This window comes from Tamandua tetradactyla, chromosome 2 (assembly GCF_023851605.1).
Source record: "Tamandua tetradactyla isolate mTamTet1 chromosome 2, mTamTet1.pri, whole genome shotgun sequence".
Lineage (NCBI taxonomy): Eukaryota > Metazoa > Chordata > Mammalia > Pilosa > Myrmecophagidae > Tamandua > Tamandua tetradactyla.
This window is the reverse complement of record NC_135328.1, coordinates 160,518,590-160,590,678: the sequence shown is the minus strand read 5'-3', so window position 1 is coordinate 160,590,678 and position 72,089 is coordinate 160,518,590. Positions and strand designations below refer to the sequence as shown.

At 38.8% G+C, this 72,089-nt stretch overlaps 2 pseudogenes across 1 annotated transcript in view; both read right to left on the bottom strand.

Annotated features, from left to right (window-relative positions):
• Positions 1-37,716: 37,716 nt before the first annotated feature.
• LOC143657763 (cytochrome P450 2J2-like) lies at positions 37,717-64,303 on the bottom strand (annotated as a pseudogene).
• A 7,069-nt stretch (positions 64,304-71,372) lies between these two features.
• The window catches only part of LOC143674145 (putative deoxyribonuclease TATDN3), a 1,171-nt pseudogene continuing 454 nt past the window's right edge, over positions 71,373-72,089 (bottom strand). The window contains exon 2 of the transcript XR_013170884.1: positions 71,373-72,089. This exon is cut by the window's right edge and continues 214 nt beyond it. The product of XR_013170884.1 is annotated as a putative deoxyribonuclease TATDN3 (transcript).

Sequence of the window (72,089 nt, the reverse complement as noted above, 5' to 3'; positions counted from 1 at the left end):
CTGTTATTACCTCCTTTATTTCTGTGAGGTCAGTAGTTATGTCTCCTCTTCCATTTCTGATCTTATTTATTTGCATCCTCTCTCTTCTTCTTTTTGTCAATCTTGCTAAGGGCCCATCAATCTTATTGATTTTCTCATAGAACCAACTTCTGGCCTTATTGATATTCTCTATTATTTTCATGTTTTCAATTTCATTTATTTGTGCTCTAATCTTTGTTATTTCTTTCCTTTTGCTTGCTTTGGGGTTAGCTTGCTGTTCTTTCTCCAGTTCTTCCAAATGGATAGTTAATTCCTGAATTTTTGCCTTTTCTTCTTTTCTGATATAGGCATTTAGAGCAATAAATTTCCCTCTTAGCACTGCCTTTGCTGCGTCCCACAAGTTTTGATATGTTGTGTTTTCATTTTCATTCGCCTCGAGGTATTTGCTAATTTCCCTTGCAATTTCTTCTTTGACCCAGTCGTTGTTTAGGAGTGTGTTGTTGAGCCTCCACGTATTTGTGAATTTTCTGGCACTCTGCCTATTATTGATTTCCAACATCATTCCTTTATGGTCCGAGAAAGTGTTGTGTAAGATTTCAATCTTTTTAAATTTGTTAAGACTTGCTTTGTGACCCAGCATATGGTCTATCTTTGAGAATGATCCATGAGCACTTGAGAAAAAGGTGTATCCTGCTGTTGTGGGATGTAATGTCCTATAAATGTCTATTAAGTCTAGTTCATTTATAGTAATATTCAGATTCTCTATTTCTTTGTTGATCCTCTGTCTAGATGTTCTGTCCCTTGATGAGAGTGGTGAGTTGAAGTCTCCAACTATTATGGTATATGAGTCTATTTCCCTTTTCAATGTTTGCAGTATATTCCTCACGTATTTTGGGGCATTCTGATTCGGTGCGTAAATATTTATGATTGTTATGTCTTCTTGTTTAATTGTTCCTTTTATTAGTATATAGTGTCCTTCTTTGTCTCTTTTAACTGTTTTACATTTGAAGTCTAATTTGTTGGATATTAGTATAGCCACTCCTGCTCTTTTCTGGTTGTTATTTGCATGAAATATCTTTTCCCAACCTTTCACTTTCAACCTATGTTTCTCTTTGGGTCTAAGATGTGTTTCCTGTAGACAGCATATAGAAGGATCCTGTTTTTTAATCCATTCTGCCAATCTATGTCTTTTGATTGGGGAATTCAGTCCATTGACATTTAGTGTTATTACTGTTTGGATAATATTTTCCTCTAACATTTTGCCTTTTGTATTATATATATCATATCTGATTTTCCTTCTTTCTACACTCTTTTCCATATCTCTCTCTTCTGTCTTTTTGTATCTGACTCTAGTGCTCCCTTTAGTATTTCTTGCAGAGCTGGTCTTTTGGTCACAAATTCTTTCAGTGACTTTTTGTCTGAGAATGTTTTAATTTCTCCCTCATTTTTGAAGGATAATTTTGCTGGATATAGGAGTCTTGGTTGGCAGTTTTTCTCTTTTAGTATTTTAAATATATCATCCCACTGTCTTCTAGCTTCCATGGTTTCTGCTGAGAAATCTACACAAAGTCTTATTGGGTTTCCCTTGTATGTAATGGATTGTTTTTCTCTTGCTGCTTTCAAGATCTTCTCTTTCTCATTGACCTCTGACATTCTAACTAGTAAGTGTCTTGGAGAACGCCTATTTGGGTCTAATCTCTTTGGGGTGCGCTGCACTTCTTGGATCTGTAATTTTAGGTCTTTCATAAGAGTTGGGAAATTTTCAGTGAAAATTTCTTCCATTAGTTTTTCTCCTCCTTTTCCCTTCTCTTCTCCTTCTGGGACACCCACAACACGTATATTTGTGCGGTTCATATTGTCCTTGAGTTCCCTGATACCCTGTTCAAATTTTTCCATTCTTTTCCCTATAGTTTCTGTTTCTTTTTGGAATTCAGATGTTCCATCCTCCAAATCACTAATTCTATCTTCTGTCTCTTTAAATCTATCATTGTAGCTATCCATTATTTTTTCTATGTTTGCTACTTTATCCTTCACTTCCATAAGTTCTGCGATTTGTTTTTTCAGTTTTTCTATTTCTTCTTTATGTTCAGCCCATGTCCTCTTCATGTCCTCCCTCAATTTATCGATTTCATTTTTGAAGAGGTTTTCCATTTCTGTTCGTATATTCAGCATTAGTTGTCTCAGCTCTTGTGTCTCATTTGAGCTATTGGTTTGTTTCTTTGACTGAGCCATATTCTCAATCTTTTGAGCGTGGACAGTTATCTTCTGCTGCTGGCGTCTGGGCATTTATTCAGATTTCTCTTGGTGTTGGACCCAGCAAAGTTGTAATATTTTTCTGTGAAATCTCTGGGTTCTGTTTTTCTTATCCTGCCCAGTAGGTGGCGCTCGTGGCACCCGTTTGTCTGCGGGTCCCACCAGTAAAAGGTGCTGTGGGACCTTAAACTTTGGAAAACTCTCGCCGTCCTGGGGGTTCGCTAGCCGAAACGGCTTGAGCCGGCCCGGGGTCCGAACGCAGGGAGGGTTGCTGGTCGCTGCAGCCAGGGAAAGAGCCCGTCCGAATTTCCTAGTCGGCCCTGGGCAACAAGCGTGGCGGGAGGGCGCCAGCGGCAGCGGCCCGCCCGAGAGAGTGCACGTTCCCCGGGAGTCACGGGTTTGGAAGGGGCCTCCCCCACCCATCACCGTTCTCCGCGGCCTGGGGGTTTCCGATCCAATTCTCTCAGTTGGTCCGGGGGCTGCGCGTGGTGTGGGCGCCAGCCGTCTTTGTTTCAGGGGACCGCCTCTCCAATTCTCCCAGCCGGCCCGGGAAGGGGGAAGGGAGTAACTCCGGCCGCTTGCCACCCCTCCCGGTAAGGCCCGCGCGCCTCGGCGATCTCACCCGAGCTGCTTCTCTCAGCCAGCCAGCCGTTCCAGGATGGGGTACGCTGTCTTTTTTTATCTCTGTTGTGGCTTTGGGCGCTTTCTGTATCGTTTCTACTCCCCTAGTAGGTGTCCTGGAGAAGAAACTAAGATCCGCGCGTCTTACTAAGCCGCCATCTTCCAGGAAGTCCCCTATTCAAATTTTTCTGTCTTTTTCAACATGTTCTTTTGCATGTTTGAATTCATTTGTCCTGTCCACTTATTTTTTCTTCTGTGTCTTCAAATCTGCTATTGTGTGTCACTAGTGTATTTCTAATTTGATGTAAATATCTCTCATTTCCAAAAGAGCTGCTATTTTTCTATTTATTCTTTCAAATCAGTCTTTATGCTCTTCTAGTGCCTTTTCAATAACCTTTATGTCTTTAGCCAACACACCAAACTTATTTAAGATATTTACATGTACATCTTTGATTAGTTGTTTCACATCCTGTGTATCCTCCAATGTTTTAATTTGGTCTTGAGGCTGGGCCATATTTTCTTTCATCTTTATGAGCTTTGTGATTTTCTGTTGCCTTTGAGGTATTCAATTATCTAGATAAGTTACTTTCAAAGTTGATTTTCCTTCTCTCATCCAAGACTTTGTAGTTTCTTGTACTTGCTTCAAAAGTCGCCTTTTGCTCCCAGTTTGTTAATGATTCCCCACCAAATCAAGGCTAGGGCCTGATTTAGGGGTACAATTCCAATTGAAGAGATATCAGATGCTAGGCAGAAAGGCTGTTTCCCTGACTGCACTCTCTGTGTCTTCACAGCTGATGGCTTGTTCGGGCTATCTCTTTCCCTCAGGCCTGACATTCCCTGACAAAAATCACATGGCTGGGCCATGACCATCGAGATGCAAAGCCGTTCACTGCTGCAGTTCTCAGTGTGCACTGAAAGCTGCGTATGTGTGACTGGGGGTGAGCAGTGTGTACTTTGGTGGAGAGCCTGCTTGTGGGCCTGATGGGACATGTGGCTCCTAGGCTCCCACATGGAATGACCTGGGGCTGTGGGACTATTTCACCTACCCCTGCTTATAGCCAGCCCAGGAATCCCTGGTGGTGTGGCACAGCACTCCCATGCCCCTGCCTCTATACTGTGCATACTGTAATTGCTACAGGCATCTTTGTTAAGAATAGAGGCAGCAGGACCAAGGGAGTCTCTACTGCTGGCCAATTATCAGATCAGCTCAATTGTGTGCCCTCTCCTCCTAAGGGAACAGCTCTTCAGTCTCAGCAAAAACTAAGCATCCACTCAGGCTGCCTCAGGGGTTCAGGGAGCCCTGGCTCCACAAGTTCTCTATACATAGGTATACCACATCTATTGGCTTCCAAGTTCCGTGGGACCTGCTTGCTGTGGAAATGAGAAGGAAGATCTCCAAAGCTGATATGGCAGTGGGGGTACAGTGCTCCTTCAGTGCCTGCTCTGGGCTGTATGTTGCAGCCCACCCCATGTGGTTAATTTCCCCTAATCCTCTCAATCATAATTTCTCTACTTTTTCATCCAGATCCTTCCTATGTAATTTATAAGCCCCTCTCTGGTAACTTGTACCCTGAAACCACTTTCTCATTCGTTTTACTGTCACTTCTCTAGTTGTTCCATGGAGCATGGGTGAACTCAGTCTATCCTATGCCACCCTCCTTTTGGGTTTTCATTCTTCCAATTTAAAGGCTAGGTCTCTTATTGGAAGTCTTTCTTCCTTTTTTTTGGCCAATGACATATTCCAAGTTTATTCTCTAATGTTGGTTCACATCACTGGGACCACACAGTATTTGTCCTTTAGTTTTTGGCTACTCTCACTCAGCATAATGTTCTGTAGGTCCATCCATGTTATCACATGCTTCATAAGTTTATTCTGTCTTAAAGCTGCATAATATTTCATTGTATGTATATACCACAGTTTGTTTAGCCACTCATCTGTTGATGGACATTTTGGCTGTTTCCATCTCTTTGCAATTGTAAATAATGCTGCTATAAATATTGGTGTGCAAATATCCGTTTGTGTCTTTGCAAAGACACAAGTCCTTTGAGTAGATACCTAGCAATGGTATTGCTGGGTTGTATGGCAATTCTATATTCGACTTTTTGAGGAACCACCAAACTGCCTTCCACAGTGGTTGCACCATTTGACATTCCCACCAACAGTGGATAAGTGTGCTTCTTTCTCCACATCCTCTCCAGCACTTGTCATTTCTTCCTTTTTAATGCAGAGAATTAGAATTTTATACTTCCCCCTCTTCACTAACTTTGCTGCATTCCATGCATTTTTTTATTTTGTACTTTTACTTGCATTCAACACCCTGCAGTAATGACATTCCTTTGTTTTTCTTCATGCAAAACCCTTTTTTAAATTTGTATATTTATCACTGTCATTATACAATCTAGGCATTTCTAGATTAAACCATCCCAGTCTTTATCATCTATCTTTCTTTCTGATTTCATTTGTGTCCCCAGACTTACTCCGTCTATCATTCTCACATTCAGCTTCATTCAGTGTTTTAACATAATTGTATTACAGTTAGGTACTATTGTGCTATCCATTTCTGAGTTTTTACAATCAGTCTTGTTGTACAACCTATATCCCTTCAGCTCCAATTAGCCAATATCTTATTCTATTTCTATCTCCTAATTGTCTCTGTTACCAGTGAAATTCTCCAAGTTTATTCACTAATGTCAGTTCATATCAGTGAGACCATACAGTACTTGTCCTTTTGTTGCTGGCTAATCTCACTCAGTATAATGTCCTTAAGGTCCATCCATGTTGTTACATACTTCATAACTTTATTCTGTCTTACAGCTGTATAATATTCCATCATATGTGTATACCACAGTTTGTTTAGCCACTCATCTGTTGATGGACATTTTGACTGTTTGCATTTCTTGGCAATTGTAAATAATGCTGCTATAAACATTGGTGTGCAAATGTCTGTTTGTGTCCTTGCCCTCATGTCGTCTGAGTAGATACTTAACAATGGCATTGACAGGTCATATGGCAATTCTATATTTACCTTCCTGAGGAACCTCCAAACTGCCTTCCACAATGATTGTATCATTTGACATTCCCACCAACAGTGGATAAGTGTGCCTCTGTCTCCACATCCTCTCCAGCACTTGTCATTTTCTGTTTTATTGATAATGGCTATTCTGGTGGGTGTGAGATGATATCTCAATGTGGTTTTGATTTGCATTTCTCTAACAGCCAGGGAAGTTGAGCATATTTTCATGTGCCTTTTGGCCATTTGTATTTCTTCTTCTGAGAAGTGTCTGTTCAAGTCTTTTGCCCACTGGGTAATTGGGTTGTCTGTCTTTTCATTGAGCTGAACAATCTCTTTATATATTTTAGATACTAGACCTTTATCTGATATATCATTTCCAAATATTGTCTCACATACTGGAGATGTCCACTCTCTCCACTGTTCTTCAACTATGTGTTGGAATTTCTAGCCTGAGCAATTAAACAAGAAAAAGAAATACAAGGCATCAAAATTGGAAAGGAAGAAGTAAAACTCTCACTGTTTGCGGAAAATATCATAGTATATATTGAAAACCTTGAAAAATCCACAGCAAAACTACTAGAGCTAATAAATGAGTACAGCAAAGTGACAGGTTACAAGAACAACACTCAAAAATCTGTAGTGTTTTATACACTAGTAATGAACAATCTGAGTAGGAAATCAAGAAAAAAATTCCATTTACAATTACAACCAAAAGAATAAAATATTTGGGAATAAATTTAACTAAAGAGACAAAAGACCTATAAAGAAAACTACAAGAAATTGTTGAAAGAAATCACAGAATACCTAAATAAATGGAAGGGCATACTGTGTTCATGGATTGGAAGACTAAATATAATTAAGATGTCAATTCTACCTAAATTGATTTAAAGATTCAATGTAATACCAATTAAAATCCCCAAAAATTACTTTTCAGAAGTAGAAAAACCAATAACCAAATTTATCTGCAGGGGAAGGGTGCCCCGAATAGCTAAAGATATCCTGAGAAAGAAAAATGAAGTTGTAGGCCTCATTCTACCAGACTATAAGGTGTATCATGAAGCTACAGGGGTGAAAACAGCATGGTACTGGCATAAAGATAGATATACTGACCAATGGAATCAAGTAGAGTGTTCAGATATAGACCCTCTCATCTATGGACAGTTGATCTTTGATAAGGCAGTCAAGCCAACTCACCTAGGATAGAACAGTCTCTTCAATAAATGATGCCTAGAGAACTGGATATCCACATAGAAAAGAATGAAAGAGTATCTATATATCACACCCTATCCAAAAATTAACTCAAAATGCATCAAAGACCTAAGCATTAGATCTAAGACCATAAAACTGTTAGAAGAAAATGTAGGGAAATATCTCATAAATCTTATACTAGGAGGTGGTTTCCCAGACTTTACACCAAAAGCAAGAGCATTGAAGAAATAAATAAATAAATGGGAACTCCTCAAAATTAAACACTTTTGGCATCAAAGAACTTTGTCACAAAAGTAAAAAGACAGCCTACATAATAGGAGGCAATATTTGGAAATGATATATCAGATAAAGTTCTAGTATCCAGAATATATAAAGAGATTGTTCAGCTCAACAACAAAAAGACAGACAACCCAATTTCAAAATGGGTAAAATACTTGAACAGACACTTCTCAGAAGAGGAAATACAAATGGCCAATAAATTCCCCTCTTAGAACTGCCTTTGCTGCATCCCATAAATTTTGATATGTTGTGTTTTCATTTTCATTTGCCTTGAGATATTTACTGATTTCTCTTGTAATTTCTTCCTTGACCCACTGGTTGCTTAAGAATGTATTGTTGATCCTCCATATATTTGTGAATCTTTTGGCACTCTGCCTATTATTGATTTCCAGCTTCATTCCTTTATGATCTCAGAAAGTATTTTGTATGATTTCAATCTTTTTAAATTTATTGAGACTTGCTTTGTGACCAGCATATGGTCTATACTTGAGAATGATCCATGCGCACTTGAGAAAAAGGTGTATCCTGCTGTTGTGGGGTGTAATGTTCTATAGTGTCTGTTAAGTCTAGCTCATTTATTGTATTATTCAAATTCTCTGTTTGTTTATTGATCCTCTGTCTAGATGTTCTGCCCATTGATGAGAGTGGGGAATTGAAGTCTCCAACTATATGGTAGATGTGTCTATTTCTCTTTCCAGTGTTTTCCTCATGTATTTTGGAGCATTCTGGCTCTGTGAATAAATATTTCTGATTGTTATGTCTTCTTGTTGAATTGTTCCTTTTATTAATACATAATGTCCTTCTTTGTCTCTTTTAACTGTTTTACATTTGACATCTAATTTGTTGTGTATTAGTATAGCTACTCCTGCTCTTTTCTGATTGTTATTTGCACGAAATATCTTTTCCCAACCTTTCACATTCAACCTGTTTATCCTTGGGTCTAAGATGTGTTTCCTGTAGACAGCATATAGATGGGTCCTGTTTTTTTAATCCATTCTTCCAGTCTGTGTCTTTTGATTGGGGAGTTTAATCCATTAACATTTAGTGTTTTTGCAGCATGGGTAGTACTTTCTTCTACCATTTTGCCTTTTGGATTTTATATGTCATATCTAATTTTCATTCTTTTTACCTTTACTCATAGTCTTCCTTTCTACACTCTTCTCCACACCTCTCTCTTCTGTCTTTTCTTACCTGTCTCTAGTGCTCCCTTTAGTATTTCTTGCAGAGCTGGTCTCTTGGTCACAAATTCTCTCAGTGATTTTTTTTGCCTGATAATGTTTTAATTTCTCCCTCATTTTTGAAGGACAATTTTGATGGATATAGAATTCCTGGTTGGCAATTTTCCTCTCTTAGTAATTTAAATATATCATCCCACAGTCTTCTCTCCTCCAGGGTTTCTGCTGAGAAATCTACACATAGTCTTATTGTGCTTCCCTTGTATGTGATGGATTGCTTTTGTCTTGCTGCTTTCAAGATTCTCTCTTTCTCTTGGATATCTGATATTCCGATTAGTAAGTGTGTTGGAGTATGTCTATTTGGATCTATTCTGTTTCAGGTATGCTGCACTTCTTGGATCTATAATTTTAAGTCTTTCATAAGAGTCAGGAAATTTTCAGTGATAATTTCCTCCATTAGTTTTTCTCCTCCTTTTCCCTTTTCTTCTTCTGGGACACCCACAACACATATATTCATGTGCTTCATGTTGTCATTCAATTCCCTATATCCCTGCTTGTATTTTTCCATTCTTTCCCCTATATTTTCTTTTTTTTTTTTTTTTTTTTTTTTTTTAAAGAGAGAGGGAGGAAGGGAAGGAAAGACAGAGAGAAGGAAGGAAGGGAGGAAGAAAGGGAAACATCTTTAAACATTTTCTTGTTTTTATTGTATTTTGTTTGTTTTTTACATGGGCTGGGGCCGGGAATCGAACCGAGGTCCTCCGGCATGGCAGGCAAGCACTTTGCCCGCTGAGCCACCGCGGCCCGCCCTATATTTTCTTTTGCTTATTGGATTTCAGATGTTCCATCCTCCAATTCACGAATCCTATCTTCTGCCTCTTGAAATCTAACATTGTAGGTTTCCATTGTTTTTGTCATCTCTTCTACCGTGACTTTCATTCCATAAGTTCTGTGATTTGTTTTTTCAGACTTTTGATTTCTTCTTTTTGTTCATTCCTTGCCTTCTTTATATCCTCCCTCAATTCATTGATTTGATTTTTATGAGGTTTTCCATGTCTGTTTGAACATTCTGAATTAATTGTTTCAAATCCTGTATCTCATTTGAATTGTTGGTTTATTCTTTTGACTGGGCCATATCTTCAATTTTCCCTAGTGTGATTCATTATTTTTTCTGGCATCTAGGCATTTAATTATCTTAATTAGTTTATTCTGGATATTGTTTTCACTTCTTTTACCTAGGATTTTCTTCCTGGATGAATTTGTTGTCTATTTATTCTTAGACATTCAGTTCATCTTATTCTGGAGCACTAGCTTTGGTTTTGTTTAACAGAGCAGAAATTTTCAGTTCTTGTTGTCTTGTTTCTTGCCCTGCCTGCTGGTGCCTTTTCCCCCTGCCCTTAGGAGGGTCTACTTAGGTATTATAGGGTCCAGTCAGATTTTCCCAGACAAAAACTAGTCTCCTGTCAGGAGGAGAGAGTCACCTGCATCAGTTTTCACTGAGGGTGAGACCCAGCAGGTTTAAAGACTTTCCTGTAAAGTCTCTGTACTCTGTGATTTTCCTATCCTGTCCAGTATGTGGCACTGGTCTGCCTGCAGGTCCCACTAGCATAGGATGATGTGGTACCTTTAACTTCAGCCAACTCTCCCTGCTGGTGGCATGGTGGAGACAGAGGAGAGGTTGTAGGCTGGCTTTAATGGCTTCAAATTTGCAAGCCCTGGGTTCTGAATTCCTTGAGGGAGGGATTCCACCTGGGTTGGGCCTCACTCCTCCCCTGGGGCAGGTACAGGCTCCAGACAGGTTCTCAAACACACTTGTTTTGCCTATGTCTTGGACAGTTGCAGCCTGAGAAGCCCTGCTACAGTATCCAAAGTCAGTCAAGCCTTTGTAGAAACACAGCCACAAAAAAGAAAGAGAAAAATCCTTCTCATAGCAGGACCTCTGTTCCTCAGGTTTGCCAATCAAGGGCATAAGTTGGTATGTTGCTTTGTGTACCTTCAGATCCAATGTGCCCCCTCCTTTCCTTCAGGGCCCAGACCCTTTCAAGTATTATGTGCTATCCAATCCAAACAACTTCTGTTTCTTTTCTTTTTTTCTTTTTCTGTCAGCCCAACCCCCTTGGTGCTGGGGCAGAAATCAGCAACCTTTGCTTTGACCAGGTTCACCTGAGCTGGGGCCTATTTTTAGTAATCAGAATTTGTGAATTAATTCCATGCTTGGAGTTTAGTTATGCTAAGCCCCTGCTGCTGGTAAACTCTCTTTCCTTTCCCCTCTGGGAAAGAGCCTTTGGGGGAGGGGTGCCAGCTGCCATGGCTTGGAAAACTCACAGTTCTGGGTGGGCTCACAGCCAGTCCAGCTGGTCCAGACTGGGGAATGCTGTGTGTCCAGTCATTGACGTGGCCCCAGCAGTTGTTTTGTACTGTTCTTGGTTATTTAGTAGCTGTTCTGGAGGATGAACTAAATCCCACACCTTGCTAAGCCACCATCTTGGCACCAGCCATATCTAGAATTGATATCTTAACGATGTCAATTCCTATCCATGAATGCAGAATGTCTTTCCACCTACTTACATCTTCTTCTAAATCTTTTAACAATGTTTTGCATTTTTCTAAATATGAATCCTTTACATCCCTGATTAAGTTTATTCTTAGTTACTTGCTTCTTTTAGTTGATATTGTGAATGGAAATTTTTTCATAATTTTCTCCTCAATTAGGTCCTTACATGTATAGAGAAACATTACTCATATTTGTATGTTAATCTTGTTACCCTCCTGTTCTAGTTTGCTGGAATGTGTTATATCAAAACCAGAATGGCTTTTATAAAGGGGGGATTTATTAAGTTGCAAATTTACAGTTCTGAGGCTGAGAAAATGTCCCAATTAATGAAAGTCCATAAAAATCTCCCAATTAAAGCACCAACAAGAGATTTCCTTGGGGTGGCCATGTTGGCTCAGCCGGAAGAGTTCTTGCCTGCCATGCTGGAGACTCGGGTTCAATTCCTGGTACCTGCTCATGTGGAAAAAAAAGGAGTTTACCTTCACTCAAGAAGGCTGATTCATCTGGAACACCTTTGTCAGCTGGGAAGTCACGTGGCTGGCATCTGCTAGTCCCTTGCTCCTGGATTCTGTTGCTTTCATCCTGTATTCCTGTGGGGATTCCTTACTTTACTTCTCCAGGGCTGGCTTTCCTCTCTTGGCTTCCCTTGGCTCTTTTGAAGTTTCTGGCTTGCTTAACAACTCATGGTGACATCTGCTGGGCTCTAAGCTTCTCCAAACATCCATGTCTCTGTTTCTTCAAGTGACTGTTCTCTAAATATCTACATCTGCTCTTTCAGTTGCTCTGAGGCCTCCCTTGTTTCTGGGGGCCCTCTCTCCAAAATCCTGCTTATTCTTTTTTAAAGTTAAAAACTTCCTTAACATATTTTAAGCATCATTACACTGAAAATGCTTGGCAGTTCTCCTTTCTCTGAAATGTAAGTATGGGAACTTGAGAAAGCCACCAGAGAGTTGTTTATATTTACAAATTATTTGTAGTTTCTTGCCCCAGAAATGTTAATGCGGAACTTCTGAAATTCCCTAAAAAATATCTTTATCTGTTTCAAAGAGATGCTGGAATTACTATTAATTTCATGAGCCAATTTGTTTTTCAAATTCTTTGTTTGTCAAGCATTGACAGAATGTGAAGCCTGACATGGCATCTGGATCATCTCCATGTAGAAACCTCTCAAGTTTCTTACTAGCCAGGTCCAATAAAGTAACAGGTGTTGTGGCGATGTGAAATCCAAATTCTGTGGGGTAAGCAATGAGCTGGCAGCTCCAAGGAAGGTCCCCAATGAACTCTCAGGAGAGGCTGGCTGGGAAACCATGGGGAGGTAAGAGCCCAAGATCTGTAGGACAGGTCACAAGCTGACAACTCCAAAGTAGTTCCTCAACGAACTCTCAGGAGAGGCTGACTCACTGAAGCAGGAAGTATTGTCCCTTCTGAATCCTCCTTAAAAGCCTTCCAGTGATTAGTTAAGCATCACTCATTGCAGAAGACACTACCTTTAGCTGACTGCAAATGCAGTCAACTGTGGATGCAGCCAACCTGATCATGATTTAAGTCTATGAAATGTCCTCATAGCAGTAGACAGGCCAGCACTTGCCTGACCAGACAACTGGGCACCAGCACCTGGCCAAGTTGACACACGAACCTGACCATGACTCCACCACTTTGCTGAATTGGTTTATTAGCTCAAATAGCTTGGTCATAAGTTTCTCAGTATTTTCCAAGTATAGGGTCTTGTCATCTGCAAATAATGAAAGTGTTACTTCTTCCTTTCCAATCGGGATGCCTTTTATTTATTGTTATTACTTGGTTGCTGTAGCTCTATTTCTACCACAATGTTGAATAATAGTGGCCACAGTGGGCATTCTTGTCTTGTTCTCAGTCTAATGGGAAAGGCTTTCAGCCTCTCAACATTAAGTATGTTGCTAGCTGTGGGCTTTTCATATGCATCCTTTAAGATGCGAGCAAGTTTCCTTTAATTCCTATCTTTTGAAGTGTTTTCATTAGAATAGGTTGTTGAATTTTGTCACATGCTTTTTCAGTGTCAATTGAGATAATTAGGTCATTTTCCTATTTTGACTTGTTAATATGCTGCATTACATTGATTAATTTTGCTATGTTTAACCACATTTGCATGCCTGGAATAAACCCCACTTTTATGTATTACTGGATTCAACTTGCTAGTATTTTGTTGAGAATTATTGCATCTACATTCATTAGGAATATTGGCCTGTAATTTTGTTTTCTTTTAGTACCTTTACCTGGTATTAGTATTAGAGCGATATTAGCTTCATAAAATGAGTTAGCTAAGGTTACTATTTTCTCAATTTTTTGGAAGAGTTTGAGCAGGAATGATGCTAGTTCTTTTTGAAATGTTTGGTAAAGTTTCCTTGTGAAGCCATTTGGCCCCGGGATTTTCTTTGTAGGAAGATTTTTGATGATTGATTGAATCTCTTTACTTGGTATTGGTTTGTTGATGTCATTTCATGATGACAGCGTAGGTTTGTTCATGTGCTTTTAGGAATTTGTCCACTTCATCTAAGTTGTCCAGTTTATTGGCATGTAGTTGTTTATAGTATTCTTTATGATTTTTAAAAAAAAAATTTCTTCAGTGTCCATGATAAGGATCCACTCTTTTCATTTCTGATTTTATTTATTTGTATCCTTTCCATTTATTTTTATTGTTAGCCTAAGGGCCATCAATTTTGTTGATTTTCACAAAGAACCAACTTTTGGTTTTATTATGTCTTTCTATTGTCTTTTTTTTGTTGTTGTTGTTGCTGTTCTCAAACTAATTTCTTTCTGCTTTAATCTTTGTTATTTCTCTTCTTCTGTTTGCTTGGAGTAAGTTTACTGTTCTTTCTCTAGTTTTTCCAGGCCAGCCATTAAGTCCTCAATTTTTGCTCTTTCTTCTTTTTTTAATATAGGCATTTAGGACAATAAATATTTCCCTCTCAGCACTGCCTTTATCACATTCCATAAGTTCTGTTATGTTGTATTCTCATTTTCATTCATCTCCAGATATTTAGTGATTTCCCTTGCAATTTCTTCTTTGAATAATAATTCAAAAAGTAATTTCCATATATTTGTGAAAGATATGGTTCTCTGGTGGTTATTGATATGCAGCTTCATTCCATTATGGTCAGAGAAATTTCTTTGAATGATTTTTATCTTTAAATTTGCTAAGACATCTTTTGTGTCCCAGCTTATGATCAATCCTAGAGAACATTACATGAGCACTAGAGAAGAATGTATATCCTGATGTTTTGGGGTGTAATGATCTCTATATATCTGTTAGGTCTCATTCACATATATCATTGAGATTCTCTATTTTCTTATTGATCCTCTGTTTAGTTGTTGTATGTGTAGAAGAGAGTGGTGTATTGAAGTCTTTCACTATTATTGTTGAAACATCTATTGCTCCTTTCAGTTTTGCCAATGTTTTCCTCTTGTGCTTTGGAGCTCCTTGCTTGGGAGAATAAACATTCATGATTATTATCTCTTCTTGATGAATTGCCCTTTTGTTAATATATAGTGTCCTTCTTTGTCTCTTATGACATCTTTGCATTTAAAGTCTATTTTGACTGATGTTAGTAGAGCTACTTCTGCTTACTTTTGGTTACAGCTTGTGTAGAGTATCTTTTTCCATTCTTTCCCTTTCAATTTGTTTGTATCCATGGGTCTAAGATGAATCTTTTATAAACAGCATATAAATGAGTCATAACTTTTAATCCATTCTTCCAATCCTCCCCTTTTAATTTGTGAGTTTATTCAGTTAACATTTAAACTTATTTTAAAGACATTCCTTGAATCTATGATCTTATTCTTTGGTTTTTATCTGTCAGATCTATATTTCTTTATCCTTTTTAATACTTTTTAAAATACTTTAATTACCCTTACTAACTTTCTCCAGACCTCTCTCTCTTAACTTATTCTTCTGCCTAGCAAATAACCTTCCCTTTACTCTTCTCTTCTCTTTCTGATACACCAATGCTTCTTATATTTGTGAACTTTGTGTGGTCCATCATTATCATGAGATCCAATAAAAATTTTTCCATGTGTTTCACTATTTGTTGTTTTGCATGTTCAAATTCAATTGTCCTGTCCTCTAGCTCACTTATTCTTTCTTTGGCTTTTTCACATCTGCTGTTGTGTGTCTCTAGTATATTTTTAATTTGATCTATAGTATCTTTCATTTCCATAAGATCTCCTGATTTCTATAAACCTTTCAATTTCTTCTTTATTTTTTTAGTGTCTTTTTTCATATCCAACCTGTTGAACTTATTTAGCCAACCCATTGAGCTTATTTAGCAGATTTATACGGACATCTTTGATTATTTGTTCCACATTCTGTGTATCCTCCAGGATTTTAATTTGGTTATGTGACTGGGCCATATTTAATTGCATCTTCATATGCTTTGTGATTTTCTGTTGCCTTTGAGGTATATAATTATGCAGATAATTTTAAATGTTGATTTCCCTCACTCATCAAAGATTTTGCAGTTGTTTGTATTTATATCAAAAGGTGTCTTTCTGCACATGGTGTGTTAATAATACCCCACCAAACTAAGGCCAGGATAAAAATTAGGAGGTGCCACACTAATTTAAGATCTGTTAAATGCTAAGCAGAAAGGAAGTTTGCCAGACTACACTTTCCATGTTGTTGCAGAAGATGGCATACTTGGGCTACCTCTTTCCCTTAGTAAATCATACAGCTGGGTCACTACCAACCAGATGCAAAGACACTCAATGCTAGTTATCAGTGCACACTGAAAACCACCAACTTGTGACTGGGAAGTGGGCAGTGTTCACCTCAGTGGAAAATCTGCTCTGTGGGCAAAATGTGTTTGGTAGTCACCACGCTCCCACTTGGAAAGGCTTTGGCCTGTGGGACTGAGTATTTCAACTACTCCTGCCTACCACCAGCCTGAGAATGCCTGGTGGTATGGCACAGCTCACTCCCATGTACCTGCTTCTCCATCTGTGCATGCTGTGAGTGCTCCAGGTCTCCTTGGTGAAAGGATAGAAACAGCAGGAGAAAGAGAATCTCCTTCACTGGCCAATTGTCAGATTAGATCAGTGCTGTGTCCCCCCTCACCCCAGTCTCGGCAAATCTGGGCATCCATAGCAGCCTGCCTCAGGGGTTGGGTAGGCACTGGACTTCACAAGTTCTCTGTTTGTATGTAAACCATGTCTGCTGACTTCCAGGTTCCATGGGGTCTCCTGGCTAAAGAGAAGAGAGGGATAATCTCTCAAGCTGATGTGGCAGTGGGACCCTGGTACTCCTTCTGCTCCTGCTCTGGCCTGTGTGTTGCAGTCTGCCCCTGGTGTGCTTAAACTCACCCTGTGTGGTAGTTAGGTTCAAGTGTCAACTTGGCCAGGTCAAGGTGTCTACATCTATTGCTGTGGACATGAGCCAATGGCATGTGAACCTCATCTGTTGCTGATTACATCTGGAGTCAGTTAGGAGGCATGCCTGTTGCAATGAATGATGTTTGATTTAATCATGGTCCTTAAATGAGAGAGCTCAACATAGCACAGCCAGAGCAACTCATCATACCTCATCTCAGCACTCACAGCTCAGCCCAGGCCTTTGAAGATACAGAAAGGAATCACCCTGGGAAAAGTTGAAACCTGGAGGCCTGTAGAGACGGCCAGTAGAGAGTGCCCTGTGCCTTCCCGTGTAAGAAAGAACCTCAGTTGAAAGTTAGCTGCCTTTCCTCTGAAGAACTAATGAAATAAATCCCCTTTCATTCAAATCCAATCCATCTCTGGTGTGTTGCTTTCTAGCAGCTAGCAAACTAGAACAGATTTGGTACCTGAGAAGTGGGGTATTGCTACAGTTTGTAAACACCAGACATGTTGGACCAGTTTTTTGGATGGCTAAGGGGAAGATCTTGAAGGAACTGTAAAGAGGATGATGAAGAAGTCCTGGAGTGCTTGAAGAGACTGTTGGTGTAAATGGAACCACTACCAATTTGGACAAAGGAGGACACAAAAGGGACAAATTGGAGTTTGCAGAGTGAAAACCATGGAAGCTTGGATCTGAAGCCAAGAAACCTCTGCCAGGAGAGTGGACCCACCCATATACATGGAGAGGATGAGTCTCCCACCTCGTTGCAGTGGAAGAGTTGTGCCGCCTCAGGCCTTGGAAAAGGTACAAGATGCTCCTTGGGAACTGGGGAGAGCCTGGCTGCCACCAATGAAGGGGTTGAGCATGTGCCCTGGAAATGGCGAAGGGCCCAGATGTGGCCCTGATGCCTGGAGAGGGTGGAGCTGAGAAAAAGGTAGTCTCCTCAATGTCCCCTGAGGTTGATTTGGAAAGAGGCGGGCCACTGCATAGGCCCTTGGAAAGGATAGGACTGCTACTGTGGAGGGCCAGGAACAATAAACCAGGCCCGAGCAAGGAAAGTCCCCAAGAGTTAAAAATAACTAATGTTAGGGAACTGAGAGAATAGGATATGTTTTGGCAACAGCTAATGGCACTTTTCTGCTTCTATGATTACACTTGCTTGCTAGCAACTGCAAAACACAACATGAGTTTAGCCTTTATAAGCTCACCTTGAAAACCTCTGGGGGCTGCTCTCTGTACCTTCCTTCTTGGAAGTTTCTGAGGCAGTCACCAGCAGGCTAATAAAGACTCTAAATTGGCTTGCAGCTTTGAATTGTGTGGTCTCTCTTTCAGTGTACCCAATAACATTTGGAGGCCCCAGTGAGATCATCCCAATGGGACATCAGGTGACCACAGGTCCTGGGGATCATCCCCAGAACCAAGGTCTGGCCTAGGGGAAGGCCTCAGAGAGACGTTCCTCTGCCCCAGGCAAGGACCAGGGACCAGGCCGGTTCTACAGGACCCTCCAAAATTATACAAAATATGGTGGAGTCATCTGTTTCACTGGTGAGTACAGGTCTGTTATTGGATCCAGTGAGGACCTCTGGAAGGTTGGATGCAGCATTATTTCCAAGGTCCAGTCCTGGAGCAAGACATTACCTGGGATTCTGCTTAAGAATCAATTAGGGATAACGCTTTGTTTGTCTTGGTTCATTTTGTCCCTCCTCTCAATTGTTGGTCTCACCACATTCTGTGTCATTCTTGTCATAGTTGCCATGGGTCAGTCAAGTTCATCTGTCTGTACTCTCCTTCAATGTTTTTTGAAAAATTTCCAGGAATTTCAGCTGAAGGCCAGAGACTATGGAGCCCCTGTCAAGGCCTTCAACTTGAAAAAAATTCTGCTCATGGGAGTGGCCAACTTTTGGTTCTGAGTGGCCTCCTGAGGGAACCACAGATCTATCTGTGGCTTATAAAGTCCAAAGGATGATTTTTGGTAATCCAGCCCACCCTGACTAAATCCCCTATATACTAATTTGGATTGAAATCTTAACAGAAAAACCCAAGTAGTTATGGTCTTGCATGGAGTCCCAAAAAGGAAAACCCCCCAAAGCCAAAATGGCAGTCTTAATAAAAACCTCTCAAAAAAAAAAATACTAATGGGGTCCCAGTATTGACAAGATCCATACTTGATGGACCCTCCCCAATACCTAACAGCCCCTCCAACCCCTCTAAGACCAGAGGGGAGAAACGGCCAAGAGGTGGCAACCAGCCCATCTGATAGCCAGGAGGTGACCTTCAGTTTCCCCCATACCAGAAGTGGCTCTGCTTATGACCATTCTTCTGGTTCACAATCACTGGATTTTCCCAGATCTCCAATTTTACCCTTGAGGAAAGTTGGCCCTGCCCTAGGGGATGACTGTCTACCTTTCATGGTCTATGTCCCCTTTTCCTCTAGCAATCTGTATAATTGGAAAAATCAGAATCCTTCTTTCTTTGAAAAGCCCCAAAGGCTCATCTCCCTCTTGGAGACTGTCTTTTTTACCCACCAGCCCACCTGGGATGACTGCCAACAGCTCCTCCAGGCCCTCTTCACCTTCGAGGAATGAGATCGAGTCAGGAGAGAGGTGAGGAAGTTAGTTCTTGGACCTTGTCATGGTCAGGTTCATGTGTCAACTTGGCCAAGTGGTGGTTGGGCAAGTGCTGGCTTGTCTGTGGCAATGGGGACATTTCATAGAATTAAATCATGATCATGTCAGTTGCATCCACAGCTGATTCCATTTGTAATCAGCCAAAGGGGCATGTTTTCTGCAATGAGTGATGCTTAATCTAATCACTGAAAGCCTTATAAGGAGGATTCAGAAGAGACAGGCTCTTCCTGTTTTGGCTAGTGAACCTCTCTTGTGGAGTTCATCCAGACCCTCCATCAGAATCATTGGCTTCACAGCCTACTCTGTGGATTATGGACTCTGCATTCCCATGGTCATGTGAGACACTTCTATAAATTTTATATTTGTGAGTGTTCCCTGTTGATTATGTTTCTCTAGAGAACCTAAACCAATACATCTTGGTACCAGGAGTGGTTCTTAAGAAACAGAATCTTAAAAATGGGTTTTTATGAATGGTTTTCTACTGGACTCAAAGACACTAAGGACTCTGACTTCCATAATCAGAATGACACTCCCAATCCATGGAGTGAATTGGCAAAACAGATAGTCAAAATATCACCATTTGATTCTCCTAATGCTTCTCTTGTTCAAAGCCAGGCTCTGGAGGATAATGTTTTTGACACCTTTAGAGAGTTTTGTAGAAATAAAAGGTATAGAGATGTTGGTTGGTTGTTGTTAGATACACTGGCTACATTAAGGGTTGAAAGGGATGGGCTTAAGGCTACAAATGAGAAACTTAAGCACCATTTGAAAGATGTAGACGTTTCTATGAATATCCTGAAGGAAAATCTTATTTCCTGTAGCTGTAGAGTTGAGATCTCTGAAAATCATACTCAGAATCTTATTGTTAGAGTAGCAACTTTACAATGTAAACTGAAATCTCAATCTTGCATGGTGTCTGCCATTAAAGTGAGGGTATTGATTGGAAAGGAATGGGACCCTGCAAAATGGGATGGTGACATGCAGATTGATAACGATGTCAGGGGTGAGGTTGAAACCCTAGATATGCTGAGTCTTCTCTAGATAATCCTGTAATAGTTTGCCCTGAGGACATAACCACCCCATCTCCAGCCTGCCTTGAGGAGTTGGCCACCCAACCTCCTTCTGACATGATTAGCCCTAGAGGGCTTAATCCTGTTTCACCAGATGAAACTACAAATGAAGGCCCTAAAGCAAATGGCTTGAAAGACATTTCTAATTCTTTTCATGAACCACTCCAACTACCCCTCATTTCCTCCAGACCTATAACTAGAGTAAAGTCCCAACAGGCTTCTAAAGATGAGGTACAAAGTATCACACATGAAGAAGTACATTATACTCCAAGAGAACTGTGTGAGTTTTCCAATTTATATAGACAGAAATCAGGGAAAGATGTGTGGCAATGGATTTTAAGGATGTGGGATATTGGAGGGAGGAATATAAGGCTGGATCAGGCTGAATTTATTGATATGGGAAGACTAAGCAGAGATTCTGCATTCAGTGTTATAGCTCAAGGAGTTAGGAAAGGTATTAACACTTTGTTTGGATGGTTGGTTGAAACACGGATCAAAAGGTGGCCAACATTACCTGAGGTTGAAATGCCAGAACTACCCTGGTATAATGTAGATGAAGGGATCCAGAGGCTTAGAGAGATTGGAATGTTATAGTGGATTTACCATGCAAAGCCTGCTCTTACACCCCTGTAATGTCCAGAGGATGCACCTTTTACCAGAACAGTGAGAAATAAATTTGTGAGACTAGCACCATCATCCCTAAAGAGCTCTGTGGTTGCATTTCTCTGTAGGTCAGATATTACTGTAGGAACTGCTGTCACTGAGCTGGAATCCTTAAACACAATGGTGATGACAGGATCCCGAATTGGCAGAAGCCAGGTGGCAGCACTTAATCGCCAAAGACAGAGTAGACGTGGCTATTATAATAGACAGTAAACTCAAAGCAGGCATCAAAATTATATGACTCACAGAGATTTGTGGCATTTGCTAGTAAATCATAGGGTACCTAGAAATACAATAGAAGAGAAGTCTACTGAATTCTTGTTCAAGCTGTATAAACAAAAGAGTTCTAGGTCAAGTGAACAGAAGTCTAACCTGAATTACAAAAACACAGAGTCATGGCCCCTTAATCAATTTTCAGACTTGAAACAGTTTACAGGCCCAGAGCCCTTTGAATGAAGGGGAGGCCAGGTCCCTCTGGGGGAGAACCCTGTTACACTGCCACAAATTTATACTGTTAATCTTCCTCCAAGCCTTCCCCAAGGAGACCAATGGCCTTTTACCAGGGTAACTGTGCATTGGGGAAAAGGAAATGAACAGATATTTCAGGGATAATTAGACACCTGTTCGAAGTGATATTTATTAATTCCAGGTGACCCAAAACATCACTCTTGTCCACCAGTCAGAGTGGGGGTCTATGAGGCCAGCTGATCAATGGAGTTTTAGCTCAGGTCCTTCTCACAGTGGGTCCAGTGGGCCTCTGGACCCATTCTGTAGTTATTTCCCCAGTTCCAGAATGTATAATTGGTATAGACACACTGAGCAACTGGCAGAATCCCCACATTGGCTCTCTAATTCATGCAGTGAGGGCTATTATGGTGGGAAAACCCAAGTGGAAGTCACTAGAACTGCCCCTACCAAGCAAAATAGTAAATCAGAAGCAACATCGGATTCCTGGAGGGATTGCAGAGATTACTGCCACTCTTAAGGACTTGAAGGATGCAGCGGTGGTGATTCCCACCACATCCCCATTCAACTCTCCTATTAGGCCTGTTCAAAAAACAGATGGGTCTTGGAGGATGACAGTGGATTATAATAAGCTCAACCAGGTGGTAACTCCAATTGCAGCTGCTGTTACAGATGTGGTATCATTGCTTGAGCAAATCAGTACATCCCCTGGTACCTGATATGCAGCTATTGATCTGACAAATGCTTTTTTCTCAATAGCTGTTAGTAAGGACCACCAGAAACAGTTTGCTTTCAGCTGGCAACGTCAGCAATATACTTTCATGGTCCTACCTCAGGGGTATATCAACTCTCCAGCCCTATGTCATAATCTTGTCCACAGGGAACTCGATCGTTTCTCCCTCCCATGAGACATCACACTGGTCCTTTGTATTGATGACATCATGTTGGTTGGACCTAGTGAGGAAGAAGTAGCAACTACTCTAGATTTATTGGTAAGGCATTTGCATGTCAGAAGATGGGAGATAAATCCAACAAAAATACAGGGGCCTTCAACCTCAGTGAAATTTCTAGATGTCCAGTGGTGTGGGGCATATTGAGATATCCCTTCTAAGGTGATGGATAAGTTGCTGCATCTGGTCCCTCCTATGACCAAAAAAGAGGCACAATGCCTAGTTGGTCTTTTTGCATTTTGGTGACAATATATTCCTTGTTTGGGTGTGCTACTATGGCCCATTTATCGAGTGACCAGAAAAGCTGCTAATTTTGAGTGGTAACCTGAACAAGAGGATGCTCTGTGACAACCCCAGGCTGCTGCACAAGCTGCTCTGCCACTTAGGCCGTATGATCCAGCAGATCCAGTGGTGGTGGAAGTGTCAGTGGTGAATAGAGGTGCTGTCTGGAGCCTTTGGCAGGCCCCTGTAGGAGAATCACAATACAGACCCTTAAGATTTTGGAGCAAAGCCTTACCATCTGCTGCAGATAACTATTATTCTTTTGAGAAACAGCATTTGGCCTGCTACTGGGCCTTAGTAGAGACTGAATGCTTAACCATGGGTCACCAAGTTACCATGAGACCTGAGTTGCCTAATATGAGCTGGGAGTTGTCTGACCCACTAAGCCATAAAGTTGGGCATGTGCAGCAGCACTCTATTGTAAAATGGAAATGGTATATATGAGATAGAGCCACAGCAGGTCCTGAAGGCACAAGTAAGTTACATGAAGAAGTGGCCCAAATGCCCATGGTCTCCACTCCTGCCGCATTACCTTCTCATTCCCAGACCAGAGCTATGGCCTGTTGGGGAGTTCCTTACAGTGAATTGATTGAGGAAGAGAAAACTTGGGTCTGATTTACAGATGGTTCAGCAAGATATGCAGGTACCACCCAAAAGAGGACAGCTGCAGCACTAAAACCCCTTTCTGGGGTGTCCTTGAAGGAGAGTGGTGAGGGGAAATCCTCCCAGTGGGCAGAACTTCGAGCAGTGCACCTGGTTGTTCATTTTGCTTGGAAGGAAAACTGGCCAGAGTTGCATTTGTATACTGACTCATGGGCTGTTGCTAATGGTTTGACTCGATGGTCAAGGACTTGGAAAGACCATAATTGGAAAATTGGTGACTAAGAGGTCTGGGGAAGAAGTATGTGGATAGACCTTTCTGAGTGGGCTAAAAACATGAAGATATTTGTGTCATCAGAAGGTGACTTCAGCAGAGGAAAGTTTTAATAATCAAGTGGATAAGATGAGCCATTTTGTGGATACCAGTCAGCCTCTTTCCCCAGCAAATCTTGTCCTTGCCCAATGGGCTCATGAACAAAGTGGTCATGGTGGTAGGGATGGAGGTTATACATCAGCTCAGCAACATGGACTTCCACTTAGCAAGGCTGACCTGGCTACATCCACTGCTGAGTGCACAATCTGCCAACATCAGAGACCCACACTCAGACCCCAATATGGCACCATTCCCTGAGGTGACCAGCCAGCTACATGGTGGCAGGTTGATTACATTGGACCACTTCTTTCATGGAAGGGGCAGCGATTTGTTCTAACTGGAATTGACACATATACTGCATATGGGTTTGCTTTCCCTGCACATAGTGCTTCTACCAAAACTACCATCTGTGGGCTTACAGAATGCCTTATCCATCGTCATGGTATTCCACATTGCTTCTGATCAAGGAACACACTTCACAGCAAATGCAGTGCAGGAATGGGCACATACTCATGGAATTCTCTGGTCTTACCATGTTCCCCATCATCCAGAAGCAGCTGGATTGATAGAACGGTGGAATGGTCTTTTAAACTCAATTACGGCACCAACTAGGTGGCAATACCTTAAAAGGCTGGGGCAATGTTCTCCAGGAAGCTGTATATGCTCTGAATCAGTGTCTGCTGTATGATGCTGTTTGTCCCATAGCCAGGATCCATGGGTCCAGGAACCAAGGGGTGGAAATGGAAGTGGTACCACTCACTATTACCCCTAATGATCCACTAGGAGAATTTCTGCTTCCTGTCCCTGTAACCCTGAACTCTGCTGGTCTACAGATTTTAATTCCAAAATGGGGAGTGCTTCCTCTTGGAGAAACAAGAATGATTCCACTGAACTGGAAGTTAAGACTGCCATCTCGTCACTTTGTTGGGCTATTTATGCCACTGGATCAACAAGCCAAGAAGGGGATTACATTATTGTCTGGGGTGATTGGCCCTGACTATCAGGAGGAAGTAGGACTGCAATTACATAATGGAGATAAAGAGTTTTCTTGGAATATAAGAGATCCCCTAGACTGTCTTTTAGTACTACCATGCCCTGTGATTAAAATCAATGGAAAACTGCAGCAATGCAATCCAAAAAGGACTACTGATGGTTCTGAAACTTCAGGAATGAAGGTTTGGGTCACCCCACCAGGCAAAGAACCACGGCCAGCTGAAGTGCTTGCTGAGGGTAAAGGGAACATGGAGTGGGTAGTGGAAGAAGGTAGTGATAAATATGAACTTCGACCATGTGATCAGTTACAGAAACGAGGACTGTAATGCTGTTTTGTTCATGTTATGCTATTTAGGTTGTAAGATGTCAAGTTTGAGAATGAATATTACCCAAGGATTTGCACCCTATTCTGGAGAGATTTAATGTGTTTCCAGTTATATGCAGGACAGTTGAGTATTGGTAGGTAAAAGAAAAAAGTGTGTATTTTATTGTTTTTTATTTAGAAATTAGGTACGGTTTAAGTTTGTTTATATAGTTGCAAAGTTGACAAGGGGTGGACTGTCATGGTCAAGTGGTGGTTGGGCAAGTGCTGGCTTGTCTGTGGCAATGGGGACATTTCATAGAATTAAATCATGATCATGTCAGCTGCATCCACAGCTGATTCCATTTGTAATCAGCCAAAGGGGCATGTCTTCTGCAATGAGTGATGCTTAATCTAACCACTGAAATCCTTATAAGGAGGATTTGGTAGAGTCATGCTCTTCCTGTTTTGGCTGGTGAGCCTCTCCTGTGGACTTCATCCAGTCCCTCCATCAGAATCGTTGGCTTCACAGCCTTCTCTGAGGATTTTGGACTCTGCATTCCCACGGTCAAGTGAGACACTTATAAATTTTATATTTGTTAGTGTTCCCTGTTGATTCTGTTTCTCTAGAGAACCCTAACTAATACATCCTTCTTCTCTTGTTCCCTGAACATTCATGCACATCTGCCTGAATCAATCTTTGAAAACAAAATCAGATCTTGTCATTCATCTGCTCAAAGATTTATCTAATGGCTTGCCCTCACACTCACAATAAAAGACCAAAACTTTTCTTATCTTGAAAGGCCCTATAATAGCTGGCTCTTGTAGTCTCACTGACCTGTTGTTTCAAGTCTGCTGCAGTCATGCTGTCTGTCTGGGTGTTTATCTTGAAATACCATGCACTCTCCTGCCTCAGAGCTTATTTCCTTTGTCTGTAAAGTTCTTCCTGCAGATTCCTGCATGGCTTTCTCCCTAACCTCCTTCTGGACTTTCTCAAGTATAGTTTTTTCTCAATAAGAATTTCTTTCTCCGTGTGTAAATTGTACTTTCTCCCCTTTCTGCTTAATGTTTCTTTATAGCACAGATTCTCATATAGCATTTTGTTTACTATCTCTTTCTCTGCTCCCTACCAAAATGTAAGATGCATGAGGGCAGAGCTTTGTCTCTTTTGTTCACTGCTGTATCTCCAGTGATTAGCACATAGCAGATGTTCAATAAAATTTTTAACTGACCAAGTCAGCAGATGCAAAAAAAGAGTAGAAAATTTACATGCTATACTTCTTAAAATAAAGCAACATGAAAGACATTTTAAAAAGTATGTCTAAAATATTTAAAATACAACACGAAGGTTAGATTTCATAAGGTAAAAATGGCATGTTTTATATGCAATATATAACTGTATATTACAGTAGCTCCAATAGAATTTGTAAATACGAAGTCATCATCTTTGATATCATAATGATAATATCAAATGAAGTACTGGCAACTTTTGAAACTTTTTAAAAATATTTTTAAAAACTAGTTTAAATAGAGGAAGGTGAAATAGGAAAACTGAGGCATGAAGCTGAAGAGTTTTGCCCAAAGTTATTCAGCCATTGAGTAGTAAAGATATATTTTAGACTCAGGCAGCCTGTGCTCCTAACCACTATGCCATTATACCTCTCTGCCTACTTTAAGAACCTAAATGTACCTTTTTGTCTCTAGTCATGGCCCTCTTTGGACTGATGTTGGCTATACATAAAAGGAGAAGAATGGGATTAGGCAAATGGTAAGGCTTTCTGCCTGCCCCTACTTGTAAGCATCATGGAACCAGGGGAAGCCTTTTGTGGGTGAGACAGAAGGGTAAGGGAAGCAGAACAAAGAGAAGACTTCCTCCCTCCCACCACCTGACAAGCTGCCAGGTATGAAACTGGGTGTAGCAGAGGGAGTGAAATCAGCTAATTTATGGAGGTGTGTAAATAATGAACTCATGAGTTACACATCTTAATGTCCAACATGATTGTTCTTAGGACTGAATGCAACAAGAACATTTACTATCTAAGAGTAACCCAAAAATGATGGGATATACCTGAAATTTCATTCAGGAATGAATAAAGGAAGCCCACAGAGTACTTGGGGTGGAAAGGACTAAAGCCACTTTCAGCTTGGATCCTACAAATCCTATGCCATCATCTTATTGTTAGACACACAGTATTTCATGATTTTAAGTTTTATCCTCACTGCCATATAGTGAGATTTCTACTTTTATGCCCATATCTTAGAAGAAAAGAACTGGGGCTTGCAGATTTAAATATCTTGCTCAAGGTCACTGTAAGGGGTTGAGGAAAGACAAATTCAAATGTCCCTGGGCTCTCATCCCCACTCCACACTTCCTTTGGTATATGGGTGTAATTTTGACCTCTCAAAAGATATGTTCATCTCCTAATCTTCCATCCTGTGAATGTGACCATATTTGGAAATGAAATAGTGTTTTTAAGATACTCTTGGCAAAGATGAGGCCAAATTGGGATGCAGTGTGCCCCAACCCAATATGACTGGTAGATTTAAAAGATTAGGAAATTTGGACACAGGTGAGAAAGAAACACAAACACATGAGAAAATTTTATGTGATGATGAATGCAGAAATTGAAGTGCTGCAGCTACAAGTCAAGGAATTCCAAGGAATGCTAGCAAAGAGAGGCTGAAAGAGGCAAGGAAGGATTCTGTCCTACAGGCTACAGAGGGAGCATGGCCCTGCCAACACATTGTTTCTGAATTTATAGTCTCCAGATCTGTGAGACAATAAATTTCTGTTGTTTAAAACCAGCCAGCTTGTAGAACTGTGTCTTGGCGGGCTAGTAAAAAAAGAAAAAAAAAGAAAAGGTACATTTTATGTGGCCATAAAATTCCATTACTTACAGTCTTCTGTTTCCCCGGAGTCTGATTCTGTCCAATAGGACAGGATGTGTCCCCAGTGGTTTTACATTTATCCCATAAGTATTTCTTGAGTACTTGCCCATCTATAAGCATGGCAAATTTGCAACAGCAATGGAACTCAATAAAGTGTTGCATATTACAGAAAAGGAAATTTAAACATATACTGTAAAGTATTTTGGCCAGTTTCCCAGTGAGTCAGTGGTGGCACCATCCTCTTCTGCTTGAGTGATCAACAATTAAGAAAAATGGGGTGGGGGGGGGCTGGAGGCCAAGATGGAGGCTTAGCAAGGTATGGGATTTAGTTTGTCCTCCAGAGCAGCTAGTAAATAGCCAGGAACAGTGCAGAACAACTGCTGGGGCCACATCAGTGACTGGACACACAGTGTACTCCAGTTTGGACCAGCTGGACCAGCTGCAAGGCCACCCAGAACCATGAGTCCCCCAAGCCGCAGTGGCTGGCACCCTTCCACCACAGGCTGCTTCCCAGAGGGGAAAGGAAAGAGACTTTACTAGCAGCAGGCACTGAGCACAACCAAACACCAAGTGTGGAATTAATTAACAAATTCTGACCACTAAAGATAGGACCCAGCTCAGCTGAACCTCGAGTGAAAGTGGAGGTCACTGGTTTTTGCCCCAGTGCAGAGGGGGCATGGCTGACAGAGAAAGAAAAAGAAAAAACAAAAACAGTGTTTTTAAGATCTGAAAAGCTCTGGGCCCTGCAGGAAAAGAGAGCGCACATAAGACCTGGAGATACACAGAACAACGTACCAGCTTAAGCTCTTGATTGGCAAACCCAAGAAATGGGGTCCTGTTCTGAAATGGATTTTTCTTTTTCTCTTTTGTGGCTGTGTTTCTATGGATTGAGGATTCTTTGGATATAGCTGTAAGGCTTCTCGGGCTCACCTGCCCCCAGGCATGGGAAGAAACAGGCTTGTTTGAGAGCTTCTCTGGAGTCTGTGCCTTCCTCAGGAGAGGGGTGGGGCCCAGCTGAGGTGGAATTGCTTCCTCAATTCCCCAAGGTCTGGAAAAGGGAAGCGATTAAAGCCAGCCTACAAACTCTCTTCTGTCTCCAAGATGACCCCAGCAGGGAGAGTCTGCTGAAGTTAAAGGTACTGCATCATCTTATGCTGGTGGGACCCACAGACAGAAGAGCACCTTATACTGGACAGGATAGGAAAAACGCAGAGTCCAGAGGCTTCATAGGAAAACCTCCTGAGTCTCACCCTCAGGGAAAACTGATGCAGATGACTCTTTCTTCCTGAGAGTTAACCAATTTGGTCTGGGAAAATCTGATTGGGGTCTATAATATCTAAGTAGACCCTCCTAAGGGGTGAAGGAAAGGCATCATACAACAGAGCAAGAAATTAAAAAAAAAAAACAAGAACTGAAAAATTCTGATCTATTAAACAAAACCTAAGCGGGAGGACTAGAATAAGCTGAATTGAATGGAAAAGAACAGATAGAAAACAAAGTCATCCAGCAAGAAAATCCTAGGAAAAAAAATGTGAGAAAATCTCCAGAATAAACTAATTAAGGTAATTAAATGCCTAGATACCGGAAAAAAATAATGAATCATACTAGGAAAATTGAAGAAATGGCCCACTCAAATGAACAAACCAACAATTCAAATGAGATACAGGAGTTGAAACAATTAATTCAGAATGTTCAAACAGACAGGGAAAACCTCATAAAAATCAAACCAATGAATTAAAGGAGGATATAAAGAAGGCAAGGAATGAACAAAAAGAAGAAATCAAAAGTCTGAAAAAACAAATCACAACTTATGTGAATGAAAGGCACAGTAGAAGACATGGAAAAAACAATGGAAACCTACAATGTTAGATTTCAAGAGGCAGAAAATAGGATTAGTGAACTGGAGGATGGAACATCTGAAATCTGACAAGCAAAAGAAAATATAGGGAAAAGAATGGAAAAATATGAGCAGGGACTCAGGGAATTAAATGACAACATGAAGTGCATGAATTTACATATTGTGGGTGTCCCAGAAGGAGAAAAGGAGGGAAAAGGAGGGGAAAAACTAATGGAGGAAATTATCACTGAAAATTTTCCAACTCTTATGAAAGACTTAAAATGACAGATCCAAGAAGTGCAGCATGCCCCAAAGAGAATAGATCCAAATAGATGTACTCCAAGACACTTACTAATCAGAATGTCAGAGGTCAAAGAGAAAGAGAAAATCTTGAAAGCAGCAAGAGAAAAGCAATCCATCACATACAAGGGAAACCCAATAAGACTATGCATAGATTCCTCAGCAGAAACCATGGAGGTGAGAAGACAGTGGGATGATGTATTTAATATCCTAAAAGAGAAATATGCCAACCAAGGATACTATATCCAGCAAAAGTGTCCTTCAAAAATGAGGGGGAAATTAAGATGTTTGCAGACAAAAGTTCACCTAGGGAATTTGTGACCAAGAGACCAGCTCTGCAAGAAATACTAAAGGAAGCACTAGAGACAGATAAGAAAAGAGAGAAGAGAGAGGTGTAGAGAAGAGTATAGAAATGAAGAATATCAGTAAAGGTAAAAAGAAGAAAATTAGATATGACATATAAAATCCAAAAGGCAAAATGGTAGAAGAGAGTACTACCTGTACAGTAATAACACTAAACAATACTGGATTAAACTCCACAATCAAAAGACATAGACTGGAACAATGGATTAAAAAACAGGACCCATTAATATGCTGTTTACAGGAAATCCATCTTAGACCCAAGTATAAACATAGGTTGAAAGTGAAAGGTTGGGAAAAGATATTCCATGCAAATAACAAACAGAAAAGAGCAGGAGTAGCTATACTCCTAACTAACAAATTAGATGTCAAATGTAAAACAGTTAAAAGAGACAAAGAAGGACATTATGTATTAATAAAAGGAACAATTCAAGAAGAAGATGTAACAATCATAAGTATTTATGCGCCGAGCCAGAATGCTCCAAAATACATGAGGCAAACACTGAAAAAAGAAATAGACACATCTACCATAAGAGTTGCAGAGTTCAATTCCCCACTCTCATCAGTGGACAGAACATCTAGACAGAAGATCAATAAGCAAACAGAGAATTTGAGTAATACAATGAATGAGCCAGACTTAACAAACATTTATAAAGCATTACACTCCACAACAGCAGGATACACCTTTTTCTCATGTGCTTATGTATCATTCTCAAATTTAGACCATATGTTGGGTCACAAAGCAAGTCTCAATAAATTTAAAAAGATTGAAATAATACAAAACACTTTATCAGATCATAAAGGAATGAAGCTGCAAATTATTAATAGGTAGAGTGCCAGAAAATTCACAAATATCTAGAGGCTCAACAACACACTCTTAAACAATAAGTGAATCAAGAAAGAAATTACAAGGGAAATCAGTAAATATCTCGAGGCAAATGAAAATGAAAGCACAACATATCAAAATTTATGGGATGCAGAAAGGCAGTGCTAAGAGGGAAATTTATTGCCCTAAATGTCTATATCAAAAAAGAAGAAAGGGCAAAAATTGAGGAATTAACTGTCCACTTGGAAGAACTAGAGAAAGAACAGCAAACTAGTCCCAAAGCAAGCAAAAGGAAAGAAATAATGAAGATTAGAATAGAAATAAATGAACTTGAGAACATGAAAACAATTGAGAAAATCAACAAACCAGAAGTTCGTTCTATGAGAAAAATCAATAAGATTGATGGGGCTTTAGCAAGATTGACAAAAAGAAGAAAAAAGTGGATGCAAATACATAAGATCAGAAAAGGAAGAGAGGATATAACCAGTGACCCCACAGAAATAAAGGAAGTAATGACAGGATACTATGAACAACTTTATGCTAATAAACTAGACAACGTAGATGAAATGGACAACTTTCTAGAAAGGCATGAACAACCAACATTAACTAAAAAAAAAAAAAAAAAAAAAATAGACGACCTCAACAGACCAATCACAAGTAAAGAAATTGAATCAGTCATTAAGAAGCTCCCCAAAAAGTCAAGCCCAGGACCAGATGGCTTCACACGTGAATTCTACCAAACATTCATGAAAGAATTAGTTCCAATGCTGCTCAAACTCTTCAAAAAAATTGAAGAGGAGGGAAAGCTACCTAACTCATTCTATGAAGCCAATATCACCCTCATACCAAAGCCAGACAAAGACATTACAAGAAAAGAAAACTACAGACCAATTTCTCTAATGAATATAGATGCAAAAATCCTCAATAAAATTCTAGCAAATCGAATACAGCAACACATTAAAAGAATTATACACCATGACCAAGTAAGATTCATCCCAGATATGCAAGGATGGTTCAACATAAGAAAATCAATTAATGTAATACACCATAGCAAAAAATCAAAGCAGAAAAACCACATGATCATCTCAATTGATGCAGAAAAGGCTTTTGACAAAATTCAAAATCCTTTTCTGTTGAAAACACTTCAAAGGATAGGAATAGAAGGGAACTTCCTCATAATGATAAAGGGAATAAATGAAAACCCCACAGCTATCATCATCCTCAATTGGGAAAAACTGAAAAAATCCCCCCTAAGATCAGGAACAAGACAAGAATGTCCACTATCACCACTATTATTCAACATTGTGTTGGAAGTTCTAGCCAGAGCATGTAGACAAGAAAAAGAAATACAAGGCATCAAAATTGGAAAGGAAGAAGTAAAACTCTCACTGTTTGCAGATGACATGATGCTATATGTCGAAAACCCTGAAAAATCCACACAAAACTACTAGAGCTAATAAATAAGTACAGTAAAGTGGCACGTTACAAGATCAACACTCAGAAATCCCTACTGTTTCTATACACTAGTAATGAACAATCTGAGGGGGAAATCAAGAAAAAAATTCCATTTACAATTGCAACCAAAAGAATAAAATATTTGGGAATAAATTTAACTAAAGAGACAAAAAGACCTATACCAAGAATACTATAAGAAATTGTTAAAAGAAATCACAGAAGACCTAAATAAATGGAGGGGCATACTGTGTTCATGGATTAGAAGACTAAATATAGTTAAGATGTCAATTCTACCTAAATTGATTTACAAATTCAGGGCAATACCAATTAAAATCTGAAAAACGTACTTTTCAGAAATAGAAAAACCAATAACCAAATTTATCTGGAAGAGAAGGGTGCCCCGATTAGCTAAAAGTATCCTGAGGGAAAAAAATGAATTCTCATGCTACCTGACTTTAAGGTGTATTATGAAGCTACAGTGGTCAAAACAGCATGGTACTGGCATAAAGATAGATATACTGACCAATGGAATCGAATAGAGTGTTAGATATAGACCCTCTCATCTATGGACAATTGATCTTTGATAAGGCATTCAAGCTAACTCACCTGGTTCAGAACTAGTCTCTTCAATAAATGATGCCTAGAGAACTGGATATCCATATGCAAAAGAATAAAAGAGGATCCATATCTCTAACCCTATACAAAAATTAACTCCAAATGGATCAAAGACCTAAACATTAGATCTAAGACCATAAAGTTGTTAGAAGAAAATATAGGGAACTATCTCATAAATCTTATACTAGGAGATGGTTTCCTAGACCTTACACCGAAAGCAAGAGCATTAAAGAAAGAAAGAAAGAAATGGGAACTCATCAAAATTAAACACTTTTGTGCTTCAAAGAACTTCATCAAGAAAGTAAAAAGACAGCCTACACAATGGGAGACAATATTTGAAACTGATATATTAGATAAAGGTCTAGTGTCCAGAATATAAAAAGAGATTGTTCAACTCAACAATAAAAAAGACAGATGACCCAATTACCCAATGAGCAAAAGACTTGAACAGACACTTCTCAGAAGAAGAAATACAAATGTCCAAAAGGCACATGAAAAGATGCTCAACTTCCCTGGCTAATAGAGAAATGAAAATCAAAACCACATTGAGATATCATCTCACACCCACCAGAATGGTCATTATCAATAAAACAGAAAATGACAAGTGCTGGAGAGGATGTGGAGAAAGAGGCACACTTATCCACTGTTGGTTGGAATGTCAAATGGTATAATCGCTGTGGAAGGTAGTTTGGAGGTTCCTCAGGAAGGTAAATATAGAATTGCCATATGACCTGTCAATGCCATTGTTAAGTATCTACTCAGAGGACATGAGGGCAAGGACACAAACGGACATTTGCACACCAATGTTTATAGCAGCATTATTTACAATTGCCAAGAGATGGAAACAGCCAAAATGTCCATCAACAGAGAAGTGGCTAAGCAAGCTGTGGTATGTACATACAATGGGATATTATGCAGCTGTAAGACAGAATAAAATCATGAAGCATGTAGCAACATGGATGGACCTTAAGGACATTATGCTGAGTGAGATCAGCTAGAAAGAAAAGGACAAATACTGTATGGTCTCACTGATATGAACTGACATTAGCGAATGAACTTGGAGAATTTCAGTTGGTAACAGAGACCATCAAGAGATAGAAATATGGTAGATATTGGCTAATTGGAGCTGAAGGGATACAGATAGTGCAACAGGACTGATTGTAAAAATTCAGAAATGGATAGCACGATACTACCTAACTGTAATACAATTATGTGAGAACACTGAATGAAGCTGAATGTGAGAATTGTAGAGGGAGGAGGGCTGGGGGCATGAATGAAATCAGAAAGAAAGATAGACAATAAAGACTGAGATGGTATAACCTAGGAATGTCTAGAGTGTATAATGATAGTGACTAAATGTGCAAATTTAAAAATGTTTCTGTATGAGGAAGAACAAGGAATGTCAATAATGCAGGGTGTTGAAAATAGATGCTAATTAATATTTTAAAACTTTAACCTATGTGTGAGACAAGCAAAAAATGTTTATTTGGTACAGAATTTATATTTTGACTAGTGCATTTCCTAATATAACTTATGTGGACAGCTATACGAGCACCATAGTACTTGGAACCTTGCATAGGACATGAGATTTTGTAGCTTTGTCCAGAGTGATGCCCAGATAAATCCCAGAGCAATTTGAACTGTGAATAGGGAAGCATTTGCAGAGTCCCCTAGGGTGAAAAAGGGGGGAAATTCAACATCCCCAAGTGGAGAATTCTTGATATTGTCATAGGCAGTGGGGACAGCCAAAGCAATAGGCCGAGCCTCCAGTCTTGGGGTTTGTTCATATGAAACTTACTCCTGCAAAGAATAGGCTAAGCCTACTTAAAATTAAGCCTAATAAATAGTGAATATGGGCTATAATGGTACAGAAAAACACTGCACCTAATGATGTTCATTGATCACTTGCCCAGTACCAAGTGATAGACCAGTTGTTGCGTTATACAAAAACTCATTTCATTTTCAGTGAAATTGATGCCTAGGAAGTAGATACCACCATATTCTTTTTTACTTTTAGGAATATTACTGCTTAGGGAGGTTAAGTAACTTGCCTAGAAACATCTACATAGTTGGATCCAGATTCAAAACCAACTCTTTCTTTCTCAGAATACCACAATAACTGATTTTTTTTCATTAGTAGATTTTGTTGGAATTTTACGGTTTGCATATATAAAACTGATTTTTTCTTTTTTGTACGTTTGTTGGCTAAGATTGGATGTTGATCAGAAAAAACTTCAGAGCTTGAATTATCTTTCTATCTCTGCTCTATACTATCATATGCATTCTGTAACTTGATGAAAAAATAAATTTTTTTTCCAACTTGAAAAAAAAATAAGCCTAAATGTCACCCCCAAGAGAACTGCTTCTGTTGCTCGATGTGGCATCTCTCTTCGGCCAACACAGCAAGCAAACTCACTGCCCTCTCCCTCTCTACATGGGACATGACTCCCAGGGGTGTGGACCTTCCTGGCAATGTGGGAGAAATCCTAGAATGAGCTGGAATTCAGCATCAAGGGATTGAGAAAATCTTCTTGACCAAAAGAGGGAAGAGTGAAATGAGACAAAATAAAGTGTCAGTGGCTAAGAGATTCCATACAGAGTCAAGAGGTCATCCTGGAGGGTATTCTTACACATTAAATAGGTATTACCTTGTTAGTCAAGATGTAATGGAGAGGCTGGAGGGAACTGCCTGAAAATGTGGAGCTGTTCTCTGGTGGCCATGTTTCTTGAAGATAATTGTGTGATGATATGGCTGTTACAGTGTGACTGTGTGGTTGTGAGAGCCTTGTGTCTGATGTTCCTTTTGTCTACCTTATCGATGGACAAATAAAACATGGATTAAAAATAAATAAATAATAGGGGAAACAAATGTTAAGGTAAATTTAGTAGATTGAAATGCTGGTGATCGGTGAAGGGGAGGGGTAAAGGGTATGGTATATATGAATTTTTTTCTGTCTTTTTTATTGCTTTTTCTGAATTGATGCAGATGTTCTAAGAAATGTCATGATGATTAATATACAATTATGTGTTGATAGTGTGAGTTATTGATTATATAACAAGAACAGAATGATCATAGGATAAAAATATTTGTGTTTGTATGTGGTTATGTATCATAAACAAAAAACAAATAAATTTTAAAAAAAAGAAATGGGAAACAAGGTTTCAGACATTGAGAAAGTTCATGGCCTTATTTGATTGATTTTATTCTGGATATCATTTGATCTGTCTTCCATGGGCACAATTTTCAGGTGGGTTAAAAAGTAAGTGCACATGGGTGGGATTTCTTTCTTCTCCTTCTTTCTTCTACAAGGCAATAATGACCAAAGGCCTTCTCCCACGCATTAGAAAATCAAACATTTCTCTCTTCCAGAACACATTCTAAGCTCTCCCAGAATAACTGAGTCTAACTGTAGCCAAACAGGCCGCTCTCATGCTGCTACTCTGGGGTCAGCTGAATTGGTTTTCTCTGAATTCCCAAGGTGAGTTTGGCATGGAGTATGAGCAAGAGGAAAGAAAGCCCCATGATCTCATGGACCATTTTGTTTTGTTCTGAGCTCTTTAAATTAGTGAAGTTTAACTACCTTGGGGGAAAAGTTTTGTTTTTTTTTTTATACAGTTTCATCCAGTTCTGTTTGTTTGCTTACACAGGAATTGGGGCCAAAACTCAGTGTTATCTGTGCTCCATTTTATGGCCATCATCTTCCCTGAGTAATCACACACAAAAAGGTTGAACATGATTCTGGGGTTCCTGGTTTCCTGCTATAATATACCATATGACAGCCAAGGAGAGTGTAAGCTGGTAATACTTGTCATCAAGAACTTATAGCATAGTAGAAAAAATGCATACCCACTGCACCATTAAATCATGATGTGACTCAGCATGAGAGTAAATGCCTGATGGCAGGATTAAGATGAGGAGGTTGAGTTATCTAGCCATACTTAAAGATGGAGAGTATTTCCACACTAATACACTAAACCTGATTTCCAGGTTTAGTTTGTTGTGTTCAGACCCTACTTGACCCTGAATCCAAAGACGAAGTAGTGTTTCCTTATGCAAATCATAACAACTGCTTTGACAACACTTGCTTTCCTGCCTGTAAACAGGGAACAATACTACTCTGCTGATCCCAAAAAGCCATTCTGAGGCACAAATGAGAGAAAGCATTCACCATGCTACCATATGTGAGAGTCTTTAAGGTGAACTTCTGTGGCTTGGGCCCAGGTTCTAACTATTATCAACCATTTGAACCACTTTGAACAAACTGAGATAGACTAACAGGTCACAGCAAATACATGCCTAAGGAAGGAAGAGGCAGATATCAACAATAATTTTATGATATCCTTTGTGTTTTAAAAACAGATGGCTTGTCCATTCTTTCCTTTGATTATTATAGCAGCTGTCTTTAGGGAAAGAATCGTTATCTTTTCATCAACCAGGAGATTTCATTTCATATTCATTTGATTGAAAGGGAAATTTGCTTAGAATGTAAATGATTTGCTTAAGGCTACATCAAAGGAGATGTCAGAGTTGGGATTTGGATCCAATTTCATCTAGCTTCACTTCCGGTGTCTTTTCCAAGGGTCATTTTCACTTTCTTCCCCCACTTGTGAGCAGGCTCCAGGGTCGTCAGACCACAGTCCACGTTTCTTCTCGCTTTCCTTTCCCCTCTCCTTCCCCAACAATATCACCCCCTAGGAATAGCACGGAGGTGGTGTTTGACTGGGGAAATGGTGAGGCCCACTCTGAATTCCAGGCTCAGCTTCTCATTGTTTGGAGATTTGAAGGTAAATTTTTGCATAAGGGAAGTGAAGAAAATGAACAGTTCAGACCTGGCCAACTGTTCACCAAGGCATGCACGTTTTCCTGAAAGACAGAACCAGTAACACTAAGTTATTTTTCAGGTTGACAAGATACCCAGGAGGGACTAAAATCCTGCTTAAAACTGGAGCATCCATGACTTCTGACCTCAGACACTGAAAAGGTGAGTTGAAAGTATTTTCCCAGGTTAACAAAGCCATTTTAGCATGAAGATTTAAAGTCTCATCCATTAGTGTTTGGTCCTTGAGCTGGACTCAAAGATCTGGTTGCCTCTAACTTGTAGTTTTATATTATAATGGCCAGGAGAACTCATTGATATCTCTGATATATCTGAGTTGCAGAAGACGATGTTATGGATGGAAAGGGTTGGGAAAGATGATATGAGGTTTTTTCCCAACTCTGACAGAAAGCCTTGCAAAATCTGAGCAAAGCCTTTTATCTACAGTACAACAGATGAATAAAAATATGGATAGGAAATAGACAATAGGGGGAACAAAGGTTAAAATAAATTGAGTAGGTTGAAATACTAGTGGCCAATGAAAGGGAGTGGTAAGGAGTATGGCATGGATGAGTTTATTTTTTTTCTTTCTTTTGCTGGAGAGAAGAAAATGTTCAAAAAAATGATCATGGTGATGAATACACAACTATGTGATGATATTGTGAGCCATTGATTGCAAGCATGCCAAGAATGTTTGTATGTTAAGAATGTTTGTATGTTTGTTCGTTGTTTATAATAAAAATATTGGGAAAAAAATCTGAGCAAAGGAAGGGCTTGCTAGGCCCTTGTCACAGTGTGACAAGCTCCTAGGTAAACTAATCACAGAAAGCATAAATCCAGGATCACAGACTCAAATACTTTCAGGGGTTAGGCTGGTTATGCTTAGGAGCAAAGTTCAAGGCTTAGGACAATCAAAGTGGGAGGCCTGGGTTGACTGAGAAAATGTACATCTCACCTAAAGGTTTTAAAAATCAATTAAAAAACAATAATACAAAACGCAGGTAACACACCAAAGCATTAATTTTTTCAGTCTTCAAAAGGAAATTGTACAAAAGTATAAACAAAGAGCGGGCCACAGTGGCTTAGTAGGCAGAGTTCTTGCCTAACATGCCAGAGACCCAGGTTCAATTCCCAATGCTTGCCCATGCGAAAAAAAAAAAAAAAAAAGAAAAAAAAAGTATAAGCAAGGGAATATTAGACAGGGTCTAAATTACAATGCATATTTCTCCATGTTTTCCTCAATTGTTGGGGATATCAACTGACATGGATGGCCTCAAAGTTTAAAAGGCCATCTCCATTGGAGCTGCGTTAAACTCCCTATCTTTTACAATTGTATTTTCAACAAATAGCAGTCATTCTTTTCTTACAATGTGAAGCCCAAGACTAGATGCTTCTTTCCACAGCTCAAGCTTGGTACTGCCCTGGCCACATCCCACTCCACTGCATAAGTGAAGAACTAGAGGCAGAAGGATGGAGATCCAACTTAACTTCCCTCCCTTTCTAACATTGTGATTTGGGGCAAATTAAGTAACTCTGTCAGCATTAGAGAAAATGGTTATATGGTATGTGTGTCTGTGCATTTTACAGATATCCCTTTTTAGTTTATGGTGTATTGGAGTGGCTGGAGAAGTACCTGATATTGTTGAGCTGTGTTCCACTAGCCTTGATTCTTAGAGATGGTTATAAAAACATATAACTTTTTAAAATGTGATGTGAGATTGTGAAAACCTTTCATCTGTTGCTCCTTTTATTCAGGGTATGGATAGATCAGTAAAAATATATAGATAAAGAATAAATAAATAATAGTGGGACAAAGGGTAAAATAAATTGGGTAGATGGAAATACTAGTGGTCAATGAGAGGGAGGGGTATGGGATAGGTGTGTATGAGTTCTTTTTTCTTTCTATTTCTTTTTCTAGTGTGAGGCAACTGTTCTAAAACATGATCATGGTGATGAATACACTACTATGTGATGATATTGTGAGCTACTGACTGTACACCAAGTATGGGGTATATGTGTGTGAAGATTTACCAATAAAAATATTAAAAAAAAATTAAAAGGGCCACCCCATGTAGACTTATCTCCCTTGGCTCTGACACCCTTCTAGGCTTCTGTGACAGGTGCCTCTGAGACCCCACTTGGTCTATGGCACCCCACACCACTTACTAGCACTGCTCTCTAGTGTGTGCTTTTCTTTCCTGATTGTTTCCTTTTTGTAGAGAAGTTGGGGGTTTACAGAACAATCATGCATATGAATACAGGATTCCCTTATACCACCCCCCAATACTTGCATTGTTGTGGAACATTTGTCATAATTAATGATAACACATTTTTATAATTGTACTATTAGTTAAAGTTCATGGTTTAACTTAAGATTCAGTGTTTGTGTAGTGTAGTTCCATGAACTTTAAAAAAGTGTATTCACTTATCATATATACAGTCTAACATTTCCCTTTTCAATGACATTCAGATATATATTCCAGTAATAATAACTGCATTCATAATTTTGTGCTACCATTACCACCATCCATTACCAAAATATTTCCATCATTCCAAGTAGGAACCCTGTACATTTTAAGTCTTAACTTCCCTTTCCTATCTCCTCACCCCATTCTTGGTAACCTATAATCTAGATTCTGATGCTATGAGTTTGCTTATTCTAACTCTAGAGTATCGTTTTAGTAGCTTATCTTCCTTTTACATAATACATAATCACTGCAAAAATTTATAAAGAAGAAAATAAAAGGTTTAAAACATGTTTATAACCCTATGATATATTCCTTACAATCTTCGCAGGCATTTTCCTACACACTATACTAACAAAACTGGCATTAGTCTCTGCAGTGAATTTTATATTCTACTTTTGCTACTTAACTTTGTACTTTCCTGTATAATTAAATGCTTTTGGAAAATGCCTCCATTACTTCTTTTGCCTATAAAGAGATGTCAAGGAAATAAGATTAGATAATACATACAAAGTATTTAGTAAATGTCAGTGTGCTTCACAACTATATCATTATATATTATTTTATGCCTGTATTCCATCAGAGCATGTCTAATTCAGCTCTGTTCCCCACATTTTTATCTGTTTACCCACCACAAATAGTATGAATAGCAAATTCAATAAAATGGTACCAAATCAGCTATATTGTTAATAGCTGAGATTCTCCTAGAAAAACCCTTAAATCATGATAAAACCTGACCTACAGAGTCAGGAACTGGCTTAATGTACTGGCTCCATCAGCAATCAGCTGTGTGGCTGTGAATAAACCAAGCATTGTCACAGAGCTAAACTTTTCTCATTTGTGAGAAAGTGAAATAATCTCTCCCCTAATTATCTTACATGGCTGGGTGAGGATCCCAGCAAGAAAGCAGGTATGAATTTCCTTTTAAAAGCATGAAAACTAGCACTATTTGATTTCATGGCTTTGGCCTGCATTAAAAGTAATTTGGATCTTCTTCCTGGTGTATCCACTAACATCAATGACCTCATGAGTAAAATGAGAGAGTTGACCTAGCAAAGTTATTTCCAACTCTGTTCTGCTATGGTCCAGTGATTTTATTTGAAAAATGAGGCACTAGAATCTTGGATTTCATGAAGCAGCCTGCTACTTTGCTGGATCAAGAGGGAGGACTTAAATGAGGAAAAGAAAATATGAATTTTCAATAATAGCGTAACAATCTGCCCTGATTACGTATATGTAGTAATTTCAGATCTGCTCATCATTTCCAAGAGAAGAGAAGGAGCTGTCCACACTTCATTTCCTCAGGGACGTTGTCCTTGGAAAGTACTAGACCAAGAGTGAGGAAAAGTGCTTGTGTGCCAAAGCTGGGAATGTGACGGATGAAAACAACCAATTGTGTTGACATCTCTTACCCTTAGTTTCCTTATAGTAAGAAAAGAAATGCCAATCCATTTTCTGTCTAACTATTAATAACTGGGTTGCTATAGGATTAAATGAGATCATTTGTTTTCCAATGAAATCTGTAATTAAGAGGGAGGGATACAATTCACAGTAACAAAGAACCAGTGAGGAGAAGTTCATAGAGCTTTTTGTACTCCAGCTAATGCAGAAGAGGGAATTTTTTTTCAACAGGGAGACATGAAGCAACTACAAAGAATAGGCTTCTGCAATATGAGGAAAGTTATCTTGCTATCACTCGGGCAAGAAGGATCATTCTTAAAGCCATAGAAATCTATTAAAAGTGCTCCCATCACAGTTGAAGCAATCACTAAGTGAGGAGATTTTTGTGGAATGCATAAAGGGTCATATTTTTGACATTTCAGAATTACATGAATCTGGTGCAAAGGCCAAGGAACAAGAATGATTACAATAATTGATATATGCAGCTCAAACTTTGTAGTGCAATATAAAACTTGAAGCTATTGAAGACAGGAAGACGGGAAGATGTTCCTAAATCTCATATCAGCTTCGCTATTAAGAAATGACTTATCTAATGGGGGCAAACGTTACATATTACCAGATGGAGAAAGACAAAGATGACATAATCAGAATCAGCCCAGATATACTTAGGTCAGTGCAGCACTGGGAAGGAGAGTCTTTGGAGGCACACTGACTTGGGTTCAAAATCCTTTTCCTTCTCTTATGTCTGAGCCTTCATGACATCATCATCAAAATGATCTTGTTCCATGATATGATTTATATTTTAAATTAATGATAAGTATCATTAATGAAAAGAATAATGGCACAAGCATTCCACACTGTGGGTTCAGTGTAGCATTGGTTATTTTTAGGAGATAGAGCTAGAAAGAGCACAGGCTTTGGTTTTAACACAGTTGTCTGGCGTTTGGTCCTAATAGTGCCATGTATAAGTTTTATGAATTTAATTGCCATATTTAACCCTCTAAGCCTCAGATTTACTATCTCTAAAGTGGGGATGGTAATTTGAATCTTGTAAAGTTACACTAGAACATAAATTCCATAAGGACAGATTTATTTTTTATTTTATTCATTGCCAAATCCTCAAGCTGAATACTTGACAGGTAACAATTTTCATCACATCCTCTTTTGTTCCTTTCAATCTGTGTCCACTCTAAATACATTAACTCAAATTTTTAAAGTTAATTAATTATATGCCACTGCATGATAATCTTGTGACCTACTGACTGTATGCTTTGGATGAATTGTATGGTATGTGTAGATAACTCAGTAAAAATTGGAAAAAAATTAAATTTTTAAAAAGGTGAAAGGGTCTATTTACAGAGTAGAACCTGAACTATTTAAGCGTATGACATTTACTCTGTCACTGACCAATGCCCTTAATAGTAAGTAGCTCCTTTCCCTGGTTTCCTTCCTGTCTCTTTATTATAAATCCGGTCCATTCCTGTGTAGGTGGGCCTTTAAAAGAACATGAAACATTAAAGAAAAAAACAACAAAAAACCCTGTAATACTGTAGGTGACCACACTTCTTTGTGAGCAAAAGACAGGTTGTGAGTCTCTGCTCCTGGTGCTCCAGAGGTTAGAATAAAGACAAGCTGAAATTTCCACCAAAGGCAAGGGAAGACTCAGGAAGTGAGGAGTCAGTGAGCAATGCCCAGCCTATCCAGGCTGCAACCAAAATCGAGGTACAGTCACACTGGCTGGGAACTAGTGGAGACATTTCAAGTAAAGCAAAGAACTTCCCTGAAAACAGCAGGGCTGAAAGAGGAAATCAAAATCCTCACTCTCATTTACTACAACTCACCCACTGAGAAAGGCAGAAAGGATTCCCTTTTCTTAAACTGTCCATTCTCCAGGAAATGCTCTGGATTGAACGTGTAGGGGTGGCCCACTCTGCAGGTTCCCTATGTAGCACAGTCAGACTGGTCAGGATTGTGGTCCCCTAGAGAAGACAGTGAAGGCTTAGGTAAAGCTTCCACCACATAACACACCTGTGCAATGGGTGCTGGTTCTCAGGTTCCCACTTCACCTCGGACCACACCCTGAACTCCCCGCCCTCCCAAACCTGCCATCTACTGTGTCTACTCCCCCATGCCCCAGGACCCTGTCTTTTGCCATGGAACTGCCATAGAACATTTTTCCTGTTGAGAATTTTATCAGGGAAGTCTGGCTTCTCTTGACTGCGGAGCAGATCTTTCTCTACAGGGGGAGATCAGCATAGGAAGGGGATATATATACAGCAGCAAGAGAATGGAACAGCTGTCCAGCCACACTGGGCCAAAATCAACCCAGCTGCTCAGTGTGGCTGCTCTTCAAGGTTAAAATGGCTCTTTCATCCCTATTTCCCCATTCTTCTCCTTTCATTGTGTCCTATAGTACACTGACACTCACACTCCACATAGTAGGTGAAAACTAGAAATTAAGTGCTGTACAAAATGATCACAATCCATCCAATTATACAAGCAAAAGTCCAAAGAGAGAGCCTTCATGCCTCTCTTTTGCTCACTCTGCCTTTATCAAATACATCAGCAAGAATGATCGACTTTACTTCCTCAATTTCTCTTGATTCTGTCACCTGCATTCCATGTCCAGTGGTTCCCCCCGAGATAAGCCATCTTGGTTGCCCGACATCCTTTCTTTACCCTTTCAGTCTGCCATGCACCCTGAAAGCAGAGTGAATGTTGAAAATGAGTTTATCATGCCACACCCACCCAACCACTAACACCAGGAACTGAAACTCTCATAGCTTCCAAATCAGTAGTAGGTTAAAGACTATTTTTTTGTAGTTGTGGTAACTTCCTTCTCCTCCCTGCCTCTCACTGCAGTGGTCTTCCTTCAGTTTCTCAAACATGCCATGTTTCCACTTATTTCAAGACCTTTTAAAATACTGCTGGACACCACCTGGAAAATTCTTCCTTCCCATTTCCTCACCGAGCTAACTCTTGATCACCCTTTAATTCTTAGCTAGAACGTCACTGACATTGTGAAGGCTTCTCAGACTCCTCCTCCCCCTACTCATATCCCAGTTAACCTGTGTCCCATGACCTCTCTCCCTCGGGCACTTATGTGGTTGTAATTATGTTCTTACATTTTGTTTCCTTGGTTTATTTTGCTCAAGACTGTTTCTCGAGATTTGAGCATATCAGTGCCTAATGAATATTTGTTGAATTAATAAAGATCCATAACTATTTGTGAACACTCTATATTAAGCATTAGGTTAAGTGCTCTGCATACATGATCTGTGCACATTACAGATGAAGAAACTGAAGCTCTGAGAAGTTAAACAACATATATAAAGATGCACATTTGGAGGAGGCAGGGTTGTGCTTGAACCAGGTCTGCCTGATGCCAAAGAGCTGGTTTCTCAACTCTATACTATACCATCAATAAGATTTCTCAGCTTCCAGGCTGAAAAATTTTAACATTAAAATTGATGCTAAAACCAGTGGTACAAAGAGTCTGTTGAGCTGGGCTGATTCCCTGGAGGACAATAAATTGCTAGAAAATTGTATTGGGCACCTTGAATTTAGATCCCAGCTTTCACCCACATATTGCCCAATCAGTGAAAGCAACTGCTGCTTTTCCTGGCTCTGCAAGGAGAGTGCCCAAGTAGTAGCCAAGGGGTGACCAAGGTGTGGGTGGAAGCTCCCCTGATTCTGCCACTTGAGATGGTGACATACTCACAAGGACTTTGACAAACTGGAGTGGATCCATAATGGTGACCAAGGTGGTAAGAAGGCAAGGGGAGGATCTGAGAATGTGAGTCTGGAGAGAGGATACTAAGGGAAACAGGAGAGCTGTCTGCAGAGTTCAGGTGTGGGCGTACTGGGGGAGTAGAAATCTTTTTGAAGACAGGGAGAATTTAACAGGGACCAATTGGGAAAAATCACATGGAGACTCAAAGTCAAAGGCAAGAAGCATCTGTGCAGGTAACATGGTATAATGTATAAAGATATATATATATATATATATGTACATATTCCTTGAAATCATAAAAGATCTGGTTCTGAATCCCAACTCTGCTATTCAGTAGCTTAGGACCTTGGACAAACTACATAATTTCTCTGAATCTCAATTACCTAATCTCTAAAATGTGTATAATAAAGAATTGTTAGAGGACTGAGTAAGACAGTTTGGCAGAAACTATATAGTCTATGGCACAAAATCAATTCTTAATAAGTACTGGCTCCATTTACTCCTTTTCCAATCTGGGTTAGAAATCTAGGGGATACTAACAAACTAATTAACTAGCAACTAACATCTAACACCTGGGTTGGCCCCTGGTGTCAAGTTAAGTTATGCAATAGTTAAGCAATAGTTAAGTTATGTCCCAGATCCCTGGGACTACAAGGAAAAGCTGGAAAAATACCTGTGGGGATATTATATTAGAAACACCAGCATCAAAGTGATGTTTTCCCAAGTGTTCTCAAATGTACCTCCACATTTTAACATTCCACAACCCTAGCATTGTATGTAGCGGTATTTTCCAAAGTCCCTAAACCTCTGAGGTACACTATTGTGGGAAAGGAAAGGGTTCTTTGGCAAAGTATGATTGAATACTACCAACAGTTGTATTCCCACAATGATTCATTACACATGTTAGCAAAGTAAAGACTTGGTGAAATCCCATCCCACAGGATTTCTTGCCCTAAATTTACTGGACCAAGGAACCCCATAATACCTACTAACATTTAGTAGGACTAATGTTTCAAAGTTCATAAATGGTGGAAGAAAATAGTATTTTATATTAGGTATAATACTTCACTCTCCTCATTCAAATGAGGTAAGAATGCATGTCATTTTTCAAGTTCCATTTCCAACTACTGAAAAAAGATGGGCCTGAAGCTCTGGGGAGTCCTTCATTACCTCGGGCAGGAAGTATCCAGCCATGGTGGTATCTGGCACCACTTCCCTGGGCATGTTCAGGGGGATGACATTGCCCATTCTCAGCACCTCGTGGATGACGGCATTGGTGTAGGGCAGGTGCTCTCAGTCGGCCATGCTCAGCTGCTGAGAATGGCCAATCACTCTGAGGATCTCAGCTTGTACTTTCTCTGGAAAAGAAGAGAAGGTTCTGTTGTTTTTTCAAACTTCTGTGATTCCTTCCAATGATATAGGGCTGGTCTCCAAGATCTTACCTGCTGTATGCCAATTAATGACCAAGTTGCAAATAAATAAAATGTTTCTTAACCTTTCCAGTGGCTTATTTAGAAAACTGCTGAGTTTATCATTTTCCTTGATCCTGCTTAGGCTAAGGAGCAGAATAACTAGGATCAAAATGGCTAAAGATTATAGTAAGCTCTATAGACTCTAGTTTCTCAAAGAGAAAAACTATGTATTAATGGAAAGGGAGCCATGGTGCAAGAAAATACTGGAGGTTAACTTTGCTCTAGAACATTAATGCTGCAAGTTACTTCAATTTCTCTGACACTCAGTTTCCTCATCTGAGAAGTGGGGACAAATCTACCCTTTTCCTAAAGCTTTTTAAAAAATGGCTTGAACTGATGTATGGGAGCACCCAACATATGATAGATTCTGCTAGGTTTCCGCAAATGTATATTTTCCTCTTTTTTTTCTACAATAGTAGTGATTTTTAACTGGATACATAATTGTTCAGCTAAAGACTACATTTCCCAGACTCCCTTGCCACGGAGTATGCCCATCTGGCCAACAGAACATGTACAGATGTGATATTAACACTTGGAACATACCTTGAAAAGAAGGGGTATGTGCCCCTCCTCTTTTCCCCTTGCTGCAGGTAGAAAAGCAGCCCTAGTGGAAAGCCACCTTAGAAGTTGCAAACACGGACATTATTTTAGATACAACAGAGCAAAAAGTTTGAAGGAGCTTGGCTCTCTAGGGAGTATCCAGAGCTCAGATTTTTCACCTGAGAGACAAATAAAGTAGATTTAAGCCATTGTTATATTGGCGCATCTATTACAGAAACAAAATCTACATCCTAACCCAGTAGTTTTAAAATTTTTTTTAAAAATGTAGTCCAAAGTCAGAAATGTATTTTATAGCATGTCTCAAGACACATATGCACAAATACACACACTTTATATTCCTATTCATGAAATATGAATGAAACAAAGTTTCACGGATATGCTTACCCTTAGCACAGGAGAGCACAGTGATATTTTCTATTACTTTTTATTTTAGAAGAAAAAATTGGTATTGATTTACCAATATGACTTTATATAACATTAATAAATTACTACCCACAGTTTTTTAAAAAATATTTTTATTGTAAACTTAACAAACGTACAAACATTCTTGACATACAAACATTCTAACATGGTGTACAATCAATGGCTCACAGTATCATCACATAGTTGTGAATTCATCACCATGATCATTTTTTGAACATTTGCATCTCTCCAGCCAAAGAAATAAAAAAGAAAAAAGAAAAAACTCATACATATCATACCCCTTACCCCTCCCTCTCATTGACCACTAGTATTTCAATCTACTCAATTTATTTTAACCTTTGTTCCTCCTATTATTTGTTTTTTTACCCATATTTTTTGCTCATCTGTCCATACCATAGATAAAAGGAGCATCTGACACAAGGTTTTCACAATCAGACAGTCACATTATAAAAGCTGTATCATTATACAATCATCTCCAAGAAACATGGCTGCTGGAACACAGCTCTACAATTTCAAATACTTCCATCTAGCCACTCTAATACACCATAAACTAAAAAGGGGATATCTATATTATGTGTAAGAATAACATCCAGGATAATTTCTCAACTCTTTTTGAAATCTCTCAGCCATGAGATTTCATTATTATTATTTTGTCTCATTTCTCTCTTCTCCCTTTCAGTCAAGAAGGCGTTCTCAATCTCTTGATGCCAAGTTCCAGCTCATCTCAGGATTTCTGCCCCATGTTGCCAGGGAAGTTTACACCATTGGGAGTCATGTCCCACGTTGAGGGGTGAGCGCAGTGAGTTCGCTTGCCATATCGGCTTAGAGAGAGAGAGGCCACATCTGAACAACAAAAGAGGTTCTCTAAAGGTGACTCTCAGGCCTAATTTTAAGTAGGCTTAGCATATCCTCAGCAGGGATAAGTTTCAGGGGGTGAACCCCAAGATCAAGGGCTCAGCCTATTGATTTCGTTGTCCCCGCTGCTTGTGAGAATATCAGGAATTCTCCAAATGGGGAAGTTGAGTTTTTCCCCCTTTCTCCCCATTCCCTTTGCAAATACTTCTTTATTCACTGTTTAAATCACTCTGGTATTTATTGGTGGCTATCCACTGTTTTTTAAAAATAGATTTCAGGCAGGTCTAAGCCCCCATGGAGAAAGAAAAATCAATATAATAGGTACTGCCCTTGAGTGGCACAGGACCTGTAGGGAAGACAGTAAGCATATATTAACCAAATGCTAATCAAAGGAATGATAATTAGCTCTATTAATATAAGACAAAATAGCTTTCATGGAAGAAAATATTAATAAACATAAAGAACATTACTAAATAGTTATAAAAGTTTCAGTTCACTTGAAAGACATAATTTAAACTTGTATGCACCTACTAACAACATAGTCATAAAATATATTAAGCAAAAATTGTCAGAACCACAAAGAAAAAAGATAATTCCACCATTATACGAGGAAATTTTTAACACACACATTGGAGACTCTAGACAGCAGAGTGATGCAGAAAAAATAAATGAATGCTAGGATTGAAAAGGAAGAAACAAAGCTAATATTATTTGCATATGACAATTGTCCGTGAAGTGCCCACAGAGTAATTATAATATTAACAAGTTTATAAAATTTGATAAATACAAAATCAATAATCAAAGTCAATTGTAAAGAGGGATTGAAAGAATTAGGACATCATTGATTTGAATCCTGCAAAGAAATGATGGATCTAATCAATGGTGGTCAATGATTTCTAAAACCATTTGATAGAAAGCTGATGGGGGATGTTTTAATTGATGGATCAGGCTGATAATGCATGAACACACTGATTAATCATAATATAACAAAGAGAGACAAACAAACATCAGGTACTCCCTAAAAAGTAGTCTTCCCCTCAAACTAAACCTGATTATGATCAATCATCTAGATTTAATTACCAATATATATAAAACACAGGACTGGAAAAGCATGTTAAATGCCAAAGGAATGTAGTCAGCAAAATAAAAAATATAAAACATTTTATAGGACAAATGACTCAGTTTGCTCAATATATACATTTTAATGGTTTAAAAAAAAGAGGTGGGCTAGTAACCATAGATTGAGACTTGAGAGACATACCAACCAAATACAACATAAAGGATTCTGAGTCAAAAACCATAAAATCCATGCAAAATATTTAGGATGACATTTTGGTAAATCTGAATACTGTTGAGCATTTGATGACAAAAAATTATCATTACTATTTTTCAGGTGCAGTAACATTATATTTTTCCTTAAAATGATCTTTTAAGAAATATATTCTGACAGTGATTAATGGATCAAATAATTAAGACCTATAATTTTATCCACAATAATCCAGGGGCAGGGAAATAGTTGGGGGTGGGTATAGATGAAATGAGATTGGCCATGTGTTGATACTTGTTGGAGTTGATTGATGGGCACACAGGGATTCATCATTGTATTCTCCCTACTTTAAAATTTGTCTGCAATTTTAAGAAATAAAATGGTTTTTAAAGTGAGACAAACTTTAAAATTTGGAAATGGCAGATGAGATCAATTGAGGCCATCTCATCTATTGAGAAAAATAAGGTAAGATTTAACAAATAAATACACGTGTGTACCACACACACATATTTACCAAAGCAGCAAGGAATTCAGGAAGAAGGAAGAAGGAAACCAGAGAAGTGAGTGCAAAACTTAGGGGTGATTTTTCCCTAGAAGCGTCTTCCAAATCCAGAAAAGTGGCTGGGGGACTATTAATTAGGGTTCTCTAGAGAAAAAGAATCAACAGGGAACACTTGCAAATATCAAAGTGTCTCACGTGACCATGGGAACGCAGAATCCAAAATCCGCAGGGCAGGCTGTGAAGCCGATGATTCCGATGGAGGGTCTGTATGAACTCCACAGGAGAGGCTCGCCAACAGAAGCAGGAAGAGAGCCTCTCTCTTCTGAATCCTTCTTAAAAGGCTTTCGGTGATTAGATTAAGCATCACTCATTGCAGAAGACACTCCCTTTTGGCTGATAACAAATGGAATCAGCTGTGGATGTAGCTGACATGATCATGATTTAATTCTATGAAATGTCCTCACTGCAACAGACAGACCAGCATTTGCCCAACTAGACAAGCAGGTACCACAGCCTGGCCAATGTTGACACGTGAACCTGACCATGACAGGGACCAAGGGGCTGAGAAGAATTTTTGGTAGACAAACAGGCATAGAAAGATAAAATTTGGAGTTCAGGGTGTACCAAGGAAAGGGGTGAGGTTTGGATCTCAAAGGGCTGCACTTTAAGAAATTAAAAAATTTATAATAGCAAATGGTGGTTGGTGTGGAAATAGTGTAACCACTTTGAAAACATTTTGGCATGTTTACTTCCATATATTCTCAAAAAAATAAGTGGATATATCCACAGAAATATTTGTAGAAGAATGATCATAGCAGCTTTGTTCATGTTCAATGTCCATCCATAGAAGACAGATTTGCAGAAGGTGACTGAATCATAAAATGAAACAGTATTCAGCAATAGAAAAGGACAATCAATGCAAATGGCTCTCAGAAGGACCTGCTGAGTGAGAAGCCAGATACAGAAGAACATTTCTGAGGAAGGAGGGAAATGGGAGGGGTTAAAAGCTTATATTGCTTTTTTTTTTTTGAAAAGAACAACAGAGGTATGTAAATGCATGTCATGTGAAATTTTGTACCTTACATGAAGTTAAAAATATTCTTTGCACATAATCAATATTTCATAATATTATTAAACATGTAAAGTCAACAGATTTACTTAAAATTAATTTTTGTTGAAATCAATTAAAAGACCTTATATTTTAGCTTGGGGGAAGAAAAGAAGAACCCATCTGTGTCTGACACCAGTCCCAACTTCCTTAAGCAACATATACAGAAAAAGAACTATCTTACTTGGCACTGCGTTGAACCTTCTATACATGTGACCTCATCCAGCCACTTCAGAAGCTCCTGAAATTGACCATCCTGGTACTCAAAGTGCTTCCCAAAGGTGATGGAGCAAATGATATTGGAAACTGCATTGTGGATCTTGAAGTGAGGGTCAAAAAGCTGTCCTGGAGGTGGAGGAAGAAGAGATGGATCCTTCAGATGGGTTTGTTTCTGCTTTCTATGAAGACTCCACTTTAAAGGACACATGGCATACTTAGTAGAGAACCACAAATGAGGCTCCAGCCACAGCACACTGCACAGGGGCTGACATCCAGCAGGTACTCAGTCAGTGCTTGCAAAGTCAAACTGATGACCAGGGTTTAATTCAGCAATATTTTTAATGCCTGTATTGTGATTAATTCAAGAGCCCTATGAGAGTAGGGGTAATTAGCTGTTCACTGTTATATCCTCAGTGCCTAGCCTCCCTAGCATAGTGTTGGGCACAGGGTAGACACTTAGGCACTTAATGAGTATCTGTTGAATGAATAAAGGAGCTACAGTCTCCTGCACCTGTCCTATGAAATGCTCACCTTTCTCCTCTTCTATTGCTTTTGTGAGGTGTCGGGCCTCCTCTCGAATGTGTTCCTCTCAGCTCTTCTTTCCCAAGCCAAAATTCCTTAGTGTTGACAGGGCAAACCTTCTTTGGTCCTTCCAGGTCCTGCCACTGGACATGATTAATCCTGGGAAAAAGAAAGCCAATATTATGCTATTTTGATTCTATAACATGAAGGTCTGGCAAATAGTTTGAGGATTTATATCAGAGGGAGGGTGGGTGAAGAGAGTGAAGGCACTTGAAACAAGTTCACAGATTAATCCCAAAGCAGTGGATATAAAGCTAACATTTACTGAATGTTTGCTATGCCGGCCACTTTTCTAATTATTTCTCATACATTATGTAATTTAATACTCACAAAAACTCTATAGGGTAAATTAGTATACAATTTACAACTATCTCCCCATTTTACTGATGAAAACTGAGGCCCAAGGTAAGTAAACTTCGAAAGGTCACACTATCATAAGCAGCTGAACAGGCATTCATGTTTAGGGCTGTCTGATTGTAAAGCCCAAGCTTTGAATATAATTTACATAAGTAAATTTAAGTACTTATTTGTGCTAAATACTAGCAATGAATTCTTAGACAAGACAAAGTTCATATTCTCAATGAAGCATGAAAGCTTTTTAAGAGAGCCTATTAAAAATAGGTTTTAAAGAATGAAGGAATGACTCAAGAAAGTAAGGAGGGTAAATACCCCATAGAAAAAAAGGAACAGCAAAGGAATAGGTAAAAAAACAATCTCAGTATGTTCAAGATAACATTATTCATTTTATATCACAGGTAATGCTACATTCTATTCTATCTCTTTATTCAACTCCTTTTAAGATCTAGCTTTAGCCTTTGTCATTCCAATGAAATTGTCCTCCTTTTGTAAAATCCAGTGATATTTTTAACCTCGTTTTGATTGATTTTTCAGCAGTCTTAGACTCATTTTTCCTGAAATATTTTCTCCACGGCACTTAGGGCACCAAAATCTCTAGATTTTCTTCCAATTTCTCTTGCTGGTTTATATTCTTCTATCAACTTTGAAATAATTCAGTTTTTCAAGATTAGATTCAAAGCCTCATATCATTCTATACTCCATTTCTGGGCTGTCTCACCAACTCCTAAACTTTTAAATAGCATATATTGATAATGACCATAGAGGCATTTCACATTCAGCATATCCAAACTTAACAAAGCAATTTATCTTCTTCCTGGTCTTCTCTTTCCATCATCCACCCATTCGGGTGTCCACCTCAACCCCTCATTCTCCCTCTACCCTCTCTGCATCTAGCTCATGGTTTCTTATTGGATCTATTACCTAAATATCTTGGTTCCCGTATCTTTACTGTGAACATGTTGGTCTAACTTACTCTCATTTCTTGCCTCCTACCTAGTCCAAGCCATCATCTTTTCTAAATTCTTAAATGAACTTCCCTGCATCTACTCTTGCTCCCTTCATTCTATTCTCTATTCTGTAGCCTAAATGGGTTTTTTAAATGTACAATGTAGATACCCTAATCTGCTTAAAATTATACAACAGGTTCCATTCTTATTAGGATAGAAACCAATATCCTTAACAAGAACTTGTTAACATGAACTTAACACGAACTACTCCTGGTCAAGCTCAGCAACTTCATCATCTCTTGCCATTATTTCCATTTAATTCCTGGGCTCTTGCTGTATTGGCCAGCTTTTGGTTTATTATGTTCACTGTCCTTCATCCCATCTCAGTGACTTTCATATGTTATTCCTTCTGCCTGATTACTCCTCCTTTCTCTTCACTATATTAAATTAATTGCCATTTCATTCTGTTAGCTTTTCCTGAATTCCTGACTAGATTAGTTACCCCTAATAAATATACCCTGCATTTATCTCTATAGTATTATAGGCTTTAAATTGTTATAGAATTAATTCACCCTGTATCTCTCCCTGGATAGAATATAAGTTACATAAGGACATGAACTTCATCTATTCTGCTAACTGCTGTAATACTTGTGCCTAGCAGCATGCTTTCCATGGCAGATAATTAAAAATTATAGAGATTACATATAGAGTAAATGGATGAACTGTTTCAAAAAGAAATTGCAAAGCATCTGAAAAGAAGTGGTGCTTTGATAGACTAACAGATTTTAGTGTTTCATTGCAGTTTTTACATGATTAAAATGATTTAATAATGATTTCAAACATTCATACCAGTTTGTTCTAATGTATATTAGGTTATGATCGCCTGGAATGCTTGAGATACTTGGTGTGGCATGACCTTAATGACAAAGCATAAGGAACCAATGATAAGAATAAGAAATTAGATGAGCAGCAGAAGAAAGCAGTTCCACGTCCACCTTTGTGAAAGCAGAAAGAGAGACTGCACTGTCTCTTCCTCAGCTATTACTGAGTAATGAGGTTAATTGATTATCAACACATCCAGAGTGAGTTCCTGCAGGAATGAAGACTTCTTTCAAATCCTTAACTCTAGGGCTGACACTGCCAAATCCTGTGAATGGGTGGTTTTACTAGGGAAATGTAGATATCCAGCTTCCTTTCATGGAAGGAATTCCCTAGTGGACATTTTCTTTGGGGCTTCTGAAGAATTATAATCTTAGAGGCACTTTAACAGGGCATAATATCAAGCACATAAATCTTAACATCAGTCAAGAAACTTACCATCTTTCTTAAAGATGTGTTCTCAGAGAGGAGTCATGGGATGATTCACAATGTTTTGTTCCTGGTGAACAAGGACTTCTTTTATTAAGGGTAATCCTGTTACAATTGCTATAGGCAAATAACCAAACTCCAAGCTAAGAAGGTTCCCATATTTCTTCACAAGCTGAAAAAGAGTTAAATAGTCACAGTTGAGTGCGCATATGCCTGTGTGTCTAGGAACAGAGGGTGTGTGTGTGTAGCTGGAAGGGCTTAGATTGAGGGTACTCTGTGTGTACCCTCAAATTCAATACACAATTAGGAAGCATTTTCTAAAATATTTATTCATATATTAAAAAAAACATGAATACATGCCCACTACATATCCCTAGAACAGGGTACTCTGGATATAACTGCAAATAAAAAAAACATGATCTCTAATCTCAAGCATTATAGAATCTAGTGAAGTGAGAGAATTCAGTACATCTGACCCTCCATTTTGTGGAGGCTTAATTATGTTCAGTGTAAGTCTGGTGCATCAAACACAAAATTCTCAGTAAATAATAAAATCTATTTAACTAGAAGAGAATGACCCATTCCCCAGCACATGCCAGATAACAGAAAGTTAATTAGATGGTTGGGACCAGGTATAGAGAAAACCACTCTAGCTCTTGGAATATATGTGAATCTTGGTTCTATATTTCACTAGCTGTGGGCTCTCGGGAAAGTAGATTCACTTTTTTTGAGCCTCAGCACCCCAGCTATAAAAGAAAGAAAATTATTCCTTCCTCAGAGGGATCTGTGAGGAAGATTGAGAACAGTTGTGTGAAAGGCACTTTGTTTTCTGGTGCCTGGCACACTGCCACTGGATGATTCTCTGAAGAAAGAATAGTCTCTGTGGAGAGGGATGTGGATGCACAATCATTGTGACAGAGAGGATGAGAGCACAAGGATATATGGGAGAAAAGTACTTAGGATCAAAGACAATCACATTCACTGGGTACCATGTTAAGATTTGAGAAAAAAAATGAACCTGAGATGGCTCCATTACCTTTGAATTTAGTGAGAGTGAGAGAGTGAGGGTGGATGGAAACCTGTGGGGGTATATTCATGAGAATGTGCAAGAGTGTGCAGGTGTATGTAAACATGGCTTGTATGACAATGATTGTTCATTAATCAAACTCCCTCCTAAACTACTCCAAGAGACAACTCCAAGTAGACAATGCTTCTGTCTCTTATCTGCCTGTGTTTTATGTTTCTGTGGGCAGTGGTATAAAAAAGAAGGGTTCCATTTTCTCCGGGTGGTTGTGGCTTCTCCTCCCTGTTCCACATGTACTTACTCCCCCATGGCATCTATAGAACCCTGGGTCTTTATGACCCCCATTAGAGCAAAAACAATGGATTCAGTATCATCATACCACCCTACTCCTGCCTTAATGATGTAGACTCAATTTAATCCTTCGATTGTTCCAGATTCCCTATTAGTCTTGGTTCATTTCTATCACAGTATGTCCTAACTTGCTAGCAAAGGTAGCACCAAGATTTGATCTCAGGTTGGTTTGCTTCCAATGTACATGTCTTTGCTTCTAGAAAGTGGCAGTAACAGGTCCACATAAATCAAGCAGACTTTTGTTTTTCATCTTGCTGGTGCCTTGGGGGACTTCTTGGCTAACTTTGAATATTCTATAATTGTGTTCAGGGAAACAACCGAAAACTTTAGGCTAAGGTAAATGACTCACCAGACAAAGTGAAGCAATCTAGAATATGAGCTTGCACTTGAAGTGATCTAGCACTTCCTAAGGGCTTACTAAAACAAAATTCCTCAGCGTTCCATCTCCACCACTCTCTGCTCATGTATATTTCCAGCCCAACAGATCTATTAAAAAATTTATATGTTATAATCAAGTGTTTAAAAATGGGTAGAACTAGTGCCCTTGTAGGTCCTGGTGTCACAAATAATATGGATGATGGTGGTTGTGCCTAACAATTCTTAGTGCAAATATTGTGTCAATTGCTTTATGTAATTAAACGACCTGACAGCATCTGAAAAGGAGTCATAGTTAGAACATACTTTAAATGGTATAAGATATATAAGTTGAGAGAGATTCCACTTAATCTAAGTTTTAAAACTTAAGAACCAACAGAAGAAGAACACAAAGAGAATTTAAAAAAAGGAAAAAGGAGACAGGTATACCAAATCATATTCCTACCAACCACCAGTAGGTGAGAAGCTCTGTTCTCCTGAACTCTCATCAATACTGGGTATTGTGTGTGTGTGTGTGTGTGTGTGTGTGTGTGTGTGTGTGTATCATCATCATTCTCATAGCATAAATGCATGCCATTTATATATTTTACTGAGGTTTTTCATCTTTTCTACAAACTGCATGTTGAATTGCCTGCTTATGTTTTCTGATAAGTTTTGCATTGAGGTGTTCAACATTTTTCTCCTCAATATGTAGAAACTCTAATAAAGCATTACAAAATAATTTTACTTTTATTATATGGGAATCTGGAAAGATGTATAACAAAGTCCTAATGGAGAGGTTTGGCTGATAGTGTTGGGAAGCTTGGATGGGAGGCAGGGATGGGGTTGGGAGGCAGGGATGGGGGTGGGAGGCAGGGATGGGGGTGGGAGGGATGTGCACAAGAGGTGGTCAGGTTCTCTCTCTCTATTTTGCTAAACTGTGTAATGCAATGAGTGTGTATTGATTTTATAGTTAAGAAAGGTATTTACATACAATAAAAAAAGAAAGAAAATAAATAAGGACTAAAGATTTATCACAGTGGCTCTTTACCTTCTTGGAGTCATAGAGCCCTTTGAAAATCTAGTGTTAGTCATGGAACTACTCTCCAGTAAAATCCTGTACAGTTATGTATCCAGTTTCAGAGTATCCATGAGTAGAAACTTATCTTCCACCATAGCTCTGCATTAATAAGGTGGTGCCCCTCCCTTGAAGAGTCTGTGGGTGGACCTCTCACTTCTACTCACAGCTGCAGTAATGTGGAAGAATCACTTTCTCATGGAGACTGTGGGCGGAACTCTTACATCCACTCATGCCCTGCGGTAAGGACACCCTCTGGAAGAGTTAGTGGGCAGACAGACTTAGGACTTCTACCCTTTTCTTCAGAAACGAGGAAGTGCCTCTTTCCCATTAACCCTGTGAACAAAACTGTGACTTCCATCCCTCTTGCAGTGAAGAAGAGGATCCCCTACCCGGAGAAGTCAGTAGACTGTATGCCGTCTTCCATCCCAATCATCCTTCTCTCTAGCCTGCACTTTGGAGACTATGGGATGGAGACTTATCATCTGCTAACACATAAGTGAGGTAGACTAGAATAGCACTGCAAAACCTTTATACCTACAATTACATTTTAACCACAGCACATGAAGTGAACATTTTGAATCTTAACAGATTGAGCACCAGAAAAAATAGAGAATTCATATAGTATCCAGAGGTTCATAACACAATATACAAAATATCCAGGATATACATCCTACTAAAACCCAGGAAAATCTCAACTTGAATGAACACCACCAGCAGATAACAACACAGGAGATACAGATACAGGAATTGTTGGATAAATATTTTAAAGCATCTGTCATAAACATTTCATCACACAATAATGGACACTCTTGAGACAAAAGGAAAAGGAAAAGAAAATCTCAGCAATTAAATACAGAACATAAAGAAGTAAGTAGAAGTTTTAAAACTGAAAATGATAATAATTGAAATAAAAACTCAGTGGATGAGCACAATAGCAAAGTAGTAATGATAAGGGAAGTGGTGAAATCGAAGTTTAATAGAAAAGATCCAATATGAACAACATGAAAAATATGGAAAAATAACAGAAGAATGCACTAATGCCATCAAAGTTCAAAAGTGACAGGAGAGGAAAAATAATTGGGGTGGAATGTATGTGAAGAAATAATGACTGAAAATTTCCCAAATTTGACAAAAGATACAGATTCAAGAAACTGAGTAAACCCAATGAAGATAAGCCCCCTAAAACCTACCCCAAACAGAAAAAATACAAAGAAATCATGTCCAGAATGCCTCACAATCAAATTCCGAAAACTAGACAATGAAAAAATTTTGTAAGTAGTCAGAAAAAATCCTGAAATCAGTCACCATTACCTATGATGACAAACTATTCAAATGACAGAAGGTTTCTCAGCAGAGAACATTGAAGGCCAGAAGAAAGTGGCACAACACTTTTATGGGTTGAGAGAAGGGAGCAGTAAATGGAGAAATCTACAGGTCCTACATTAATGGTATCCATGGGTAGAGAATTATTTTCCACCATGGCTTTGTAGTGACAAGGTGGTGTTCCTCCCTGAGGGGTCTGTGGGTGGAATTCTGACTTCTGCTGAATGTAGAATTCACTGGATAATATTCTGCAGAAATAAAAGGTGAAATAAATCATTCATAAATGAAGAAAGGCTAAGAGAGCTTGTCACCAGAATACTGCTCTAAAAGAAGACCAAAGGAAGTTCTTCAATATAAGAAGGGAATGATATTGGTAGGAACCTTGGAGCCTCAAGAATGAAGAAAGAGCAACAGAAAGGGTGAATAAATTGGTATATACAATAGACTATTCTTTTCCTCTTGACTTTTAAAGTCATGTTGGACAGTAAAAAACAAGAGTTATAATATTGTTTGATGTGGTTCTTGATAAAATTAGAGGTAATATTTAAGACTATTATATCATAAAGGAGAAATTGTTGAAGAACTGACCTGGTGGTAGAATATCTATATTCAGCTTTAAGTGGTAAAATGTTGATACTAGCAGATTGCGATAAGGTACTTAGGTTTATGTAATATCTGGGAAAAAAGTCTATTCAAAGAGATGTACTCAAAGATACTATAAATAAATCAAAATGGAATTCTTCAGAGAATGATTAAACAGGAAGACAGGAAAGAGAAACAGAGGGATGAAAAACAGAAGGAACAATAATAAAACAGAAAACAAATGAAAGATAATAGGATGGCAGGCTTAAATCTTAATATAAGAATGATTACATTAAATATTAGCAGTCTACATACACTAATTAAAAGACAGTGACTGGCAGAATGAGTTTTTTAAATGACTGAACTATGCACTGTCTATAAGAAATCCATTTCAAATACAATGATATAAATAGCTTAGATGTAAAAGGATGGATAAAATATGCCATGCAGATGCTATTCAAAAGCAAGCCTGAGTGGCTATATAAATATCAGAGAGAGTAGAGTTCAGAGCCAAGGGAATCACCAGGAATAGGGAGACATTACATAATAATGAAAGGATCAATTAACCAGAAAAGCATAACATTCTTTAATGTGCACCAAACAGCACATCTTGGTGCTACCCTACCAAATACATGAAGGAAAATCTGATGAAATTGAATGGAGAAATAGATAAGTCTATAGTTACGATTGGTGTTTTCAACACCTCTTTCACAGTAATTGATAAAACAAATAGGCAAAATGTCAGCAAAGGATATAGAAGAACTGAATAACACCAACAACTAACAGGATCTAATTGACATTTATAGAATCTTCCACCCACCAACAGCACAATACACACTTTTTTCAAGCACATCAGACCTCAATCAAGGTAGTCCATATATTGAGTCATAAAATAAACCTTAACAAATTAAAGATCTGAAGTCATACAAAGCAATTTCAAACTGGGATCAAACTGGAAATCATTAACAGAAAGATAATGGGAAAATCTCCAAACGCATATAAATTGCACAATATACTTCCAAAATAAGGGCCTGAATTTAAAGTTCTGTGATGAATTCCATCATCCAGAGTTATCAATTGGGTATTTCTCCCTGAAAGTGATAAATTTTGTCAATTTGTACATGAGTAACATAGATATATGTTTGAACTATGCCAGGATTTGTATGGAAAGTTTTTGTGAGTCCTTTCTATAAGCTGCCACCACATTGTTCTGAGGGAGTTAAATGTGTGCTCTGTAGATGATAGAGAGCCCAGGTGTTGCACTGATGCTTGGAGAGGGTGGACCCCAGAAAAAGATGGTCTCCCCAATGTCCCTCAAAGTTGCAACCAATACCTAAGTTTTAGGGAGAGCAGAGCCCTTGTGTAGGCCTTTGGAAAGAGCAGGACTGCCTTTTTCTAATGCCCCAAGGATAAATGACTCTCAGACTTGAAATCCAGTGGAAAACCCTGCTGGTTTTAAGAACTGTTTGGGACTTTGACCACTATTCCTTCCAGTTTCTCCCAATGGAAATGGGAATATGTGTCTTATGACTATCCCTTCATTGTATATTGGCAACAGATAAGTTGTGAGTTTTACAGGTCCAGAGCAAAGGAGAATTTTGCCTTAGGAAAGACCATGCCTGTAACTAACTTCGATGAGATTTTGTATTAGTTTTGATTTTGTATTGTATTTGTGTTGTTAGAGAAATGGTTTAAAGCTTTGTGAAATTGTAATGAATGAACATATTTTGTATATGTAAAGAACATGTCTTTAGACATCTGAGATTGGAACGTGCTGGTTTGACACTGTTGTGTACCCCAAAAATACCATGTTCTTTAATCCTCATTCAATATTGCTGGGTGGGACCTTTTGATTAGGTGGTTTCCATGGAGATGGGTTTCCAACCATTCAAGATGGGGTTGCTTATTGGAGCCCCTTGAGAGGGAATCATTTTGGTAAAAGTGACAGAGTCCACAGAACCAGAGAACTTTGGAGATGCAGAAGGAAAGGCCCCCAGAGAAGCAGTTTGAAGATGCCAGGAGAGAAAGCAGATGTCACCAAGTGACTGCTCAGCTGACAGATCTGTTCGGCACCCATCTCCTTTCTTGAATCAAGATATGTTTCTCTGGATGCCTTAGTTGGACATTGTAATGGTCTTAGAAATGTGAACTTGCTACTTAATAAATTCCCTTTTTAGAAGCATTTCTGGTATACTGCATTCTGGTAGCTTTCACAAACTAAAACATATAGGCTGTGATTTTTTTTTATATCTACCCATTTAAAAGGCCTGTTAATAGTCCTTAGGGCATGCAGCAAATGAAATTTATTAAAAAAAATACTAAATCTCAGTAATAGATACGTGGTGATTATTGAGCCATAACCCATTCCTTCCCTCTTGCAACTCTGCATAATGGGAGCTCCATGCTGGGTGAGTGTAGCCAAGAGCATGGGATCCCTTTCCCCACAACTCCAAGTTGAGAGTCAGGGAATCTCCTTTCCAAGGAAGGGAAAGTCTGCCAGCATTTATCACCTTTTCCCCCAACTCCAAGCTACAGTAGCTCTATTTTAGGTAAGAGCAGCTGAGAAGTTCAGAGATCTCTTCTACCCATCCTCCACTTGTAGGGTGGAAGAGTTCATTCAAACCTTCAGGCTTAGACTGCTGGGGCACCAATAAACTCCCCCTTCACTCACCCTTAAAACAGAGTCCTGCTCATAAAATAGGAATGTTAATCCAGGAGAAGTGAACCATTGTCCACAACCTTAGCTCTGGAGTAGAGGTACAGAGGTTTTGCCCGGGGGGAAGAGGCAGGCAATAAAAAAAGAAAGATCTGAAGCCCTTCCTAAGGGAACTGACTTTAGTTAGAACAGAATGTGGGGAAGTTTAAGCTTAAAGAAGCTCTAGAAAAGCAGTGGGGATTTTGATGGTAAGCAGTTAAGAAGAGACTGGTGGCTTCAAGAGAGCAATAAACTCTCCCAAAGACCCCCCTAGAAGTTTCCACAGAAAACCCAGAAAAGAGAGAGCTAAGAAGAGCCCTCTTGCCTATGGAATTGGCTTCCAAGACTATACACAATGGTGAGACATAGTATAAACATTTCCATTCCAGAAGGGAGAGATTGGAAAGAAAAGAGGGGTCTGGGTCTCAAGCAAGTTCAAGACCCAGCAGGTTGAATCCATAAGTTTTTAAAGTCTAACTTTATGTTTCTTCCACTGTTAATATCCATTCTCACACATGTTCCCCTGATTTCTGTCTCTATACATTGAAAGAAATTCATGCAGTTCTTCTGAGTGTAGCATACCTCTTCATGGGTCATATTTTATACCTTACCTTTTGGGGCTTGCTGGGATTTCAGTCTAGTTTATGAGCTGGATGCAGACCAGAGTGGTGGGGATGGGTACTGAGAGGAATTCGTGAAGTCTTGCAAGTCAGCTATCTCAGGGGGTTCTTTTACAGGTTTGTCTGTCAAAACAGAGTTAATCTCTTCAGTTAGGATCGGAAGGGCTGCTTCCTCAGGGGTGGCCACTGCAGGTTTACCTGACAAAAAAAAGATTCAATGAACCTCCCTTCTTACCAAGATCTGCCATTATGCTCCACTCCAATTTTTTATGTCTTTTTTTAAAATTAATTTTTATTTACAAATACCCTGCACCCACGAAGCACATTCTCACTTCCCTTCTCACCCATTCCCTGGTAATTTCAAATCTACTTCCCATCTTTATGAATTCATTATATCTAGACATCTCTTATAAGTGACATCATGTAGTATTTGTCCCTATGTATCTTGCTTGTATCACTGAGCATAACATGTTAAGATCCTTCCATGTTGTTGCATGTCTCAGAACTTCATTCTGTCTTACATTTTGTTTATCCATTCGTTTGATAATGAACAATTGGATTGATTCTACTTTTTGGCTACTGTTGATAATGCTGTTATAAACATTGATATACAAGAATCTATATGAAACCCAGTTTTCACATTATTGGGTATATACCCAGAAGTAGAATCTCTGGTTCTATATTTAACTTTTTGAGGAACTCTGTAGTGCTTTCCACAATGGTTACACCATTTTACATTCCCATGTGCAATTCACTAGAGCTCCAATTTTTCAATATCTTCTCCATATTTTGTATTTTAAAAAATAATAGTCATCCTTGAGGGTGTAAAGTGGAATTTCATTATGCTTTTGATTTGCATTTCCCTAATGACCAATGATGTCAACTATCTTTTCACATTTTTATTGGCCATTTGTATATCTTCTTTGGAGAAGTGTCTATTCAATTCCTTTTCCCATATTTTTTAAATTTGGGTTAATTATTTATTGTTCCATTGTAAAAGTTCATCATATTTTCTAGATATTAAATCTAGATCTCATATATGGCTTGCAACCATTTTATCCCAGTCAGTTTGTCTTTTCACTCTCTTTATAATGTCCTTTGATACACAAAATTTTACATTTTTAATGAATTTGAATTTATCTATTTTTTTCATTCATTGCTTGTAATTTTGTGGCATATCTAAGAATCCATTACCAAATTCCAGGTCATGAAGGTTTGCCACCATGTTATCTTCTAAGAGTTTTAGAGTTAAGCTGTTATATTAAGGTCCTTGATCCATTATGATTTTTTTTTTGCGTGTGTATATCTAGGTTTCCCAACATCACTTGTTGAAAGAGGTATTTTTTCCCCATTGCATGTAGTTAGCACCCTTGCTGAAAATATATTGGCCCATAGATGTATGAATCTATTTCAGTTCATTCACCTTGTTGCATGCCTCATGACTTCATTGCTTTCTGTAGCTACACAGTACTCCATCATATGTATACATCACAGTTCACTCTTCTGTTTCTAAGCCAATGTACGCTTTGGCCACCTCCATCCATTTGGTGTCATGAATAATGACATCATAAACATCAGTGTACAGATGTCTATTCAAGTCCCTGTTTCCAGTTCTTTTGAATATATTCTGAGTAACAGGATTGCCTAATCATCTGGTGACCCTATTTTTAGCCTCCTGTGGATCCACTACATTATCTTCCAGAGGGGCTGCCCCATTCTGCTATCCTAACAACACTGAATAGTTGTACTCCTCTCTCCACATTTTCTCCAGCATTTGAATCTTTCTGTTTATTTATTTTTTCAGAATCTGAAAATTTTGTTGACTGTTATATAGCATATATCCTATCCAAAATAAATAATCTTGTAAAATCATCATCACTCTCAATTTTAGAATATTTTCATTGCTCTAAATAGAAAAAGAACAGAAGCACTAACACCAAAAGAAAAATCCAAAACTCCCCTTAACTCTTTTCCCACCCCCAATTATTGTTGCAGAACTGGTGATATATTCCTGTTAAATATAGACCATGGTATGAAAATGTTATTTTTCCACATACCCTTCTATTATTATTTTTACAAAATTCATTCTTTTGAAGCAGTACATACAAGAACTTATTTGTCTTTGTGGTACTAATCAGTGAGGTGTATGGCTCTAAACAACCCCTGCCGTTCATATCCACCTTCAGTATTGCACTATTACTTACAAACCCACTAATGAACCCCTATCACCTCTATCCATTCCCATACTTTTTAGTTCAATCTCGTTACCTAGTCTGTACATATTAGATAACCATTCCCCCTTATCCAGTCCTGTCTATCTCTAGGTCCCCTATATTCTACATTTTCAGATTCTAAATTTACACTTTCAAGAATTCATGTTAACGAAATCATATCCCTTGTTTCTGGCTTATTTTGCTCAGCATTATATCCTCAAGTTCCATCTGAGTTGTCACACGCTTCAGGACCTCATTTCTTCTTACTGCCACATAATATTCCATCATATGTATACATCACATTTTGTTTATCCACTCATCTGTTGATGGACACTTTGTTGTTTCCATATTTTGGCAATTGTGAATAATGCTGCTATGAACAGTTATATGCATTTGCCCATTTGTGACACTTTTTTCAGCTCTCCTGGGTATATACCAAATGGTGGTATTGCTGGATCAGAGGGCAACCCCATATTTAGTTTCTCAGGAAATGCCAAACTGTCTTCCATAGTGGCTATTCCATTATACGTTCAACCAGCAATGCATAAGTTTTCCAATTTCTCCACATGCTCTCTACCATTTGCGGTGTCCTATTTGTTTAATAGCAGCCATTCATATATTTGAGAGATGATATCTCAGTGTGGTCTTGATTTACATTTCCCTTTTAATTAATGATGATGAACATCTTCTCATGTACTTTTTTAGCCATTTGTATTTCCTCACAGGAAAAATATCTATTCATATCTTTGGTCTATTTTATAATTGGGTTCTTTGTTCTTTTGTTTGTCTTGTTGAGTTGTATGATTTCTTTATATACACTGGATATTAAACTCTTATCAGATATATGGTTGCCAAATATTTTCTCCCTTTGTAATGGCTGCCTCTTCACTTTTTGACAGAGTTCTTTGAGGCACAGAAGTATTTGATTTTGAGGAGTTCCCAGTTATCTATTTTTACTTTTGTTGCTTGTGAGGTCTAAGGAGATAACTCCTGTTACTAGGTCTTGAAGATGTTTTCCAATATTTCATTTAGGAAGTTTTATCATACTGGCTCTTATATTTTGAGTTAATTTTTGTATTGGGTGTGTGATAGGGTCCTCTTTCATTCTTTTGACTATGGATATCTAGTTCTCCCAGTCCTATTTATCAAAGAGACTATTCTGTCCCAGTTCAGTGGATTTGGGGGACTTGTCAAAGATCAATTGACCATAGACCTTGGGGACTATTTCCAAACTCTCAACTCCATTGATCAACATTTCTATCTTTGTGCTAATAACATGCTGTTTTGACCATTGTGCTTTATAATCTGCTTTAAATTCAGAAAGTGTAAGTCCTCCCACTTTCTTCTTCTGTTTTTAGTATGCTTTTGGCTATTCATGGCCACTTTTCTTTCCAAATAAATTTGGTAACTAGCTTTTCAAGCCTTCAAATAGGTTGTTGGGATTTTGTTTGCTATTGGGTGGAATCTGGAGTTCAATTTGGGTAGAATTGACATCTTAGCAATATCAACTCCTATCCATGAAAACAGAATGTCTTTCCACCTATTTAGATCTTTTATTTCTTTTATCAATGACTTGTAGTTTTCTATGCACAGGTCCTTTACATTCCTGATTAAGTTTATTCCTAGATAGTTGATTCTTGTAATTACTATCATGAATGGAAATATTTTCTTAATTTTCTCATCACTTAGGTCATTACTTGTATAGAGATTTTTGCACATTAATCTTGTATCCCACCAGTTTGCTGAATTTGTTTGTTAAGTCAAATAGCTTTTTCATAAATTTCTTAGGATTTCCCAAGTATAGGATGTTGTCATCTGCAAATAATGAAGGCTTTACTACTTTCTTTCCAATCTGGATGCCTTTTATTCCTTATTTTTGCCTGATTGCTCTAGCTAGAACTTACTAGCACAATGTTGAATAATAGTTGTGACAGTGGGCATCATGTCTCATTCCCAATCTCAGAGGAAACGCTTTCAGTCCCTTACCATTGAGTGTGTTGCTGGTCCTGGGTTTTTCATATATGCTCTTTGTGATACAGAAGAACTTTCCTTCGATTCCTACATTTTGAAGTGTTTTTATCAGAAAAGAATATTGAATGCTTTTTTTACCATCAGTGGAGATAATCATGTGATTTTTCCTTTTAGACTTGCTAATATGCTGTATTACACTGAGTGATTTTCTTTTGTTGAACCACACTTGTTTGTCTGGAATAAACTCTACTTTGTCATAGTATATAATTCTTTTTATGTACTATTGGATTCAACTGGCTAATATTTAGTTGAGAATTTTTGTTTTTTTTTTTTTTTGCATGGACAGGCACTGGGAATTGAACCCAGGTCTCTGGCATGGCAGGCAAGAACTCTACCACTAAGCCTCCGTGGCCTGCCCTTAAGTTGAGAATTTTTGGATCTATATTCATTAGGAAGATTGTCTAGTAGTTTTTATTTCTTGCAGTATCTTTATTCAGCATTGATATTAGAGTGATTATATCTTCATAAAATGTTAGGTAGTATTCCTTTTCCTCCAGTTTTTTTGGAAGTTTGATCAGGAATGGTGGTAGTGCTTTTTGGAATGTTTGGTAAAATTCCCCTGTGAAGCCATCTGGCTCTGAGCTTTCCTTCATAGAATTTTGATGATTGATTGAATCTCTTTAACTGATGTCTTCTGTTTCTTCTCATTTCAGTGTAGGTTTTTAAATGTTTTTCTAGAAATTTGACATTTCATCTGAGCTGTCTAGTTTGTTGGCATATAGTTATTTATAGTATTCCTTATGATTTTTTATAAAATTTCTTTAGAGTTGGTGGTAATGAGCCATCCTGTCATTTCTTATTTTATTTATTTGTGTCTGCTCCCTTTTTATCTTTGTCAGCCTAGCTAAGGGTCCATCAATTTTATTTGATTTTTGCGAAGAACCAACTTTTGGTTTTACTGATTCTTTCTGTTGTTTTTTGTTTGCTTATTTTTGTTCTCCAGTTAATTCATTTCTGCTTTAAACTTTAATTTTATTTAATTTTCAAATATTTGTGAAAGATCTGTTTTTTTGGTAGTTATTGATATCCAGCTTCTTTCCATTATGGTCAGAGAAAGTTCCTTGAATAATTTCAATCTTTAAAAATTTTTAGGAACTTTTTAGTGCCCCAGCATATGATCTATCCTGGAGAATATTCCATGAGCACTAGAAAAGAATGTATGTCCTGATGTTTTGGGGTGTAATTATCTATATATGTCTGTTAGGTTTATTCATTTATCACATTGTTTAGGTTCTCTATTTCCTTATCTATTCTCTGTTTGATTGTTCTATCTATAGAAGAGAGTGGTTTTTTGAAGTCTCCCGCTGTTATTGTTGAAACATCTATTGCTCCCTTCCATTTTCCAACATTTGCCACATGTATTTTGGAGGTCTTTGACTGAATGTATGAACACTTACGATTCTTATTGCTTCTTAGTGAAGAAATTGCCCTTTTATTATTTGTAGTGTCCTTTCTTGTCTCTTATGACAATTTTGCATTTACAGTCTATTTTGTCTTATATTAGTATAGCTTCTTGTGCTTTTTTTTTTTTTTTGCATGGGCAAACAGTGGGAATTGAACCCAGGTCTCCAACATGACAGGCGCGAACTCTGCCTGCTGAGCCACCATGGCCTGCTCTCCTGCTTTTTTTTTTTATTACAACTTGTGTAGAATATATTTTTCCATTCTTTCACTTTCAAGCTATTTGTATCCTTGAATCTAAGATAAATATCTTGTGAACAGCATATAAGTGGCTCATACTTTTTAATCCAATCTGCCAATCTTCACCTTTTAATTGGTGAGTTTTGTCAGTTTACATTCAACCTTATTACTGTATGGCATTTCTTGAATGTACCATATTCTCCTTTGGTTTTTATTTGTCAGATCTATGTATCTTTCTCCCTCTCTTTTTGTCCTTTAAGTTGCCCTTTAGTTCTGTGGCTTCCTCCAGACTTCTCTCTCCTGACTGCTTTTTCAGCCTAGCAAATAATCTTCCTAGTCCTTTACTCTTCTCTTCTTCTGGGGTACCAATGATTCTTATATTTGTGCACTCTGTGTTGTCCATCATTCCCTGAGATCCAGTTCAATTTTTTCCATCACTTTCACAATCTGTTCTTTTGCATGTTCAAATTCAGCCCACTCCTCTAGTTCACTTATTCTTTCTTCTGCCTCTTCAAATATGCTGTTGTGTGTCTCTAGTATATTTTCAATTTTACCTACAGTATCCTTCATTCCTACAAGATCTGCTATTTTTCTATTTATGTTTTCAAATTCTTCTTTATGCTGCTCTAATGTCTTTTTTTTTTTTTTTTTAAAACAACAGGGATTTAATTTATTGGCTCCCAGATTTGAGGCTGGGAGAATTCCAAAACTGAGGCATCAGTAAAGCGATGCTTCCTCCCCAAAGACTGGGGTGCTCTGGGGCTGGCTGCCGGTGACCCTTGGGGCACCTCGGTTTTTCTGTCACATGACGATATTCTCTCCTTTGTCTTCCAGCTTCTGGCTTCTGGCTCCTCGTGTCTTCTTTCTCTGTGACCTTCTCTAAAAGGACCCAGTAATAGGACTAAGACCCATCCTGATTCAGCTGGGTCAATCTTAATTGAAGTCACCTCATCAGGAAGGTTCACATCCAAAAGAATGGATTACAATTAAGAACATGTTTTTTCCTTCTCGACCAAAAGGGCGAAGAGTGAAATGAGACAAAGCGTCAATGGCTGGGAGATTCCAAACAGAGTGGAGAGGTTATCCTGGAGGTTATTCTTATGCATTGAGTAGATATCACCTTGTTCTTCAAGATGTAATGGAGAGCCTGGAGGGAACTGCCTGAAAATTCAGAGCTGTGCTCCAATAGTCATGTTTCTTGAGGATGATTGAATAATGAGAGAGCTTTCACAATGTGACTGTGTGATTGTGAAAACCTTGTGTCTGATGCTCCTTTTATCTACCTTGTCAACAAATGAGTAGAACATATGGAATAAAAATAAATAATAGGGGGAACAAATGTTAAAATAAACTTAGTTTGAAATGCTAGTGATCAGTGAAAGCGAGGGGTAAGGGGTATGATATGTATAATCTTTTTTTTCTGTTTTCATTTTATTTCTTTTTCTGTTGTCTTTTTTATTTCTTTAACTGAATTGATTCAAATGTTCCAAGAAATGATCATGAGGATGAATATGCAACCATGTGATGATATTTTGAATTACTGATTATATATGTAGAATGTAATGATCATATGTTGAGAATGTTTTTGTTCATTTGTTTTTAAGTTTAATTAATAAATATATATAAAAAAAAGAAAAACATGTGTTTCTGGGGTACATACAGCTTCAAACCCCCACAAGGGATGTATCAGTCAGGGCTGTCCAGAGAAACAGAACTTGCAAGATATATATATATATGTAAATATTTTGAGACATTATAGAAATTGTCTCATGCTACTGTGGGGATTGATGTGTTCAAATTCTGTGGGGCAGTCTGCAAGCTGGAAACTCTGGTGAAGGTTTTGACAAATTTCCCAGAGAAGGTGGCTGGCTGAATTAGAGATGGAAATTCTCCCTTCTGACTGCTGAAATCCTCCCTTTAAGGTCTTCAACTGATTGTATGAGAGTTCTATCTTTGCTGAAGGCAATCTTCTTTGTTGATTGCAGATGCAATCAGTCATAGATGCAATCAACTGACTGATGACTTAAATCCATGAAATATCCTCACAGTAATGACTGGGCCAGTCCTTTCTTGACCAAACAACGAGCTGCCATCACCCGGCCAAGTTGGAACATGAACTTAACTCTCACAAAGGGTCAGGGGCTGCTGGGCAGGATGGGAGGGCAATGTGGGCAGGTGCCGGTCAAGGGCCTCCAATTTGAGCAAAGCAGCCGCTGTGGGGTCTGGATTATGATTTGGGGCCTCTCCTCAGCATCCAAATCACCACAAACCTTTGCTGGGGTTCAGAATTTGATTTCCCCATAAGAATTATGCAGTGGTTTGGTCCTCAGCCTGGACCCGGAGACCCGTTTAACACCTAGTCTTGTTGCTGTGGACATAAGCCAATGGTACATGAACCTCATCTGTTGCCAATTACGTCTGCAGTCAGCTAGGAGGCGTGTCTGCTGCAATGAGTGACGTTTGACTTAATTGGCTGGTGCTTAAATGAGAGAGCGCAATGTAGCACAGCCTAAGCAGCTCGGCATTCCTCATCTCAGCACTCGCAGCTCAGCCCAGGCCAGTCTTGAGAGTCATCGAGTCCTGGGACATCCATTCCTTCCGGGAGGAAGTTAAGGATCCTGTGTGTGATGTTAAGTCTCTCTGGCAATGTGGGACCAAAATCCCTGGGATGAGTCAGGACCTGGCGTCAAAGGATTGAGAAGACCTTCTGGACCTCCAGAAGGAGGGAGACCTTGCCTAGGAGTCCAGAGACACGGGCTGCAGTCCTTGCCACCAGGCACCAGCCATGGCACTCTGGGGACCCCAGACAAGTGACTCCATTTCTTCATCTGTGAATACAGAGGCAACACCTCTGTCCACCCTCTGTCATGGGGCTTTGCTGTGACACTGTCGAAAGCCATTCAGAAGGCACCGCTCTGCTCCCCTCACTGTCGTGGCTGGAAGGGCAGATGGGGACCAGGGCAGGGCGGTAGCTATCCACTTCTTATGACAGAAGGAGGAATCGAGAAGTACCCAGCACTTACTCCTTCCATGGCTACAGATGGCCGACCGTCAAATGCATGCAACAGCACCTTGTCGGCACAAAGGCAAATTTAGTCTTTTGGCTAATTGGACCCATCTGATTAG